Genomic DNA, 60,276 nt, shown 5'->3' with positions numbered 1-60,276 from the left:
TTTTTTTCCTTCTTCATATTTACAAAACTTTCAGATATGATTTCAATTAACCGCTCTGTGGCTGAATCATCGTCAGCTGTTGTTGCTGTGCTGTTGTATGAATGACCCTATGAATGACTTGTCCCTGCTGCCCCTGTCTCAGTCTGTGTCCCTCTCATATCTCTTGACTCCATATTACATTCAGAGCATATCCCGACTGATCCAGGCTGTGTTGGCATTTAGACAGGCCAGTCCTATTCAGAGACATCTGTTGGCACACACACGTCGAGATAACCTTGTCAGCATTGAGACCCCGTTTTCTTTCTTCCCTCTCCTTCTCCTGTCTCCCTCACTCCCTCTCTGTCTGTTTGTCAGAGCTCTCCACTTGTGATTGGATCAGTTGAGACGGACGTTGATACCAAGTCTGAACGCAATCGTCTTGGTGTCAGTTTTTTGGCTCACCTGTTCTCTCCTCACATCTTTCTTGACCTGCTTCTATTTTACAACTGAGAATTATATATATATATATATATATATACACATATATATAATTATTATTATATTATCTGAAAACTATACACAACCAGACACTAAGAAGAGTTTTAATTATTAGTATCTGTTCTCAAACACTGGCAGATTGCTTTATACAGACCAGTGAGGTGGCTTATTTTACCTCACTGGTCTGTCTACAAAACAAACATAAAAATAAATACAAATTAAATGGAAAATACAAAAACCTCAATAAATAAAAAGAAAATCAAAAATAAATAGGGGCAATAATATAGAAAATAAATACATGAAAATAAATGTAAAAAGAAATGAATAAAAGAAATTAAAAAGAAAAGACAAAACTGAATGACAAGTAAAACAACTAAATGAAAAGAAAAAAAAGAAGAACAGTGAAATAATTAAAAAGAAAATTCACAACAAACGATTATATTATAAATTTATAATGAATGAAATGATAAATATTAAAAGAAAAGAAGAACAAAAGAAAAGACAAAAAATGTAATGAAAACATCAGAGCAAAAGAAAAATAATGAAGAAAAAACAATGAGAGACTAAACCAAAAAGACAAATAATTCATAATTTGCAAGAATATAAATGACAATAGTAAAAAGACAGATAGATGAAAATAGAATATAAAGATCACTAAAAAAAGTGATGGCTGAACTGAAAGGTGTGAAATTCACTGGGGTAAGTGTTTATTGTGCATATGATTTGCCATAGTAGCATTTTCTATTCCCCTATGAGTCATCTTTATTCAACACATGCGGCCCCCATTTCTTTTTCTCTTCTTGGGGCTGTCGGATCTCTGGATCAGCATTCACCACAAATGTACACCGAGCAGGCCAACTATGACAGATGTTGTCACAGGGAAATTTCAGCCTGACTTCTAATTTATTTATTCATTTCTTTCGCTTCTGAGACAGGAATGTGTTGTAGGGAGGTAATCTGAGGAGGACACAATGCTGCTGCTGTGCTGAAGTCAGATAGTCGGAAAGGCAGACGGACAGGAAGACCCTTATGTGTGTCCGTGCAGAGATCCAAGAACCCTTGTCCGCAGAATTCCTTCATGTCTCACATAACTCGTCTGTACAAAATCTTCCCTGGATTTGTTTTCTGGGGATACATATCTGAGAGCTTTAACATCAAACAAGTCACAAAGCCCCACTGCTTACCACGAGCACGTTGCTTTTGAACTGTGTCACATGGTTAATAAAAGGGAATGTCCGCTTCCTTCAATGTTTGATCAAATGAAAACCAGCAGTCATGGTTTCATTCTTTTAGGAGCAGACCCATGAATAATCACCACACATTGTCAAGACCAGGAGCAGGTGCTGCTAACATCAGTGGCTGTGTGTGTGTGTGTGTGTGTGTGTGTGTGTGTGTGTGTGTGTGTGTGTGTGTGTGTGTGTGTGTGTGTGTGTGTGTGTGTGTGTGTGTGTGTGTGTGTGTGTGTGTGTGTGTGTGTGTGTGTGTGTGTGTGTGCCTCTGCCTCTGCCTCTGCCTCTGCCTCTGTAAATAGCCACCCACCACCGACACTGTGATGTCTCCATTTGTCAGATGCTATCAGTATTAATGAGAGAGGTCAGCCAGAAAAGAGCCGGAGTAACACAGCACAGACCCAGAGAACAAAGACTCGACAGAACAGCCGCATGTGAGCCGCAGCAGTCCACCATTATTCATATTATCCATCATTTCCCAATCTCAATATTTGCAGCGTGAGATGCTCATGTCATCTGGTTCCCTCTTTACGTCTTTCTTGGAAGTAGATGTTTTTGGACAACAGTTTCATTCCAACCTCCAGCTCCTGTTGCTTTTGAAATACTTCTGAAATATTGTCAATTTTGCTAGAAACGTGGACAAACATCTCAAGAACACCAATGACAGATCTGCCAAGAGGTTATTTTTTTGTGAATTTCATCCTACATTGTTTTGTTTGTACGTTTTAATTTCTGCCATCTCATCTTTACTGTGGTAAATAACAGCAGGTTGTGCCAGTGCAGAAAAATGTTCATGCTTTTACACTTTGGAACTGCATCACTGTTAGACCCAGTGACGCACTAAATCAACAGAAAAAAATGATTTGACCTTTCATCATAAAATAGGCTTTGCCATGTTCTCTGACTGCTCCACTGCTGCTGAACAAAAACAGCTGGAAAAAGACTGATGCAGCTGCAACAAAAGTATTTAATAATTTCCTTTACACCACCTTCCCTTTGTAGACCTGACTCGCCGTCACAGGAAAGGAGGCAGACATAAGAAGATATGAACTGAAAAGTCCCTGTCAATCCAAGCGGTTACACTTTAGCTGCATTACACAGCAGGTACAGGACTTTCTCCCCTCGCCAATCAGAAAGGAACCACTGATCCATCGTCTGCTTTAACAAACCCTCCACCAGACAGCTGCATAACACGTATAATTTTGCTTAAATTGTCCTTTAAAAAAGTGAGTTAAGGAGAGTTATCATGCGCAACGAATAGAAAGCAAAGCAAAGCGGTCACATGTCTTCCGTAAACGTGCCCGGAGACTTCAAAATTCACGACCTATCCCTGTGTCTCTCCTCTGCTCCTCTCACTGATGGAGTCACAACCCCAGTGTGCCACTTTACACGGGGTTCATTACGTTATTACGTTGCTCCTGGGTCTCTTGTTTTTTCTCCACATCCTCTCTCCTCTCTTTGATCCCCGAAGCTGTAGAAACTCGGTGCATAATCCTCATCACACCCTCACCGTGGCCTGCCTTCTCCATAACCGCCCTCCGCAAACCACGAGCTGTGGGACTTTGTAGATGGACAGATACTCTTCTAAATCACAGCCATCAGGCTTTGCAAACATTGGAGGAGCTTGTGTCTTTGTTTGGCTCCAGTTGTGCTCTCTCCATCTTCACGATGGCGTTGTGCGTCAAGCTCCACGTGAGTTTTTTCCAGAGGTCACCAGCAGTGGTTTCTGGGAACAGTGAGAAATCAAAAACTAAACTGAAACATATTTTTTACTGGTGGACTCTTGGGGGAACAGCCACTTGGTCAATGATGTAGCCGGTATCTGATAAAGCTTTCAAACTGGGGTTTAGGTCAATAAGAGGTACAACATTCAGAGCACACAATTTCCTTTTTCATTTTTTTATGGTAATGACAAGCAACATATTTAACCTCATGAACAGCTATTTCCAGTGAAACAGTCCTAGTCTTCTCTACTTTTATTGAAATGACATGATCACACAAGCTTATGCTTTCAATTTTCACTGCCACTAAGACTATTATCTCTTTACAGTGGAGCCTTTCTAAACATCACGTGAATTATTATTTCTTTTGGAACTTTAAAAAAAAATATATATATTATTATTATCCAAAGGCTCCTCCCCGGCTTCCTCTCCTGGGGAATTTCAAACCCTGTACATTCTGTCAGGTTGATAGATGACCACGATAAAGCTGCAATGTGATAATCAGGCGAGATTTTTGAGTTTTTAGTCTGACAAATTTAGACTTCGGGCGTTATATGATTGTAGTGTTGGTTGGCACTGTTAGTTTGGAGACACCGACATCGAACCAGGTTTAACCGAGGTCATTGATCCAGAGAGGGGGAGAGGGAGAGGGAGAGAGAGACATGGTACCTCATCCTCATCCTCTGTGGTGCAGTGTATGAGAGAGAGAGAGAGAGTGTGTGTGTGTGTGTGTGTGTGTGTGTGTGATGCCACGCAGGGTGATCCCTCCTCTCCTCTCTCGGATCCTCTGAAGCGCTGACAGAGAGCGGACAGTCGCCCACAGTAACCGGCTCTGCCTCTGGCTTATCTCATCTCGGCGGATCAACCCCCCCCCCCCCCTCTCCACCCCCATCCCATCCCATCCCATGCCACCCACCCCCTCGGTGCCGACCCATGCCTGCTGTTACCCCTTGTATCATCTGAGTCACACACACACACACACACAGAGAGAGGAAGAGAGATGCGGTCTCCCTTTGTGTGTTTCACTTTCTTCGCTCCCAAGGACCCGAGGTATCTCTTCGCCGGATCTTTGTCTCTGGATGGCGGCGGAGGCTGCGCGCTGCGCGCACTCCGGTGAGTGCTGATGTCTGCAGTTGTTATCTCTGCATGGATTTCTTTTTTTTTTTGTTAACGCGGATCCCGATGACAAAGTGGAGCTGGTTTGAATAGAGGGAGTTGGGGAGGAAGGAGCTCAGGCCTGTTTGGCATTGGTTCAGGCTACTTCCCCCCCTTCTTTTGCATGGGGCTTCGTGCTTTATCAGATGCACTTCAATCTGCCTGTGTTGTCCTGTCGGGGAGAGGGGCGTTACTGGAGTGGGTATGTTGACACACAAAGGCAGCTGCACGAAGCCAGTGTGCAGAGAGGATGCACCGTTTCCCATCTGAAGTCAAACTGCCCAGGACGTTCATTGGCAAAGTACAATTTGCCAATATTGTACTTATTATTGTACTTACTGTACAATTTGCCAATATTGTAAAGGCTGCCCCTGTGAGGGACACAGGGGCAGCCGGTACAAAGCCAGAGTACAACGAGGTGTACTCTGGCTTTGTTCCCATCTGCCTTCACCTACCAATGTGTTCCCAGCACGCTGGCGCAGGCAGAGCAAGTACAGTTCCACTGGAAGACATACGCCAAACGTGATATTCCTAAGCCGCGTTGACACTGAGCTTCATTATAACAGAAAGAGCAAGATATTCTATTGCACTGGATCAAGAAACTGTTAATAATCCTTCTTCACAATGTGCAATGCTGTTGCACATGCTTGGAAATAAATATGGGGAATAACTGCTGAGAGAGAACACCAGGAGCCATCTTCTGTGGTTATGCATTATTTATAAAGTTGGCCCAGTGCACCTCCCACCCAGCAACACTGTCAGTGCCCCCCCTCCTCTCTCTCTCTGCCTCTGTTCTCACCTTACACTCTTGCAGCCTCTGACAGTCGGTCTGAATGAGGCTGACATGATGTTTAGAAGTGTTTCTGCGAAGGCGGTCATAAGGCACTCGGAGCTCCGTTTGTGGGTGAGAGAGAGAGAGAAAATACTCAACCTTGCCTCCAGGCCTTTGACAGCAAAGAGGTTTGTTCTGTGGATTGATTGATTGTTTGAGTTCTTATACAGCTCAGGGATGTGAGGGTGCAAGAGGGTCAAGGCTTTTGTGTCAAATACCACTAGGTGACCGTCCCAGGGAGGGAAGTAAGGGGCAGAAATGACAGAGAATGAAACATAGACCAAAGGAGAGTTGACTTTCCATTGACAAAATGACACCAGCATGTTCATCTGCTCCATTCAGTCTTATTGTCTCTCCGCTCTGGAACATCAGTAGCTTCATATAGCAGATATTAAATCATCATTTAATTGCCGTGATTGCCCTCTCTAAGCACATTAAGTAGCTGGTGTAGATTAGGTTACACTGCCATTCAGTGTTATGCAACGCCAGCTCTCCTGCGTCTCGGACCCTCATGACACAGGCGCTCTGTTGCTGTGTAACTTTCATCTTTAGCTTTTTTCGTGTGTCTGTTCTCTGTTCATCCTGTTTGTTTGTTTTCTCTCTTCCTCCCCAGGAGCAGCAGCAGATGCGTTGAGCAACACGGCTAATAGCACTTATCTTTCTATATTGACCACACGCCTCATGCTAAAAATCCCCACACTCATGAGAAGGCAACGGGAAGCAGATTACTGAGGGATTATACCACAGATTCAGGATTTGACTGCTGTCCAACTGTGGATCTCACTCGGAATGAACTCCTGTGACTGGCTGACTGACTGAGAGACACTCTGGTGTCATGGAGGAAGAGGAGGAGCCAACGGAGTCTCATTGAACGCCGCCTCCCCGTCTCCTGTCTCAGCATCGAAGGCTTTGACTGGCCAATGAGGATTACAAACAGCAGAGTGCGCAGAAAGGGAGAGGAGTGCAGAGCTGACCGTACGCCTGTTGCTGTCCCATGATGCATCTACACATGAAAGAGCAGGATCAGCCACACAGAGGGCTGTTTCTATGGATACCCCTGCCCTGGGTAGTATTAATAAGACTCACTGATATTCTGACTATTTGTCCGTGAAGGAAATACAGAGAGATTAGAAGTGTATCCCTGCAGCGGACTTACAGCATCAGATAACAACTGTGGAGCAGTGAAGGGCACCATCATTAAGTGTTAACATGAAAATGACATTTCTATTATTCGTTTTTTAGATGTACTGTAGCTGCTTTACCAAAACATGTTTAAACCTGGAGCCGCACAAGCGCTGACAAAAGCAAATGTTAGAATACTTTCTACTTGGTTTCATATATTTTGATCCTTTCTGAGATTCAATTTTTTGCTCAGACCCTCCTTGTCCCACACTCCTCCAAAATCAGTTAGACAAATAATTTGAAAAGTGTGATTTATACAAACCTGCCCACACAGTAAAAGAGGATGTGAAATGATGCACAAAGAAACGTTCTCTTAGGCCTGGAGCAAATTATTACCTTTTGGGATGCCGAAAAAACTGCCATCATCTTCCACCAGGTTAGTCGAGGCATTCAATTTGGGCCTTTATATGATAACAGACATCTACTGTATATGCACCCGCTTCCCAAAGAAAACTCGTGCGTCTACTGATTCTGGACTCACCAGCAAGATGTGGCACTGTATGCACCAGATGATACAGAAACCTTTTTAATTTAGGAATTGTGGGGATTCATGAAGTACATCAAACTACCTGAAATCTATCCACCATCTGCCTCCAATACCTCAAACTGAGCTGTCATGGCCCGTCAGGACACTCCTCCCTTCCTCCATGGCTTTGACCTCAGTGGTCACTTCGTTGACCCTCGACCTCTCGGCACGGGTGTCACCGGCCTGGTGCTCTCAGCTGTGGACCAGCGCAACGGACGGCGTGTGGCAATTAAAAAGCTGGTGATGCGCGACACTGTGACGGTGAAACATGCCCTGCGGGAGGTGAAAATCACCCATCGGCTGAGCCACGAGAATGTGGTGCAGGTTCATGAGGTTCTGGCGCCACATGGACGCCCGCTGCCCCGGGACCCAAGGCAACTCAGTGCCCTCTACATTGTCCAGGAGTGCATGGAGACCGATTTGGCTCGGCTGCTGGAACAAGGACCACTACCCACAGGTACTGAGTGGGAAAAATCGAAAAAAGGAAATTCTAATAAGTGACAATTAAACATCAAACTGACAAAACAATCTCACCGTGAGGTGCACCTGATAGTTTCGCTGGAACTACGACTAGAATTGACGATGTGATATGTTCAAAAGCCACAGCTGCTAAATGGACCTTGAGATGGGATTGTTTTGTTCACTGCTGTGAACTTTGAATCTTTAAATCAGTTCAAGTCCAAACTTGCCACCACAGTTTTGGTATGATTCACTTAAGACAATACTGGTCTGTATTGTCTTGACTGTGACTTATTGGATACATGTGAAATCCTTTTTAAGGGATGCCTGGTTGAAACTCTGCCAAGCAATTATCATATCACATTCAAAGAATGACATTTATAAACTGAATTTGAATTCATAGGCCTTATAAAGTGTTATTTTATATATTTATTCCTTCCTTTCTTATTTTTCATGACTATACTGTGTGTGATAAAGGACTGGAGTGAAGCAGACCTCAGATAATTGCCCATATCCATAAATTACACGTTTTTAGATCAAAGTAAAATGTAGGAAAACATTTCAATTGAGTTATAAAAATATATGTAAGTGCCAGGGGACATTGGATTGTATCCTGATATCTGATTTTCGTCCTTGCACAGGTCACGCTACGCTGCTGTTCTACCAGCTGCTGAGGGGACTAAAGTTCATCCACTCAGCCAACGTCCTGCACAGAGACCTAAAGCCTGCTAACATATTCATCAACACGGACCAACTGCTGCTCAAGGTTGGAGACTTCGGGCTGGCGAGAATAGTCGACCCTCACTATTCTCATAAGGTAACAGTGAGCAAAAACCCACAAGTACACACACACACCAATTAATATCCTGTAAGGACATGTACAGTTTATGGTATATACTATAGTTTGTTTTCACAAATGCGCTTCAGAGTCTCCACGTCCTCAACCTTTAACAATATTCAGATTTCATAAATGTCGATATGAATACAGACTAAAACCTTTCTAGTTTTAAAAATACATTATAAATGGTTGGCCTACCTGTATACTAATCTTATTTTTTAAAGTGCTCATCTACAAGAACAATACTCACCAAATGTGAAATGTATGCTGGAGTTTTTGAATTATCAACACACATACTTTTATAGCCATAACCTAATTTTGTTAATCATCTTATTTTGGGGCATGCAAATGTAGCCAATGTGCCAAGTTCAAATTTGACTTGAGACCAATAAATCCCTGTGATCATTATTCTTGTTTGGTTAGTGCTCTCTTAAGTTCCATCTTAATTTTAGAAAATTGCATAAGCTTCAGACAACAAGCCAGTGTAATGTTTTAGATATCTGTCTGCACACTATTGGTTGTATTGATTTCGTCGAATCTTTCCCAAAAGATCTGTTTTAAAGTATTACAGTAGGATTTTTCACTCTCCTCTGCTCTGACACAGTGTGGGTTGTTCGGCTGCTGATGAATGAGTCTAGGGATAGAATTGTAATATTAAACATTATCTCTCGGCAAAGAGATAGAAACGTCTAAGCCCTGGCCCTGTGTGGTTATCAGACAGCAGCACATTATAAGAAGATGGGATACTATTGCATAAGAATCTTCTTATAGAGAATCAGCAGGCGTGCACACGTTTTGTCCGCCTCACAATTGAAACCGAATAATTTATCTGGCTGGTGTCCTTTCAGTCGGCATCTCAGGTGACATCTTTGACATCACTGGTCTGTTTCTGACAATACTGGCAGCCGAATACAGACAGAATTTCAAAATCTCAAACTTTGAGCTCATAAAACCCTGTGGTTAGCCTGTGTATTGTAGGTCAGGGGCTTCTGAGCGTTTGATGTGACAAATTACTGCTCCATTGTGCTGCTTTAATAAGCAAGAAGGTCCCATGGCCACACTGTTACACTAGCAGGGCAGGATGTGTGTGTTGATTGTGTTGTGTCATTGTTTTTGTGCTTTCTGGGTCTGCGCATATGGAGAGGAGCCCTTGTGAAAGGGAATCATTGTCAGCCCAGAACACGGGACCGGGGACCAGCTGGGCGCAGACACAGGAGGTGCATTTGGAGGGAGAGAAGAGGGATGAGGGGGGGAGTCAAAAAACAGATGAAGAGCAAGGGTGAGAGGAAAGTGAAAAGTACCAAGGGAGGAAGAACGAAGGAGGGTGAGCAAAAGTGCAAAGAGGAAAAACAAGGAGAGGGAGGGGGGCAGAAGAGAGAAAAACGGTGAGGGAAACAAAGGTAGTTTGGGCTGTGCAAGACGGCAGAAACAAGGTTTACACACTGTGCGTGTTTGGGTGCATAACTACACTCTCACACATGATAGACAGACAGATACAGACAGACACAGACAGATAGATAGACACAGACAGACAGACACAGACAGATAGATAGACACAGACAGATAGACACAGACAGATAGATAGACACAGACAGATAGATAGACACAGACAGATAGATAGACACAGACAGACACAGACAGACACAGACAGATAGATAGACACAGACAGATAGATAGACACAGACAGACACAGACAGACACAGACAGACAGACACAGACAGACACAAACAGACACAGACAGACAGACACAGACAGATATATAGACACAGACACACACAGACAGATAGATAGACACAGACAGATAGATAGACACAGACAGACACAGACAGACAGACACAGACAGATAGATAGACACAGACAGACACAGACAGACAGACACAGACAGATAGATAGACACAGACAGACACAGACAGATAGATAGACACAGACAGATAGATAGACACAGACAGACACAGACAGATAGATAGACACAGACAGACACAGACAGACAGATAGATAGAGACAGACAGACACAGACAGAGAGACAGACAGACACAGACTGACAGACAGACAGACACAGACAGATAGATAGACACAGACAGATAGACACAGACAGATAGATAGACACAGACAGACACAGACAGATAGATAGACACAGACAGACACAGACAGATAGATAGAGACAGACAGACACAGACAGAGAGACAGACAGACAGACACAGACACAGTCATACACAGACAGACAGACACAGACAGACACAGACCGATAGATAGACACAGACAGACACAGACAGATAGATAGACACAGACAGACACAGACAGATAGATAGACACAGACAGATAGATAGACACAGACAGATAGATAGAGACAGACAGACACAGACAGAGAGACAGACAGACACAGACAGACAGACAGACAGACAGACAGACAGACACAGACAGACAGACAGACAGACAGACAAGACAGACAGACAGACACAGACAGATAGATAGACACAGACAGACAGACAGACAGACAGACAAGACAGACAAGACAGACAGACAGACAGACAGACAGACAGACAGACACAGACAGATAGATAGACACAGACAGACAGACAGACAGACAGACAGACAATACAGACAGACAGACAGATAGATTGATAGATTGATAGATAGACAGATAGATTACCCTATCTGATTTATCTGTGTAGCCAGCAGAACATCACATTCTCACTGTTCGTTAGGAAATCGCATTACCTACTGTATGTGTGTATCAGGTTGTATGATGATGTGTGTGTAAGACGATGCTGCTCTATTTGTGATGCAGTGAGGTAGATGCCTGCAGTGAATGTGATAGCATCCTTTCTTTCATTCAATAATGCAGAGCCATTGTGCTGCTTTTTCAAAGATTTCGTGGTATGAAGGGATGAGCACCTCTAAATTTTTAGCTGTGATGGCAATTCATAAATAGTCATAACTTTCCTATCGGGCTATAAAACAAGACTTGCCTCATTTATACTGCACAGAAATTGGTTTTATATTATGTTGTGTTTGACAGTAAAATTGTCGAGTTTAGATTTATAGTTCTCACCACCGGATGATCTTTTTTTTCAATATACTATTCCCTGTAATTACTCTTTGCCATTTTGTCCCTTTTTCTTAGGGCCTCTACAGTATCTTACATGGTCAGTGTGTTATCACAGCGGTTTTGTCAGCTCACTTTGACTCTGCAGCGGATCGAAACGAGGCTGTTTGACGAGCTGTTTGACGAGCTGTCTGGAAGAGCGCTCCTGACTCTACACAGACAAACATTTACTCAGGTGAAGGGAGATGACAGAGAGGAGGAAACAGAGGCCGAGCCGAGACATTATTTGTGATGTTGTTTACAGTCGACACCAGTGGGAGCTTGGTGTTTCTGTGAGTCTGTATGTGTGAATGTCACCTGCTGAGGCATGGCTGGATTCGCCCAGAAATTATTCATGACCTGGATGAAGGATAGAGAGATAGAAGTGGAGGAAAGGTAGGATAGGTTGAAAAAAGTAAGTGAAAGGGAGGGATGAAAGGAAAAGGAAGTGAAAGGGGACAAACAAAAAGATACAGTAGGTACAGACAAGTAAAAATAACCCAAGTGGGACAGTAGCTGGCAAAGGGAAGACGAAGGGAAGAAACAGGAGAGAAGTGAGGTGAGGCACTGCAGGGTGGCGAAAAGAGAGAGATGACGTGAAGTGTGAAGAAAAGAGGGAGGGAAGCGGAAGGAGAAACACAGAGGTCAGGGAGAGTTATTGAGGGAAACGGATGGTGAGGAAAGTAGGAGGCGATGTGGAGATCAGTTGGTCTATACAAGACTGAGGAGGTGAAGACAGGACGAAGAAGGTCAAAGGGAAGGAGAGGAGCAGAAGGAGAAAAGACACACAGCAAACCTTTTGTGTTGGTGGACAGATGTGACACTAACGTCTGCACAGTGTACCACCATATCTGTGCATTATTACGGGAAACTGAAACCTAAAAATGTTCCTCTTTCTGTGTCCAGAGCGGTTATATGATTAACTTCATCATCATCATGATTATCAAATAATATCGTATGAAAGAAGATCTCATATGGAGGGAATGATCAAACAGCGGAGAGATGAAGAGACATAGGAGACAGGGAGAGTGCATGTTTATCAGACCTTGACAGAGCACTCAGCATCAGTTTCTGCTCTGTCATCTACTGGCACACAGAGGAGAACAGGCGGTGATGAGGGGGAAACATGGAGGGGAAGGTGCGGGGAGGGCAGAGTATAGGCCTGGAGTGGGAGACGGAGAGGGGGTGGAGAGCATCAGAGAAGTAGGTGAGAGACACATAATGTAGGGGTGAGGGGAGGAGGAATGACAGGAAGCATAGGTGCAAAACGAGTGTGGAGAGAAGAGAACCACTGAGGCTGAAGAGAGATGTCAAAGTGAGTTTTCATTCACAGCTTCTCAATGGTGCGGGGGTCCGGACGAGTCATTGTCGAGGAGTAACGTTAAAAGCTCCTAGAACCATTTTCACATTTAAATTAAAAAAAAATAAACATGTAGATATTCTATGTAGTGGTACATTTCTGGCAGTGATGCACTAGTGGGAATGTTGGTGTGGGTGGCCCACAGAGGAGAAAGGCTCTGAGTCATCTACCTTAACCTGCTGATTTAGATACAATGCACTACTTTCTTTGCCGCCCCCCGCCATTTTCAAAGATGAAGAGGGAAATCTCTTTTCAGCTGTGAAGTAGAATATACATCCACTTTTGGGTTATGGCCTAAAACATAATTATCAGAGGGGATATGTCCCTGGTGATAACAGTAATTGCTTGAAATCCATCCCGATTATGAAAACTCGTCTGTGCCTTGTTTAATCCAATGCTGTCTCCACACCAGATAGAGTGATAGACCATTGAATGGTGAGACAGGAAATGGAAACAGTGGACATGTGGAGAGGGGTAATGGGAGATCAGAAGGGGGAGGAGAGCAGGGAGGACAGAGGAGAGTGGGAGTAGACTATGAGAGATGAAGGAAACTATATGAGAAGGTGCTTGGAGGCAGACTCTTCAAAAAACTGACCCGTGCCTGGTTTTGGGGCCCCCCCTTTTCCAAACAAAAAATAATTTGTGGTGCAGATGAATGTAAAACATAGATAGGATCTGTCATCATCAAATGTATGACAATTCGTAATCCTAATTCTAAGCAGGAACAACGCATTACAAATAAACCTGGTTTGTGTGTGGATGTGCTTGCCTGTGGCTCGTCTCCATGCACAGTATCATCGGTGTTATTCACAAGGTGAACATTTACTAAAGTAGAAAGGCAGAACGGAGGCTTGTCGGAGCAGCGCCAAATGAGAGGAGGGGTGTTGTTGTACAGGCGAGCATCAAAGGCTCGGTGAAACTCTGTAACTGCAGGTATGATTATGGGAATGTATTTTCTGCTGGAGAGTGTGTTCAGAAGCCAGTTTCCGTCATGGAGCTGATGAAGTCTTTTCGGGTTTAAATCAAAAAATCTCTTCTGAGTCCATTTGGTTTGTTTTTTGTTTTTTTTGGAGCTCACATCACATCGCACTTCACAATGTTTCCACTCCTATAAAAACGACTGTCAGCACGCAGCAATGTGAAAACCTCATACACAAGCCAATCTGTTGTATGTTCATAAGTTAACCACCGTACGCTAACTGTTATCTCACTCACCTCTTCACCCCCTTCTGCAGGGCTATCTGTCCGAGGGTCTGGTAACAAAGTGGTATTGTTCCCCCCGTCTGCTCCTGTCCCCCAACAACTATACCAAGGCCATAGACATGTGGGCCGCAGGCTGCATACTGGCTGAGATGCTTACTGGGCGCATGCTGTTTGCAGGTACCGTCCCCACCGAGACCTCCGACCCAGGACATCAGGACTGTGCTGTCCTGCAGAAACATTATGAAGTTGCTCATCATTCATTTGATGTGATAATGGATTATGATTATATTGTCATAATAGTCAGCACAAATATCTCATTACAAAAAGTCATGCAATATTTTTTCTCGGAAGTGTGTTTCCAGGAACTGTAATGTTTCCAATTTTTGTCTGTTATTTCTTAGTCTGACAGTGCATATTAAAATCAAATTACATTTTTTTTAATGTATTTTATTTTCAAATGTTTCTTGAAAATAAAAGTATTAAAAGTACACTAGCATGAACATCTAAGCAACAATAAACACCAGCCCAAACAAAACAGAACATTGAATTCAGGCTTAATTCTTCAAGCAGCTTCATGAAAACAGTGTATCATCAGGCGAATTTAGCAGAGATGCAAAAAAAAGGTGCATCAAAGTATCAACGGAGGAAAAATGCTCATCATGTGAGAGCTAAGGAGAGATTTCCTTTCCAGTATCCTCCACTAAAGATGCTTTATTCTTTTTTCTTTTTTTCCCTGTAGGCTACTTCTTTGCCTGACCAGAATAACAATGATGACAGAGAAATTGTCAGTGTCTGTTGCAGATGTAGTTCCTCATGACAGGCAGACTTGACCTCCACCAGCCCTCCACACCACAGGGGACATGGTGCCATAAAAACAGTCGCATCATCTGTTCCCTGGTGTTCCTCTCTGCTAGAAAGAGAGAGAAAAAAGAAATGTCTGGCTTTCTTTTTACTTAACCACCACAGTTTACATGGCACAATATATGTTTCCCCTTATATCAGAGGGGAAGCGATGCACTGTCATCCAAATACACTGTAACTGCTTGTTTAGTTCTTAGAGCAGTCAGTGTGCTGATATAGCACCACCTCCTGGTTACACCACAGTGAGTGAGTTAGTTGCTCTCCATCATTTGTCAAAGAAAGAATGGGGACTTACCCCCAGAGTTGAGCGTGATCATGTCGTATTCCTGCCACGTTGTGTATGATGCTCAACAAACTCAGGTTCAACATTAGGATTGTGGTCAATGCCTGTATTTGAAGGATGTGGGACTTTCACACAACCTTCAAAGCAGTGCTGCCCAACTGATTGTAATGTCCCTGTTACCTGCTGTGGAATCACAGTGACATAAAAAAAAATAGAAATGTCAACCTTTTCTTTCCCAGCATATGATTTAGGGTGGATTTATTTTTGAATAGATCAATGATTGGGAGGAGAAGATATAAATGAGGATGTGAGCAATGGAATTCAAATTGAAATGGCAGATATAATGTTTGGGATTTGTAGTGGTAATTTCTAAAATTTTAATTGAAGCTGCGTATCTTACCGTGGCTTTTACTGGACAGCTCACAGCTCCTAGTTATTCCTGTATGACTCTAATTGGTCGCCTTTTTTTTTCTTTCTGCTTATGTAACTGATCGTCCGTCTCTTCTCTGATGGTCTCTCATTGGTTGGCTCCCTCTGCAGGAGCTCATGAGCTGGAGCAGATGCAGCTGATCCTCGACACAGTGCCCGTGCTGAGGGAGGAGGACAGGCAGGACCTGTTACAGGTGATGCCTCGGTGGCTCCTGCAGGCGGATTTTTGTTTTAGTCCACATGCAATGTAGAATGTGTACACAACGCTGTCTAATAGGGGATCCGCGTTTGTGTGGATATCCACTATTCACGGCTGCCTTGAATACTGTAAAGAAATAACTGCAACAGAATCATGCACATGTCTGAAGCTCACTTTCCTCCTTTCCCAGGTGATGCCTTCATATGTCAGCCGCGGATGGAGAGTCAAGAAACCCTTTTCTGAATTGCTGCCAGAAGTGGATGCTCAGGGTGAGCAGAGGGAATCGAGGAGTGGGAAGAAGAGGAAGGTCCAGTAGTATGAAATAGAAAGTGGGATCAAATAAGAGTAATGGAAGATGTGAGGAGGAGAAAGATATACAGAAAACAGGAGATTATCTGAGCTGTGAAAGATTGGGGGAGATGATAAAGAAGGGTGCAGAGGTTTAAAATACTTTTGAAAGTCATTGCATTTCATTTTTTCTCCTCCTTCTCCCTCATTCCCCCCCCTCTCCCTCTCCTCTCAGCTGTGGACTTCCTTGAGCGTATCTTGACCTTTAACCCCATGGATCGGCTGACGGCTGAAGCAGCCCTGTCCCATCCCTTTCTCCAGCAGTACTCCTGTCCCGAGGATGAGCCCACCTCCTCGCACCCCTTCCACATCGAGGACGAACTGGAGGACAACCTCATCACCGAGCAGAGCCTCAGCAGCAGTCAGGCCTCCAGCATCCACTGGGACAGGTGCGTACATTTATGGAACATGGATCATGGAGTCAAATTGTAAATATTGTTTTGGAATAGAAAAGTCTGGTGAAGCAAAATGACAATCCATCTATTTACATATCGTAAATAAGCATATCAGAGTCAATATACTACAATATATAGTATATATATATATACTACAGTGCAGTTATCATGATACTGACAGTATTGAGTGTCTGCCTTCCTTCAGGTATGAGAACAGTTTATCCACAGATGTATGCTGGCAGCAGGCAGGCGGGAGGTGCCGCTGCATGCCCCCTGGCCACGTTACCTCTGACCTGGGAGACACGACGGAGGATGAGGAGGTGCAGCGGGACCCCCGGGCCGGTTCCACCTCACTGTTAGAGGAAGCTCAGGTTTTTCCTCCTTTTTCTTGTTGCTTCATTTGCATCATTTGTCTTTTTCCCCCTCACTGACTGATTTGTAGCCGGTATCTAATTTGAATGAAATGCTCAGAGAGTTGTGATGAAGGTGATAAAGCTGATTAGGTTAAAGGATTTATGTCAACAAATTAGCTAATGGCTAAGATGTTGTGCAGCCCCACTTTCACTGCATTGGTATCGTCACTCACATTTTCTCTTAAACCCTTATCACACATTGCTGTTTTACCCCCGTTGCCCTCATTAGCACCTTTGATTTACTACCTACTATTGGGCAATATGAAGATTTCATCGAATAGCAAATTGTTTCTGATGGAAATCTTCCTTTATTGCTGCTGTTTTTAAAATTATTTCAGTTCATTTCTTTATTATTTCTTTATTATTTATCATTACTATCATAAATGGTGATAAACACTGTAAGCGCATTATGTCTGTTAAAGGTTACCATCACTGTGTTATTTTCAGTGTCTAGAACTTTATGCGGTCAAATTTTATTGCTGTTACAATTAATCACATACAGTGTACTTAATATAACTAGAATTAATTACTCACTTAATTCCCCCCCCCCCCCCCCCCCCCATCTATCTTACACAGGTGGATCCACGCAAATATTCCCACAGCAGCTCAGCTGAACGCTTCCTGGAAAACTCTCACTCCTCTCTGGAGCGGGCCTGTGGTTTGGGGTACGGGGAACTGGACTGTGGTCGCTCCTGCGACTACAAAGTGGGCTCTCCTTCCTATCTGGATAAAATAGCTTGGAGGGAGGGCAAGCCTCAACACTACTCGGAGCCTAAGCTGATACTGGATCTATCGCATTGGAAGCGCAACACCAACGTCCTCCCTGTGCCTGCTGAGCCCATCGGTGGCAGTGTGGAGGACCTGGGAGAGATGAGGGAGGAGGAGGCAGAAGAGGAGGAGACGGCGGATTTATTCCAGGAGATCTCTCGCTGGGTGCAGAGCACCCAGTCTCGTCTAGACTCGCCCAGTCCCAGTCCTTCTTTGGAGCCACATTCACCCTCCTCTCCCGCTCTCCCTCTCTCCCCGACCGACCTCCCAACTCCAGTCTGCCACTACACAGAAGTTGTGCGACAACCATCAGCAGAATATGATGAGCACAGACAAAGCCCACGTCCGCCTGTTACATCTTCCACCAATTCCCTTCCCTCGCTCCTCCCCACATCTCCCACCTCTCCACTTCCGCCTCAGTCACCCCGAACAGTTTCTTCCCCCATCTCGCCACTTTTTCATTCCCCAGAATCTCAGCCCCCGTCCTCCACTTCTTCCATTCCGCAGCCGGTAAACGATGACTCCTTGGAGTCCCTTCCTGTCAAGCAAAAAGAACGGCTTTTCGACCTGGACGTCTTCATATCCCGAGCACTGAAACTGTGCAGGCAGAATAAGGAGAAAGCAGACGGGAAGAAAGGAAAGGAGAAAGAGGGAGGGTGGAGGGACGACAGCAAACTGCCAAACATTAACCGAAAGGTGCCCAGGCTTCCAGAGTACAGGACTCCACCACCACCACACACCAAATAACACGCCTAACTCTTGAAGTTTCATTTCAGCTCAACGCCCACCACAGTATGGCATCATAATGGGTTGTGTTTATATAGTGAGCAGTGCCCATGGCTGAAAATGCTGCTCAAACAGTAGACCTTAGAGTTATCAGCTGTTGTGTTGTTGGTACTACTGCAATGACAAGCCACACGCGGTGACTAAAGCCCTCACTTACAGTAAGCAATCCTGCAGCTTTGTCAGGAGGTCCTCTCGGGTTAGAGGTCAGAAATATAAATAACCCTGTTTGGAATTGTAAGTGTTTGTTCCACATGAGAACATTGAGAAATCAGTTATTTAATGATTGTGGATCAGTTGAGTTGCGATCAGTTGTCGAGTTAAAGACTTGACTTGATCGCAACTTATTCTGGGACACAAACATCTGCCTAATGACTGAGAGGGAACAGTCAACCTGTAAACAAGAGACGTTCAGACTGTCGATAACAGTAACCCAAAGGAGGGAGATCACTTGGTGTGATTTTGCTTTAGTTTTTTTTTCGTCTTTGCAAGATCTGTTGCTGCGTGTCAAGTCATTCATTAATTTCTTGAAATGTCAGGCTGTCTTCCAAAGGTGACGCTCACCAAATAATGATAGTTACACACAGGAACTGCTTCCTTCAACTTCCTCTGAATGTATTAACTGAAAAATAATCAGTCTAATTATGCTCCATGGTATAACCATGGGGATTTTATTATTTGTTGCTATTTCAACTCTCCCACAATGATTCGATGAGATCTGTCCCACGATTCATGCCTTGTAAACTTGTATAAAACTGTTATCATATTTAATTCTATAGTATATTTCTGAAGACTATTGTCTTGATATTGTGTCTAAAATATTCTTGTTTTCTTAGTTGAATTCTAGAGCACAGTTTTATGTTAATCTGGAGTGAGTTGTATTTTATTCAAATATCGAATGCTCTGTGGTAATAATTTAGGATTATTCAGCAAACGTCGCCCTAGTTTGATTGTAAAATAATATCTTGTCGGCCTGATGCACCGAACTCAGGTCATCATCGGCTGTACACTATCCTCTGTGTTCTAGACAGCCAGATATCTGGCGCTGATTTTCCTCATCTAATTGTTGGCCACTGAAATCTCTAACGCAAGCAAAAGTAGCCTATATTTCTGAGAATGTAGATCCTTTACAGCCTTTATAGGAAATGATTTGTACTCAAATTTCTCAGTGCTGCCCAGTAACCATATTGATATATGGAGAAAATAAATAAAGCGTATATTTTGCAATACTTTTCTATTCAGCATGTTAGACAGTTGACCCCCTCCCCTCCACCAAGGTAATCAAATCAGGAAGAAGATACAATCAGAGGTTATTATCTGATGCAGGCCATTGATTTGTGTCTCACACTTTCTGGATCAAGTGCATCTGACATTCATTTAACATGTCAAACTAAACAACTACCAGTGGACATATGGGAATGGTATTAAAGTTCTGCTGAGCTAATGCCAACAATCAGCTGAATCTATACGCCCCTGATTCTGTAGCCACCAATTGGCTTCCTTTCACTGAAATGCAATGCTCTGCTGTAGCTGAACACTTTGAGAAATATGCAGTCCATAGACAACAGTCTCAGGGCTGTATATGCAGGATGGAACTATTGGGAATGTCAGAGTTTCTGACATGGAAAAAGACAACAAATCACTGCTAGGTCGGCTACAACAGGATCGAGCCATATGTGAGGAATGGTAACAGTGCAAACAGCAAAACCAGGTTTTTTTTTAATATTCATAGTAGACATGAAGCACATTTAGAGTCACTAGCACATTTAGAAGTACAGATTTTGCTCAATGAGTATTGAAACTCCACCACTATCAATGGTCATTCTGAGGTTTCTAACCAGAATGGATTGCTGGACGAATTGTCAAAGGTGTTCAAGTCAAGAAAAAAAGTGCAAAGTTGTCAATTTTCTGGTCTAGAGCCATTTATCTATTTATAGAAATAGAAAAAGGCAGTGCTGTGGTTAAAATAATTAAAATGAGTCTCGTTTTTAATCTATACAGGTCTAATGACCACAATTTGCACCATACAGTTTCCGCCGCAGGTAACCTAAGCCAGCAATAACATAATTGATGCATAACAAAAATATACTGTAACGCGTGTGGTTACTGAGCCTAAGTTAATTGTTTGAAGTGTGTGAAGCAATGTAGAAAATGTGCCTCTGTACACCTCAATGCTTCCAGCTTGCTGAATGTAACATGTCCTCTCCCTTCTGCATGGCTATTCAAATAGTGTTGTTTTTATCATATGTCACTTTGTGAAATGGTCATATTTCTGCCGGCTCTTATTTCTTTTGTACTCAGGCTTCACGGCGGCTCCAGCTTCTCCTTTGAGAAAAGCTGTGAGGTTTTTAAATGCTAAATATTGATTGATAGTATCTCTTTTTGCAGTTTCTGCTTTTGCTGGACAATTAATAAACCAATATTTAAACTATTATTCAATCTCATGTTTTCTATGGCCCTGGCATAATACCAGTTACTGTAAAGTGGAATTAAGCCTTTTAAGGGTATTTTGTATTTGAATGTTATCACAATACAATAAAAAACAAATAGAAATTGTTAATACTCAAGTTTAAGATGATCACCCACTATCTAGAGAGAAATGATTTCTTATATCTCATTTGTAAATGCATGGCTGGATGAACCCATAACCTGTTGACCCCCATGTTGCTGTAAAAATTTGTTCCAAACTCTTTATTTAGGTATATGAAATTTATGTGAATTTTGATCCAGAGACATACTGATATATACACTAATATAATAATTTAGGACCCGCCCCATGACCTTTATAATACATGGTATTGTATTTTAATGGTTCATATTCACAGACAAATGGAAATTAATCAAACAACTACATACCCAACTGAGACACCTTGGAGCCTTTGGGGAACCTGAGTCTCTACTCCAGCCCTGTGTACATGTAATTGTTTGACCCAGTGCATTTAAAATTAAATCTGAGGTTAGGTGACCAATTTAAACCGCACCTCTTATGCCCTCTAGTGTTTATATAATTATGCCAAATTTTACAGAGCTCTTTTGTGGTGCACTATATGCTTATTTTGCAAAAACAAAACACTAAATAGGCATATCTAAATAAACAGCACTGTAAAATATTTTTTTGTCTTTTCAAATGTTTAGATTATATCCATCATGCAATACCATCTGTAACGCCCCTGATCTGTCCCAAATTCATTCAACCACCAGATTGTTAGGACTGACCATGCGGGTGGACGTGAACAAAAGGATGAGGCAGAGGCAGGAGATCCAATGAACCCCAAACGTGGGCGTTTATTTACAGATATACATAGGTTATGGCAACAGGGCTGGAATTAAGGGCGGCGTTATACAGTGCCCACCATTGGGTGCTACCACACACAGAGGTGCTCAAGGTGCTTTATATATACATATATTCAACCAAATAAACATATCTGACAAAACAAATACTAATAAAATCACAAACTGGATAGAATTCATACCCAATAAATTCTAAACACAACTTAAAAACTAACAAATATCCAGCCAGTTAGAACCGTCCCGGAACGATAAACAGGCGCTTGTTTCCCCGGGACTCTTTTAATCGCGCACAGTGGGAACTGGAGAGCAGAGGTGAGTGTAAACATCAGACATGAGTGTTAGATTATTTTCTATTGTTCAACTGTTGTGTGCAAATGTATTTAGTCATGCTAGTGATTGAGTGAGCCACGGAATGGCCAGTCGGTGCTCCACTCATCATTCCCGAACTTTATCTTTACAGGTGGCGTGGCCAATCCCACCACCCAGCATCATTAACATAGTGATTCCTTTTTAACACAACCAATAAATGTTTTAACGGAGTCCCTTCTTTTGTCATCATTACAACTATTTCGCTGGTATAAATAGTGCTTAGTGTGCAATATGTAATATATACGGTGCTGAGACGTAACGGAGACTGAGAGGAACCTCCCGTCGCGTTCAGAATCTTCAGCAAAAAGGAGTCCTGCCTGCAAAATACATCTGGCCCCTCACAGAGCCCTGACCTCAACATCATCAGTCAGTCTGGGACCACATGAAGAGACGGACAACACTGAGACAGCGGTCCACAGAAGAACACAGGCAAGTTCTCGGAAATGCCTGGAACAACCTCCCTGCCAAGCACTTTGTCTATTCTTTCTTCGGAATAGACAAACGGATAGTATCAAAACACTTCTGATAAATTAGTACTGATGTGCCAAAAGACGTTCGTATTTCCTTTAATCCTCGCAACATTATTTTATTTTTCCTCGAAAAATTATTATTATCATCGTTTAATCACGACTTTATTATCGTAGTATACAGACTTAATATAGGCTTTCCCCTTTGAGTGACTCTCATACTCCGTCTAAAAAAAAAAAATCAATCAAAGAAATCTTAGAATTTATACAACAAAACACAATAACTGAGATAACCAATCTTTACGTTAGATTGACTTCCCGCCCCCCAAAAAATCTTGCGCGTACCTTTATTCTTTACGGTAACCATAGAGGAAACCCCAACACGTGATTGGACGAGAAGTCGAGTTCTTCTACTCTGCGCGTGTGCCTCTTCTTCTTCTTCTTCTGCTGCTGCTGCTTCTTCTTCTTCTCCTCGCCGGTCTGCCGCATGTGCGGCTGCTGTCCGGGCAAAAACCGAGCGCCTGCGACACAGAGGGTCATTCAGCGAACTTCACGGAATAGTTTACTCTTAATAAACAGTGGAACCACAGTATTATAAAATTCAACAGCAGCAGGTGAGTCGAACCGTTATTCTCTTAACTAACTGAGGAACGGTGCCTAAGTCGAAGTTTCATGTTTCGGAGTTAGAGGTGAGGGGGGCGGGGCTTCTGAATGAATGACAGCATGTAAGTCATCAGGCGGTGCGCGTGTGTTTCTTCTCGTTGGTAAAATTGTTTCTGTCGGTCACGTGTTCGCTGACACCGGTGCTCGCATAGCGTCGCAGCTCGGTCCGTCTCGGGGTAAGTTCGTAGCTAGTGTTCGCTTGTAGCAGTTGGTGGTGTCGCTCTGCTTGTTGTTTTGTGGCTGGTGTGAGAATGCTAGGCTAACTCGTTAGCTTGCAACCGCAGGCAAGTGTAGTTAGGTTGTTTTTTCTTTTAACATGCTCATCAGATTTTTCCGCGTATGTCGGGTTATTGTGCGTTGACACACTGCAGTGATATTCATTCCCTCCTCTTCCATCTCCAAACGGAGGATGCGAGCACAAGGAAATCGTGAAGCCAAAGGTTTTGATCGGCATATTTACAACAGCAGCATAAAATAAGAACAAATATCCCTCTCGGATTCTTCACTAAATGATTGATTCAAATTTCAATCATCACTGTCAGCTGTTGAATGCATCTAACTGGGACAACTTGTCTTGCAATCAGTTGATAAAACCGTGTCCTCGATATTTTACATGGGCTTTGCTATTCAATCGTCAGACACTCTTACTCATGAATTGACAGGACATAAATGTCTTATAGTCTTATAATAACACTGCCATGTCAGCAACAACACACCTACCTATGAGTAATGACTGTTTGTCCATTGGTATAGGTATTACAATAACGATGATTCTATCTTCTTTACAATTTCTTTTCCTTTTATACCAGTGTGTACTCTGATCCCTGTAAAATTCACCCCTAAGACCATAAAAACACTTTGCACATGAAACCAAATGTGTGCTTTTGATTGTCTGCTTGGCTAAGAGAGAATACATTGTATGCATAAGAGAGCACTGGCTTTCTGTTGGTAAATAGTTTTTATGTGTTAAACTGTCTGTCTGTTATTACATTATGCGAACAGGAATCTATATATGTTTAGGACGGCCCCCTATAAGGCAGAGGAGAAAAATACACGTGACTCTTGATTCCCAAGACATTGTTTATACCTATTTATATCTGCATTCTTCCAAAATTTCTCCTGGGTGCACTGTGCTTGGTAACACCGCTTTCTCCTTTTAATGGACCGCAATATAGCTTTAGCTTTCAAGCAAAGACTCAAAAAAAAGTATATACAATTACGGCAAAAGGTGGCACTATAAACATGAAGTGAAGAAATCCAAATGCACAATTCTATCTGGGTTGGTGGCCCTGCCTTTATTTATTAACCAAAGGTTACATGTAACAGAAGATATTCATGTAGACCAGACAAGAGGCTGGAGTTCAGAGGCTGCATCAAGGCTGTTTGCCTCTGAATATCAAATCAACAGAGCATTCAAGTTTCTGTTTATTGTCTGTGCTGCTAATACAGTCTGCTGCTTTGGCTCAGGCTGCTTTACTGCTGCTGTCTAGGCAATGTTTCCTGGATACACTATGCGGTTGTAAGCCAAGACTCAGCCAGCTGGCAATGCTTGTAATTACTTTCATCAGACATTTTGGTCAAAGAGAGAGAGGCAAATGATGAGAGATCTTCCACTGAGCTTCCTCTGAGCATCTGGGCAGACTCATGAAAAATCATACCTGGTACTTAATAAACTGCCAGAATCCCTCATCAAAAGTAAACCAAAAGTGCGATTGGCATGAAGATAACTGTTGAAATGACTATTTGATGTTGCCTGTGAGGGTCCATTTATATTTTATTGTGGTTTTGTGAGTGATTATGGCGGTGATAGCCTGGATAAGCAAGAAAAGAGTAGTGAGGAAGGAAGGGGGCCAGAAACATGCACAGATGAAGTGCTGTTTGTCACATCAACTGGTCCTCTAGGTTTGTTCTTTTCCCACCTGAGCTCAGCTTCATGTTCCAGGCCATGAAATCATTCAAAGTAATAAAATTAAGCCGTTTTCTTCTTCCTTTAATTTTGTAACGACTGTTTCTTCATGGATCTTGCATTTCAAAGGCAGTACTTCTCATTTTTCGAGATCTGCTAGCCTCAGTCACTGAAGGAACAAATATAGAAACTGCATAACTTGCTTACAGGTCCAGTTGCGTTTCCTCTGGTTTGGGTCTTGACATTAAGCAATGACCTTTTGGTCTAGTAACCATCACCAGGGAGAACAAAGCTGCTCTTATTTGTCTATAAGATCGTAAACACAGCACAACAACATATCAGTGAATCACAGCTCACATGCGTGGCATGGCTCCTACAACGAGGATAGTATTCCAGTCCACCATCAACAGCTGAATGTATGATTGTGGCCCTTGTGTACAGTCAGTTTGCAGTAATGTTTGCTTGTTGATGTGGCATCGTGTTTGGGTAATTCTGCCATCAGATGCCATCATGTATTTGCATATGATCAAATACTGACTATCACCATGTTACCATAATTCAACTGGGCCCCCGTCTTCATGTGGAGCTCATTGCGGAAAGGATTATGAGAATCTTTTAAGGCTTTGTTTTTCAATTCCTGGTCTAAATCACTTCTGTCAACAACATCCAGATTAATGACTCGCCACTGCCGTCAGCCTTTATAATCTCTGACCGCGGGACCATCCGTGCGCACCAAGTGCATTTGTCGGGTTCTGTGAGGGAGTAAGTGTGTGGCAGCAGCAGGTTGACAATCTTCATTGCTGATAGTTCAATGTTGTGCCAAGCTGTGTTAGTTGTGTAATGATGTCGTGTAAAGGTCGGAAGCAATAACTTTAACAACCTACCCACTCATTCAGACAATTGACATTCAGATTGATATGATTGGATTTGTCTTATCTTTGAATCTTAGGCCAAGCCAATGTTCATAGATGGCAATAAGATATTTGTTTTTCCAGTTGAGAGCTCCACAATTATAATCAAAGTTGTCCTCACCCATAATGTACAACAATCCATTGTCAACCGCTTTATCCATGTGGGGGTCGCGGGGGGGCTGGAGCCAATCCCCACCCTGGACAGGTCGCCAGCCTATTGCAGGGCCACACAGAGAGACAAACAACCATTCATTCTCATATTCACACCTACGGTCAATTTAGAGTCTCCAATTTACCTAACCCCATTCTGCATGTCTGTGGGTGGAAGCCGGAGAACACGGAGAGAACCCACGCATACACGGGGAGGAAATGCAAACTCTACACAGAAAGGCCCTGGTTGGTTTGAGCCGGGATTCGAACCCAGAACCTTCTTGCTGGGAGGTGAAGGTGCTAACCACTACACCACTGTGCAGCCCCCTTAATATACAACCACTTGACTGAGAAAAAAATGTGCAGCAAAGTTTTTAACTCTCTTTCTCTTTCCTATCTCAGCAGCTTTCTACCGGTGCACCTTCCACAGCAGTGACTGTCCACCATGTTGTCCAGGTTGAGGACAACCTGGTCCCTGAGGCCCTGTGTCTCTGTGTGCAGGTGGGCACACACCAAAGAGAAGGGCAAGCCCCTCATGCTCAACCCTCGTACCAACAAAGTGAGTGGATCACGGAAAAATGTGTCAGCATGGTTGTATAAACATATGGCTGTTTTACCAATGTGTCATGCAGCGTGTGAGCCCCTTTGTAGTAGATCCATGGCCACTGTGTCATGTTATAAAGTGGGCTAATTGACATGGATGGAAAATAATTGTAACATATGTCAACATTTTATAATATTCTTTGGCTACTGTGGAGAAAACAAAGACACAAGCCATAACTGGAGCATGTATAATGTAAAATGTGTATTTACCAAGGCTGTGGCGTTTAACAATTATCAGATTTCCTCATATTCCTTCCTTAAATTTTGCATTAATTTAATGTCCTGACACTCACTCTCTCTCATAGGAGTTGTTAATATCTCTGTTTAAATCCCGGGACGAGAAGAGCAGGCAGCTGTGTTATATTGTGAAGGATAGAAATGGCCTTTTTATTACTTTTTCCTATATATATCTTATTGAACATAAATATATTTACATTTCTATAGGCTGGTGGAAATTTCAATTGATCCCCATAGTATGATATTTCTGCGAAATATATAATATGTCAGCATTCACATGTAGTTATCACCAAATATACAGTCAATTTAAAAACCTGAAGCCCATCCTGCATGTACGTGGAGTTACACAGGGCAGTGTGAACTGTTGCAGCACAGACTGCTGCTGCTGTTTTCCTCTGCTGAATGACTCGGCCTTGAATCCCAAACTTGGTTTAAATTGAGACCATAAAGGGACGATTTTCAGGGTAATAGGAGACTTAAGAAATTTCCTTCCGTAATATTAATCTATTCAAAGCAGCCGTAGCTTTTAAGTAGTGGAAGCAGAGTTAAGACAAAAAATTTACTTTCCTGTTTCTAAAGAATTTGTCTTGGCTATAATTACTGACGGGAATATAACTTTTTTTTTTTGCTTTGTCTGACATTTTGTCATTTGTCATTGGACAATTGAAACTGTTAACTTGACAGAGAGCTGAAAAGCCTATGTGGGATTGTTGAAGTGTGTTGGGTTTCGGACCACACCTAGCATCACGGGTGGCTGTGGTCAGAAAATAATATTTTCATTTGCAAGTGCTTGTTATGAGATTTGTGGCATAATTATTTCTGCAATGCAAATACCTAAAAAAGGTGCCTTTGTCTATTATTATTTATTATTTAATTTTGCTCTTAATAATCCTTCTCACTGCTTTTTAAATGATGTGCTGTGTGTCATGTAAAGCACCGCCCTGTGTTAAAAAGTACTGTACAAACAAACACACACCCAACAGTGCTGATATGACGAGGACATTACCTAACAAATTACTTACAGTTTTTACATTTGTAACACAAGCCTGTGACTGCTGGAAGTGACTTGATCTCTCGCCATGCAGGTTATGCTTAACTTAGAGGCTAGACATTTTTTGCTAAATATAGACATGCCATCCTACATGTAAACTGGTCACAGGCCAGCTGGATCTTGGTCCTAGAAATATTGTACACACAGTGACTACGCTCACATGTAACAATTCTGGAACTGAGACCAAAGCCACGATACAAACGTCCACAATGCTGTATCACGATACTGGATGATGCAAATGTCGTTATCCCCAACCCGCTACCGCTGCCGCAGATTCAACCTGTTGAGCTGCTTATTTTGTAAATAATAAATCTTACGTTACACCTTACTGTGTGTATCTTAAAAGATCTATTAATTAGCTCAAGATCGCAAGATAAATCAAAGAATTAAAAAATAAGATGATGCTGTGCTGTGACCCCACATTACTCTACCTCCATTAGTTATGCAATACAAACCTTAACCATGTATATACAAAACACAGGACATCCTTTTGGTGAAATCTGATAGCAGGATAGATTCACTGTTTTGGGTAAATTAATTAACATGTCTATCAATTCTAAAATAGGAGCACAAAGGTAAAAGGAATTACAGACAGATATACTTATGAAAGCAGCTTTTCAGGAAATAAATTACTTATATTCGTTTCGCTAGGCTACTTATTCAGGCCTGTTTGAATCACTCTAGAGTTCTTAAAAATGGCTGTATTTCAGCTTTCGGTTCAATCTGAAAAGGGAAGAACAAAAACTGGATATCTGAGGTTTGCAGCATGTTGCATGATGTTGAGAGGAATTGAGAACTAGAGCTTTGTGAAATGAAATGCTGCATCAGTATGACTCAACATTTTGCCAGCGGAGCCCCCAGCTTTCATGTCTCTCACAAAGTAATCAGCCCCTTCCCAGGCCCCAGAAGTTATGGCTTCCATGTGTTGTGTCCATATTTCATTCAGGGCTGGGCTTGTAAACCTGCGTCCACCACGCTCTCCTACACTGCCGGGACATGAAAACACTGCACCCACCCTGCCTCAACTCCCCCATCCTCTCTTATGGTTGGGTGTTTCTGCCAATGGTGTTCTTCATTGGCTTCTTTGAGGCTACTCCCCTCACTGAACTCCTATTCCTTGTTTCCCCTGCTGCATATTCTCCCTCTGGTCTCCCTCCTTTCACTCAGCTGTCATCTTGTCCTCTAAAGAGTCAATATTTTAATTCTGTCTAAGTGCTCTGATGCCATCTCAAAGTCACATTTCAGGAGATTTTACAGAAAATGTCCAGAACAATATTTGTTGAAATCTGCGTTCTCACATACAGCCCCTCCGAAGACCTCAGTGCATGTCTGAAAGCATCTTATGTGAACATTTTCTGCAGCAGGGGTACCGAAAATTTGGTTCAGTGGTTAAACCTTTATTATGATGTGGGATTAAAAGCAACTCTCATTGGCTGCAAAACTCCTTGCACTGGAACTAGGTGATATTTAAACTTCAAACCCCGAAAGCCCCCAAGTTAACTTGACTTCAGATCATTTTCTGACGATGACAGATAGATAACTAAGTTGTGTGTGTTTCTCCGCAGGGCATGGCCTTCTCTCTACAGGAGCGACAGATGTTGGGGATACACGGTCTGTTGCCTCCCAAAGTGGAGAGTCAAGACGTTCAAGCCATGCGTTTCCAGAAGAACCTCAAGAAAATTAATGATCCCCTCGAGAAGTAAGCTAGAAAGTACAGCCACAATGTGCTCCTCTTTCTATTGCTTTTAATAATCTTTTAATAATTGTATGATTTTCCTTTATACTTGTTTACAAAATTTTTCATTGTTTTCCATACAGGTACGTCTACTTGATGGGCATCCAGGAGAGAAATGAGAGGCTTTTCTATAGGGTGTTGATGGAAGACATTGATGAGTTGATGCCAATAGTCTACACTCCCACTGTAGGCCTGGCCTGCACACAGTATGGACACATCTTTAGAAGACCCAAGTAAGGAGGCAGCCAAGCTTTAAAGAATCAACACCAAAATAAAAAGCTAAATTAATATATATTTTTTAACGGATACTGTCGCGAGTAAGTAAAGGCTTTGACTGGGGCAGCTAAAAATTTTCATAATTGCGAATGGGCGTTTAAGTTGTCTCAACAACCTTAACTGAAATTATGTTATTTATTTTTTTATTCAGAGGCTTGTTCATCTCCATCCTGGACAAAGGACACATCCGCTCCATCCTGGACAACTGGCCAGAGACTAATGTCGCAGTGAGTAACTGAAAACCTCACAACAGTGACAACTTTTCATCTTAAAGCGTGAAAGGAACTCTAAGAGCCATTCATCCCTCATAAACCTACAGACTGAGCTCAGATTTTAGAACTTAATGTTGAGATGGTTGATTATGAATACATAGAAATCCCATAACTGTCCTTATTTTCTATGTTGTCATCAGGCAGTAGTAGTAACTGATGGAGAGCGTATTTTAGGATTAGGGGACCTGGGCGTTTATGGAATGGGCATCCCTGTGGGAAAACTTTGCCTGTACACTGCCTGTGCTGGCATTAGACCTGAGAGATGTCTGCCTGTGACGATAGATGTTGGCACAAACAATGAGGTAGGAAGACTGTTTTCTATTTACTATGTGTGTCTGAGTGCTTAAGTGAGAGAAAGAATAATGGGAAAACTGTTCATATTCCTGTCTGTCCTTGTCCTCCCTCTCAGACTCTCCTTAAAGACCCACTGTACATGGGCCTGTACCAGAAGCGAGACCGCTCCCAGGCCTACGACGATCTGATTGACGAGTTCATGGAAGCCGTGGTGGACAAATATGGACAGGACACGCTGATCCAATTTGAGGACTTTGGGAACCACAACGCCTTTCGCTTCCTGAGGAAGTACAGGGAGAAATACTGCACCTTCAACGACGATATCCAAGGTTCACATATAAACGCTCACATGGATTTGCAAGTTGTCCTTTATAATGTTATGCATGTATTGGACAGTGACATTATTCTATCTCATATTATAGGGAAATCATATTGAAAGATTTGATTTTCATCTTTATTGTTTTCTCACGTGCGTCTCTGCAGTATGCCTGAATACGAGCTTTGTGAAGCTAAGTTAACCTATTCAGTTCAAATCAATGTCCGTCAAAGATCTACAAATTTCCTCTCCTTATAATTGTTTAATTGTTGGAGGAAATTTTTAAATGTACATTTTCTACCTTCTAGGCAGCAACTGGTGTATTTTAGTTTCACAGTGGAAAAAAAATAGAATGCAAGCAAGGTTGGAAAAACTTTGAAAATGAAAGCAGGGACCATTTGGAACAGCTGTGTTTGCATGTTGAAACACACTTGTTTAATTAATTATGTTATCTGTGAATTAAACCAAGAAAAGCAAGCATAATACTAATAACTTAAAAATGGACCCATGCTTCCCTTCTGCCGTTTAACAAATGGCAACACATCTGTTGTATTTAAGGCTAATACTTTATTGTTTACTGTTCTCTTCTTTATTTCCTTTTTTCATATTTCCAGGCACTGCGTCTGTCGCCCTTGCTGGTCTGTTAGGAGCTCAGAGAGTTGTTGGCAAACCCATCACTGAACACCGGGTGCTTTTCTTGGGAGCTGGAGAGGTAAGCTAACATTCCTTCATTAATCTGTCCATCTGAGTTTTCTTTGTCTCTTACATTTCCTCCATTTGCTCTCCATTGTGGAACATGAAACTCCCATCTATCAAAATTAGAAAAAAAGCCCATTTGTTAGTTATACTGCCCTCTACTGACCAGAGCTTATGATACAAATTAGAAATTGAGAGATTGTAACTCTAAAGAATCAAAACTCTGCTCGACATTCACTAGAACATTTAATGGAAAGATTTTTTTTCTAGTTCAAAGATAAGTATGATGAAGTTTTGCTGTTGATGTTCCGTCTAACTTGATGAGCTAAATTTCTCTACAGGCAGCCCTTGGAATTGCCAATCTGATTGTGATGGCCATGATGGAGATGGGGATGTCGCAAGCTGAGGCCAGAAAAAAGATCTGGATGTTTGACAAAGATGGCCTACTAGTAAAGGTTAGTGCTTGTAACTCAGACATTAATTGCCAGACGTCTGTGTGGCTTCCTGTCTGGCTCATCGTTTGTACAATGTGTAATTGGCGAACAGTTGTATTGATTTAATGCTGCCATCAATGAACTGTATGTGGCTGTAGGACAGACTACAGGAAACGGACAGCAATCAGGAGGCATTTGTTCACGACAGTCCCGGAGATGTACAGAGCTTCCTAGATGCTGTCAACACCATTAAACCCACAGCTATCATTGGTAAGGAGCCTCTCATTTTCTGCATTTGTGTAACTTTAAAGCCTATCAGTGCCGTTTGCAATAAGTTTGAGCCATTAATCAAGAATCAGAAAATTAATGTTTTCAGTTCTTACATAAAATCATGTTAGTGAGTAGATGTTTATTGTCGTTACTATTGCAGAATCAAACTGTTAAGGCTTACTTGTTATTTTGGGCTCATTATTCTTTACGCTATATATTTTGGTGCGTTTACATTTTTGGTGCTTTGCTCGAGCTTTTGTCTCTCTCACCCACTTTCAGGTGTGGCAGGAGCCGGGCGTCTGTTCACCCATGATGTCATCAAGACCATGGGAACCCTGAACGAGCGACCAATCATCTTTGCCCTGAGTAACCCAACCACTAAAGCAGAGTGCACAGCAGAGGATGCCTACACACTCACTGATGTACACAATTCTTTCTGTTTTCCTTTTTGTGTAACTCATAAACTAAGAATGTGTAGTTCCTTTGGTGTCATATAATACTCTTTATATTCTTTTCTTCATTTCCCGTCATCACTCTTCCACTCTGTTTTCGGTGTCCCACAGGGTAGATGTCTTTTTGCCAGTGGCAGTCCTTTTGGGCCAGTCACTCTGAGTGATGGCCGCGTCTTCACTCCTGGACAAGGCAACAATGCTTACATCTTCCCAGGTGAAAAGACAGTTGAAGTGATATGAAGATTTTCTGTGGTCTATTCCTTATTCTTTGGAGTCCTACTTTAAGATTAATAAATTAGCTAAAGATGTTGGTGTACATTGTCTGAGGCCACTTTTACTCGTCATCCATCCCTCGATAGTAGAAGGCAGAGGAATGATTACTTATCTCATTTGAGATGAAAACAACAGGTGATGTTCCCACATGTTTTATTTATAAATCGCTTCAAGAAAGAGGATTGACATACCATTAGCATATACTCTTTATGACCATTCTCAAAGAGATCGCTGTGTCCAGTTCACTGACGGAAGCCACACTGTGTGTACGTTGCAGGTGTGGCCCTGGCTGTGATCCTGAGTGGAGTTAGACACATCAGTGACACCGTTTTCTTGGAGGCGGCCAAGGTCTGAAGTAGTACGAAGTATCTCTCCATCCCAGCCCAACTTGCCCCTCACCCCATTCTGCATTTCCTCTGCTTGTCTCTGTCTTTTATGCATATGCACTGTGAAATCTTCTAAATCCTCTTTAACCCTTTGCTGTCTCCTGTCCCTTCTCTTTCTAGACTCTGGCATAACCGCTAACAGATGAGACGCTTTTAAAAGCCTGATCCTCCTTTGCACTCTTTCCATCTGTGTTCTTCTCTCTTTTGCTGAAAATTTAAAAGATCCTTTCTTCCCAGTGCTCCGTTTAATATTGATGCCACCGTCGTTTGCATGGTGTTAATATTAGTGGTAGTGATTTGGACATTTCTGTCACTTGATTTAACAATTCTTACTTTTCTTATTATCGTATATTATCCTTGTTTTGTCTCATGTCTCTCAATCAAAAGCACATAATACATTTATGACTACACACTGGTGTGGATGGCAAACAGCAGAGAAATGTGCTGTAAAAACGTGATAGCAGTAGCTGTCATGTCGTTGTTGTTTAGACCACAGAAATGTATCTTTATCTCTCTAAAGTATTTGTATACTCTTTCCAGACCCTTGCGGAGCAGCTAACGGATAAAGAGCTGGAAGAAGGCAGACTGTATCCTCCTCTTGCCAACATCAGAGAGGTTTCTGTCCAGATGGCTGTCAAGGTAATTAGAATATCATTTCTCTTATTATCATTTCAAACCTATATGCCCCAAATTTGTGCTTCTTTTTTTTTACCCTCTTTTGTCATCATCAGGTTTTTTTTTTTTTTTTTTTTCAAATCTCTGACTCTTACAAACCTGGCATGCCCTCACATTAATAGTTAGCTTTTCAAGACAACGGTTTCCTGTCAGATTTGGTTGTAGTTGCTTTTCTGTGCAGTTTGTCTTTGAACCTCACTCTCCGTCTCTCCTACTGCCTCTCAGTATTTTTGAGTGCTAAACCTTCTCTTTTTCGCTGCAGGTGACGGAGTATGTCTATGCTAAAGGCATGGCGTTCCGCTACCCTGAGCCTGTGGACAAGGACAGCTTTGTACGCGCCACTGTCTGGAACACCAACTACGACTCCTTCCTGCCAGACACCTATGACTGGCCAGCTGTCAGCTTCAGCCCCAAGACCGACTAGAAACAGAACAAACCCTCGTTGCTCCCCATGTCCTTATGTCACCCTCTTTCTTTGGCTTCCATTTAATTCTTAATCACAGATCTTCTGAGAGGATCATAGTTACATTAGTGCAAATGAAAAAAAGCAGTAGGAACCTCTTATTGCTTCCACGTCACTGCAATTGCACTAACTCAGTCTTATTAGATCTGCGAAAAGGTAGGTGGAAGGTGCTGCTTGGAAAGACGGGGACATTTGTATGGGATTAGCTTTTCTCTCTTCACAATATAATTTTATTTAAAATCTTCTCTGCATCACATGTAAACCTCCACAGATCTGCAGCACCACCTGTTGGGGGAAAAAAGCAGTGTGGATATCAGTTTTCATTGTTGAAACCTTGAGATAAGTAAAAATACCCATAGAAATTCTTCCAAAACACAAACACTAGGCAAAACATACAAGATAGTGGAAATGACTTGCCATGATTTGTCATGTTTGTGTCAATGTACAATGTCTGTGTAGTCACAAATTACCTTAGAATAAGTTTCCCTTTTGTTAAGAAATGCCAGTTATCTTTCTTATTTGAAGAGGTCTTTCACTCCATAGTTATTTATTTTAGTTGTGAACACTCCTAATGCAGAACGTTTAGCCTTTGGTTAACACTGAAAAACTCCATTCTTTATTTTTAGTCCACTCACTGCTGTTCTGATTAAAAGTGGCTACCTAGAGATAGGCAAACTTGATGCACAAGTTTTAACATGGAGAATGGGTTTCTACATTTTTTTACATCAAGTAGGCCTCTGGTAGCATAGCTGAACAAACGTTACCTGGTGTAAAACATACTGTTAAAGACTTTTTCAAAAACATTCAAGGAATCTTGCAACTAGACAACACATCCAGTGTCCACTCCGGCATTTTCTTTTTATTTTATTGTTCACGTGTTATTTCGTAGTACTTATTTTATTTTGGTGGGTTGTCTCCAGATGTTTTGCAAAGTCATTTACACGCTTTTGCATAAGTGTGACATACAAATGAATATAATCTGTGTGCAGGATCAAATAATTGGATAACATTATTTTCTACTTCATTTAATTTACTGTACATGCACTTTAGCATAATCTGAGACCGTCCGCTGGAAGTGTATTTATAAAGCTGTGGTAAATGTGTCTGTTAGCAGGTTGGTGTGTGGGTTTCGCTCCATGGAGCATGTTCAACATGTAAACACACCTCTGTTCTCTGTAGTGATCTACCATGATGTAAAAGAAGTTGTAACGGTCATATTATTATTATAATTATTTTTTTTTACACAGAGGTTCAGCTTAGCTCACTTAATGTATCTGTTTTTGATACATTTATAGATGGAAAATCTTGCTTGCTTATCAGTTCATTTACACTGTGAGCTACTAAAAAATCATATTATTGGCATAATAATATGAAAAAGGTCACATACATCTGGACCTTTTGACCTGGTTTTCATTCTCACTACCTTATGAAGAAAGTAGTTTCTGCACATGTCCTCAAAAAGATCCTTCGTTATGACTGCTGTACAGGTTTTGATGCTACTGGGTAGTGGTGCCTAAAAGATACTAGATTGTTACTGGCAATATTTATTTTTTGATGAAGAAACAGAGTAATGCTAACAAGTCAGCTTTAACTATCTTGTGATCAAAAAAGAAGCAGCTTTCTATTAAAGCAACAGTTACATATTTCATTTATACTATATTCATTTGTCTATTTCAGCTTAACACACTTCTCATGGGCATTAGCAGTGTCTACATTTAGTGTTAAACTTGGTGGATATGGTTTCAGACCTTCCTGCACTTAAGTGCCTGCACAGTGTCCAGTGTCTGTTCAGTCGCTCCAAGTTCCACAGTGTAGACATTGCAACATGCCGCAGGCTGAGAAACAATTTTTGTTGTATTCAACGTGCAGCTTCTGGTTGAGAAGACTTAACATATTGTTGAAGGCAAAGTTTTCTTCGCTCACTCATAGGATATGGATGGTTTTATTTGATAAAACAATATGTAGGAAATGTTAACACATGTCTGTTCAGTTGTTGTTATTGGATGTAATTGTTCATTGTAATTGTTGTAATGCGGCATCCTCGGTGATCCTGAAGTTTATTTTTGTCATATTACTTGAGCATTTGTATGCAGAGAGCAGCATGTTCAGTGACGTTAAAGTGCAGAATAAAACTTATTTTACACTGACTCCGTCTGGTGGATTTATTTGTTTTTTATTGGGTTTTTTGGAGGCCAATTCGTCCACATTTTTGGTTTTAGATCAACTCATTTGGAAAAAAAATGGGCACTGTTGTCCTCTAATACGAGTTTATTATTTAAATTGTGTTTTATGGTAATGAATTTCAATTGAACCTATTTTTAATGTGGCTGTAATGAGAAAAATTTAGCACAAGGAAATTTAGTCATAAGAAACAAGTCGAGTTTCTGAATGATTGTTGAACTTAAATTCAATTCGAATGTGATTTGAAAAGAATATATTAAATGAAACCATTTCCATATGGAAATACTTCTAATATAGACATTTACGAGAAATCAAACTTAACTTGAACGCCTCGCCGTCGCTCGTCGTACGTCATCTTCGTGCGACCGTGTTTACAGGAAGCATGGCTCGCCGCTGCTCGGTGTGACGGTGATGCTGATGGCACAGTAACGACAGTTTCCACCGGTGCTCCTGTCGCTTCACGGGGGGATATGACCATGGACATGACTTTCCTCGGGACCGGCTCGGCCTACCCGTCTCCTCACCGCGGTGCCTCGGCTCTGGTGCTGCGGACGGAGGGGGAGTGCTGGCTGTTCGACTGCGGAGAGGGAACCCAGACCCAGCTGATGAGGAGCCCGCTCCGAGCCGGTTAGTCCCTGGAGCTCCAGCTTCCCCTCGCGCTTAATATCTCTGAGACTAAAAAAACACAAAACAACAACAACTATGAATGAATGAACTATTGACGCTTCTATGTTATTATGATTTATGTTGATCCAAAATCCACTTTATTTTAGGATAGTTTCAGAATTTCTTATATACATGTTAAAAACTAGAATAATCTTGTAGAGTGTTTGTAGATTGGCATTGTTTTAAATTTGTTTTTTTTAACACTTTTCAAACATTTGGTTCAATTAAGATTCTTACAGTCTTATAGATATAAAAGGAAACTAAAACAGGCAAAATAAAGAAAACAATAACAAACAGTCATGGTTACAGGTTTCCACCATCAAATAACAAATCCAGTATCTTGAAATCTATACATTGGTTTTGTCATATATTTTTTCCACTGTCATAATATTAATAATAATAAATTTCATTTATAGAGCACTTTTCATTGCTAAAAGCAATCTCAAAGTGCTATCATTAGCATAATCTGTTATTGTAAGTTTGTCACAGTCGCACAATAAATGCCAGATGTGATAACTATAAGTTAAATTAAGACCTCTTCATTTCTTGTATTTGCCCCAGTTTAAGTAAATCAGCTTGGACTCATCGCCCCCTGCTCTCTCAACGTTGCCGCTATATAGCTCCTGCAGTGTGTAAATAATATGTCCTGTTTTCTACCCAGGTCGAATCTCCAAGGTTTTCATCTCCCACCTGCACGGAGATCACCTGTTTGGTCTGCCGGGTCTTCTCTGCACCGTCAGTCTCAACACCAACCCTGACCCTCAGCAGAGTCCAAACTGTGTGCACATCTACGGGCCCCGGGGCCTCAGGCACTTTCTCAGGGTGACGCTTGGCCTCACGGGGTCACAGCTGCTCTTCCCTTATGCAGGCAGGTCCAAGATTGAGACAGACTGAGCTCTGATATCCACACCGTGCAGCACACTGACATGATGATAATAATAATAATGATATGATAACAAACTTCCTTTATGTAGCAACTTTCGAAGCAAAGCTACAAAGTGCCTCACAAATACAAATGAGGAACTGAAGCCAAACAGTTATAAACATTTAGAATATCACACAGCAATAGGGCAGAAATAAAAAAACGTTTATTAAAATAGTCAGAGATCAGAGCCAGGACCAAGACTTGTATGATACAATAAAAGTTTTAATGAATTGCAGTGTCTGTAGTCTGTATTTTAGACATTTATATTGTGCCGCAGTGATACCACCTACAGCTTAATTTACTTTTATTGTACTGCATCATAACATTATCAATCTGCTCTAAACCTTCCTATATCATGTGTGTTGTTATAGTGCACGAGCTGGAGCCCACACCTGAGCAGAGTCCAGAGGAGGGACAGCTCAGTCTGGAGGTATGTGTCAAACATCATCCCTTTGTATAGAGCAAAACACTACACCACCACTAGAACGGCACTGAGAGAGCATACTGAACAGTACCTCTGCCAAGGCACCTGCCCAATGTCACCATGTTTAAGAAAGTGTAGAAAAAAAATTCCTTGATCTGCCCCAAAAAGTTAATGGTTTCTTCTCTGGGTCATGCTCCACCCCCTCCACTACATGGTAGTAGGTTCTTTTGCTTTTGATTTGTCCTGCTGACAGACAGACAGACAGACAGACATTATGAAAACATAACCTGCCTAAATTACAAGGGACTGGGCCATTGTATTGTGGCTTTGATAGTATTTTAGCCAATTATTCTAAATTCTTTTTAACTTCCTTTCTTTATAACCCCAATCCAAAAAGGTAACTCTGACTAACCCTCAGCCCGGATGCTGTTTTAAGCAAACCCAGACACAACATAGACTCACCCTCAACCTGCAGTATATCACCACTGAAGACTCCTGCAAAAAAAATGTCAGATTGTGAGATAGATTTTGAACAAGTTTTTAAACCCCAAAAGAGGGTTTTCTTAAACTGCACAGGAGCCTGTAATCTTATCTATGTTGTGTAGTTTTGACTGATGGGCTCTTCCTCTCCAGATGACGGCAGAGTGCGGCCCCTTGCACCCACAGGAACAACCGGGCAGGACGATCCCCCTGGACGTCTCCAGTGACTGTTACCTCCTATTTGAAGACAAGAAGTTTGTGGTCAAAGCCTTTAGGCTGTTCCACCGCATCCCTTCCTTTGGGTTCTGCATTCAGGAGCACAATCGCCCCGGAAGACTGAAAACTGAACTGCTGAAGGAACTGGGTAAATTTCACTTTGTGTCCTTTCTTTCTTTTTCTTATTTGGACTATTTTAGAATGGGGGGAAAAGAGAAATATTCCTGTGTTCAGCACCTGTCCGATATTGTAGTTGGTTAGTGGAGGTGGAGTTAAGACTCAGGATTAGAGCCTGATTGATTTGAAAATCGATAATATGAGCCTTTTGAGCCTTTATGAGCCAGCATTTGTGTTTGCAGGTATTAAAAAAAACTTTATTTGAGAGGCAAAACAAAGCAGAAAAAGATAAATTCAAATTCTATATATTTGGTAGTATTTGTGTTTTCTTTTTATCTATAGTTATCTATAGTAAAGTTTATGGCTTGATAAAGACATCGTAAGAATCAGGAATTTTTTTTACTCCCTAATATTGTTATCAGCATGGGCCCCCAAAAATCCGTATCGGTCTGCATCTAGCCAGTATATATTTCATGGTGTTATGTCCATGAATTGAATTTTGACCATTCAAACTTCTAAAGCAGGTAGAGAAAAGATTTTAAAAGATTTTAGCATATGAATTAAAAAGATACAGATACAAGGTACATGTCTATAATTATTGTATAGTAATGAACTAGGTGATTTAATTTGATTAAATTAATTCAAATTCTGTTTAAAAACAATTACAAGGTGCTGTATTTTTGGAATCAAATTAAACAGCGGTCCTCCAGTGTCTTATCTGTGAACTGGTCCCACTTTGTGTCTCTCAGGCCTGAGACCGGGGCCTCTCTACGGGCGTCTCAAGGCCGGAGAGTCTGTAACTTTGGAGAGTGGGCGAGTGGTGCGGCCAAGCGAGGTGCAGGAAGAAACCATCCCAGGGAGGAAGGTCTGCATATTCGGGGACTGCAGCGCAGTTCTCGGGGAAGGGCCGCTGAGCTTGTGCAACGGGGCGGACGTCCTGGTTCACGAGGCGACTCTGGCGAACGAGCACCAAGAGAAGGCAGTGGACCACGGTCACAGCACACCGGAGATGGCGGCGGCGGTGGCCCGGGCTTGCTGCGCGCGGAAGCTGGTGCTGTACCACTTCAGTCAGAGGTACAAACCCAGCTCCCTGCAGAAGGAAGGGGACGAGGACGACGTGTCCGAGCTCAAGAGACAGGCTGAGGAAGCTCTGCAGGACAGTGGTGTGGAGGTGACTCTGGCTGAGGACTTTCTGACTCTGCCCATTCCCCTCAGAAGGCCAATGTAATAAACAGTGAGTTTAGGACTTGGCAGGTATGTTTTTTAAAAAATTTTTGTATACATCAGTCTTCATCCGCAGCGGTAGTTTGATCCATCACTATGGGGATGTAGATGCTCACAATCTCCATTATTGTTCAGATTGTTTTTTGAAGTTTATTGTGATGGTTCATTCCTGGTCGTTGAAACAATTGGTAAAAACAATCTCTGCTCGAGTTGCATTTACTTGCTTGTTCTGGCCTGCAAGTGCATCCCATCATGGTCTGTAGCCGCAGATGTCAACTTTTAGGCGAGCATGGATGCGATGTGAGGCTCAGAAAACTTTAAAATGACTGAGCAGACTTCAGCAGCAGATGAAGACTGAGAGCTAACTGTCAAACTCCAGAGCAATGAAGTGGACCTTGAGCTGACTGCTCTGGAGTTTGACAGTTTTTCCCAGCTGTTTCCACAGTTAAAAGTACTGTCAGAATTTTAATTTAAAACTAAAAAGTAACTCTTACGGGTCTATTCATGCCTTGACTGTGAAGTAAACCCATAATGTAACTACAATGTTTTCACAGCTTCTGTGTAATGGTAAAGAACATGTGATCGTCTCCGAACATTTTCCAGAGCTTTATTTCTGGATCTGTACACAAGGTATTAAAGTACAACAGAAAATACAAAATAATGTTTAACAAAAAAAAGAAAAGAAAAAAGAACAACTCAATGTTTATGTACAATTCTTATAAACAATAAAGATAGCTTCTTGAACATTTCTCATAGTGAAGATTTTGATTGTCTATATTTCTGGATATACATTTTTAAGTTTTGTAGGTTTTTTATTCACAAAGGTGTTTTTGTTTTCAAAGGACTTGAGTTTTCTTCTTCAAAACAACTGCAATGTTTTTTTTTTTCCTTTTTAAACTTCAAAACACAATACAAAATATAAAATAAATTTGTTTGGTGCTTGCTTGCACACACAAGTCTCATACCAGAGATATCAATAAAATATCACATTTTTAAGAATTCACAGGGTGGTGAAAAAACCTACTTCTACTACTTAATGGCCTTAACATTCTTGACAGTTTTTCTGCGTCTTTGTACAAACCACAGGTGAAATAAATATCACTGCACTGCTAAAGCCAGAAGAGCTTGGAGGACCTACTGCATTATGCACATGGCATTAAAAGAGAAATGAGCTCCCAACGTACTTTAGGAGCAGCAGCCATACCTTTACCATCAAGACAAATGAACGACGATGAAGTGTAAAAATAAAAATCTTTTTAAGGAAAGATGATGATGGGCGTCTTTTACACTTGGCTGCAAGTTTCAAATGCAAAATTGCAACACTGAGTAATATCAATACGTCTTCAGGTAAAGCCGTTTTGAGTGGTACACTTGGGAAACAGGACACAGCTGGCATGCGTGGTTTCAGCCGTGTCCTGGTGTGTGTCGGTATCATGACTTTCCAAAGGGGGGAGAAAAAAAATATTTCAAACACGAAGTCAACCAGTCAAAAACTGCAAAACCCCAAATATCTGTACATATCTACAAATTATTGCCTTTCGGACAAGGAATCAAATTAAAACCTTTGTATCAACACAGATTCACAAGTGTAAGAGGTCTGTTAATAGACTTTTTAAAGGATATTTGCTAATTATTTACATAAAACGCGTTACGTGAATATTTTCTCAGATGCTGGGCTTGGAAACAGAACTACTTGATCGAACTCAAAAGATGATGAAGAGGCATGACTCCTGTCTGTACATACATAACGATGAGATACTACAACTATGGACATGACACAAAATTATGAATCCCCTGAAACAAACTAATTATTCATAGCACAATGCATAGATAAATTAAGTAAACACTACTACTGCATCCAATCGACTGACAATAACCTGCTAAACATGTTACAGTTCACAACAATGGACTCATGTCGAGATAACACAGCTCCATTTCTGCTACTAGACTCCAAGAACTCATGGACCAGATTATACGAGGCGTTCTCTACTCAGTACAGGTTAGGCAGAGGTTGAATACAAAAATCAGAGTGGCTTTAAATAAAGAGATAATACTGTTAGCTGGCTTACCTAAGCTTGCAAAGTGGTCTGGAAATGGCGCTACGTGATTTCGGGACATATTCTAATATTTCAATCAAAAGAACATAAGCAGCTAAACTCGCTCAGACAAAAGCATGAGCTGAAAAGATTAAACAAAATCTCACATGAATGTAGTATTAATATTACTGTGCCTGTTGATCTGTGTTGAAATGTCTATTCATGTAAACCATTATCTTGGATGCCGTTATGGTTTGCTTGACTCAAAAAGAAGCCTCGAAAAAAGGAGGTTTTTTATATTATATTAAAATAAATAAATAAATGACTCCCATCATATTACTCTGGACAGGCAATTTTTCACCCGCTTGAAAATGTAATAGAAAAAAAAAATTATGAACCAGGGACTTAAACTTGGGTACAACTACATGGGATAATATTCCAGTTTGGCCACTTTGAACAGTTTAAGAGTAACCACACAAACTAAAGATGAGCTTCCACAGGAAAAAAGAAAAAGAAATGGAAGGCCTTAGCAGCTGAAGCCAAAACTTCCCGCTCTTCGAGCTAATCCCCATGCTAGTGTTGTTCTTCATGTAATATCTAGCCCGGTTTATTTGGAAACAAATAAAACCATTCACACTAGTCTGGTTACTTAAAAGGTACCTGTAAACCAAACACTAATTAAATGAAGAAAAAAAAAGTACCACTTCAAACGACAGGCAACTAAAAACTAGAGGCAGAAAACTGAGCCAGTTTTGGCAGCTGGAAAGAATGGCAGGATAACATACTGTAGCTCTGAAGACGTTGTGTATGTAGACGTGAGGGAGGAAGATACACAACTCTCCGCCTGCAGCCTCTGGGCCCCACTGTACATGGACGTTCCACATCTCAAGACCGCAAAAAATAAAATAAATGGCTATATAAACTCTTGAGAGAAATCAAGATTTTAGTTCTATATGATAGACATCACTGATGTCATATTACACAAAAAAAATGAAACAAAGTATATTCATATACATATATAGATATATGTATATATATATATATATATTTATATATAATAGAATTTAAACAAATCAGATTCTCCAGTGAGGTCAGTCTTATGTACAAGCGAGATAAGGGGGTTTCAAAAGGGAAGAACGAGGGAAGACGATGAGGAAGATCACTCTGATTGAAGTGCTGCGGTGTGCTGTGTGTGGTGCCGTGCGTGTGCTCCCAGAAAGCCGTTGGGCTCGCCGCTGCCGGCCAAGCTCCCAAAGTCCGTGACAGACACCGCCATTTTAGCGCCAGTGATTCGGTGGTGGTGCGTCGTTGTCCGTCGCGCTTCGAAATCCACCCCAAGGTTCCCCACGGACACGTCATTGATAAAGGAGTCAGGCAGTGCCATCTTGAGTCTCTTGGAGGGACGCTCGCAGTCCTTGTTGACGCACACTCCTCCTAGCTGACCGAGGTCCGAGTGGTAAAAGCCAGCGTCGAGCATGTTGAGGCAGTCGGGGTCGGCGCCATTGGAAGGGAACGAGAGGGATTCGTCTTGGCTCAGGGACCCACGATGGAGACTCTCCAGAGGAGGGAAGCTGTAGGAGTCCAGACAACTGACCTCTGCAGGGCTGCACACTGTTGCTACAGTGTTACTCAAAGCTGCGAGGAGACGGGACATAAAAGCAACACAGAGTGAGTGAAAGCAACGAGAGATTTGGCAAGAACCACGTCAACGATGTTCTATGATGTTATGAAGTAATTCTATCTTCTCAGGTTTGTCCATAACTTAAAAAAAGTCCCATGACTGACCAGTGAGGTCGCTGGCAGTGATGGAGTTGAGCAGGCTCAGCTGTTGGTCCGTGGTCGTCTCCAACCGTCCTCCTCCACCAGCTCCTGAACACACCGAGGAGGAACTGTCCACTGCCAGTCCCTCGGCTTCATCCACCAGCCGGTCCATCAGGTCACTTAATACAAAAGAACAGAATTCAGAATTAATTTGTTTTTCAAAATGATGTGCACATTTTACATTGGCCAATGTTTAAAACACAAACAAAATGAATGCAAACGTTTAGAGCGAGTCTTCTACTGTCACTTACGTCACACCGGGATAGCTGCTGTATTTTTTCTTTCCAAACCGATTCTGCTGCACAAAGAAGTCAAAGCGCTCCGACTTTTTCCACATGTAATAAAATGCCACACATTCTGCTACAGTTCGTGTTGTGACCTGAAAGGGGGAGAAAACCATTATGTAATGAGAAACTTTCAGATTTCTGTGCATCTACAGGTATCTGCCCATGGCTGCGGAGAAATCATTTGAAAAGACTCACTTTGTTTCTCTGTATGAGGTGAAAGTTTTTGTCATACATCTGTAGTGCCTGTTCAAAGTTTTTGCATTCCTCTTCTGACCACGGCGGTGATTTTTCTAAAAATTAAACCAGAAAAAACATTTTACATATTAGTTGTTAGTGCACAACGTATAAACGAAAAGTTAAAAACGCATTGGGAAAATTCAGTTCAAGTCAATATTTTAAACTTCGCAAAATTCACCGAAAGATCCTTTAATACAAAGAATAACTCAAGACATCAGCCAAGTTATATCAACATCTTCATCGTGTTTGACGATCATTAAATCACACAGAGAGACATTAGTTGAAAAGAACAAATAAGAAAAGTAAAAGGGGCTTTGTATTTGTTTACCGCAAAGAAATTGTACTAAAGCGACATTCACACTGTAGTGCAATCACATACATTCTTGTACTAAATATTTTTTATACTAATTTGTGCATTTCTATAGATTGAGGAGAGATGTTTATTTAAATTTAAGCTGTTCTAAGGCACACAATTTAAGCAGCATTTCTTTTGGTGTTGGATTGGATTGTTTTGGTTGGTGTTTGAACGAGGGTGGTTCCTATACGGAGGATAAAGAAGGTGAACGTCATCACCGGAAGGTCTGAACTGTTTGTTCCTGGACAGAATGCATTTTAATCATCACGTCAGTGCAGCTCACTGCTGATGAGAGTGCATATTTGCATGACATGAAAAGGGAACGTGGACAGAGGGAAAGGCTGCAGGTGAGATCAAATACTGAATATGTAATGGCAGGAAATTAAAGAAAACACTTAGCAGTAAACAGATGTCATCAAAGGCTAGACAGAGGAACCTTTTATCAGACCGAGATCTCACATGTCAAAGAATAAGTGGCGGTAAGAGAAGAGAGGGATTGTACAGTCTTCCACGAGGTGGGATTAAGATGGCAGACTCCATATTAATGTGATCCAAATAAGAATAGAAATAAAAAGATGACTCCGCGTTACACTACGATACTGAATGGGATTTGTCATATACAAATTCCTTTATGAATTTAAATATTTTTTCATTAATGCTTTTTCTTTAAATATCTCATTGATGTGTGTTTTAATAGGATGATAAAATATGTAATAAAAATACTTTGTAAACAAAAATTCTGACTTCCTCCATCTGCCTGCGAATGTGCGACCGACAAATCCTGACAACTAATGGCTGGATGGGCCTGATGCTTGATACGGACTTCCAAGATCCAACAGAAAGGGAACTAGCGGTCTTGGGAAAAAACAACCCTCAAAATACTGTTGAGTAGTTTATGTGTTTGCAAATCCTTTGGAGAAAACCATTTAGCCAGTGCACATAGTTACCATGTTTAAATGCCACAGGACACTGATTTATAAGCAGTCTGGATGGCACAACAAATCTACAAAAACTCATAATGCCACCAGAGAATCACACCGTCATCTCTGCTAAACCTAGAAGTTTTACAGTAAACATATTTGGATGCAATGTTTTTCAACGGCAGAGCTTGAGATTGTAGGCTGACAGCCCACAGTGTGTTAACTGTGACGCAACCGTGAACCTGTTTCCTTTTCTTACCTTTTGAGGACCGTATGCGGCTGCAGTATCTCTCAAGTGCTTCACGGGTGTTGTAGTTGCACTTGACAAGCTCATGCAAAGCCTATGGGGAAAGAGCGGAGCGGTCAAGACTGGAACATTTTGTGCATCTAAGAATCAAATAACGTGAAAAAATGTATGTGAAGATTTAAAAGTTAAATTGCTATCCCATGCTCATCACTGTGGTATAACACGATAGGTTGGACAGGGACGAAACTAACCTTCTCATTGTCTCGTACGTGCATCCCTGGTTTGTCGCATCCCATCTTTTCCTCCGTTGTCCGCGACAACACGTCACACAGGAAACCCCTCACCTTGTTTTCTGCCATTGTACCCGGGCACCATAATAACTCGTCTTCATCTTCATACACTGAATGAGAAAGTACATTACAGTGAGAAAAGTCACCTCTTAAGATCGCCGTCACGATAAACAACCTATTAGGCATAAGAGCCAGAGAAGTGTATAAGATAGAAAAGCAGAAGTCACCTTTCTCCCCATCTTTGTAGTGACAGAGGCAAGAAGGAACCTCTGCTTGGTACTGTGTTCCCACCATTATTTCCTTTAATAAGAAACAAACAAGAACACAATATGCAAAATGTTTAAACCCAGGCGTAAACTAGTACAGATTCAGTGGAAAAGATGGAAGTAAAAGTAGTTGTCTCTGATAACACATGAAGAGATGAGTAGTTTTAGTGAAAATCAACTTTTAATAAAACTCTCAGATTTCTGAAGATCATTTTCAAACTGCTTCGGTTTCAGAGATTTGAGAGGGCCACTTGGGTTTCCATGGATTTAAGCAATGCAAAGAATTGATTACCTTTCTAGAGTCCTCTGGGCTAGGGCCATCTTCATCACACTCTGACTCTTTATCACCATCAGAGATGGCATTAGCTGAAACAAAATTTTAAAAAAAACAACAGATGAATTACTTTACAATTGATGAATTCCTGATGCTTTAACTGCTGACAAAACAACATTTAAATGAGCTACAATAATTAAGATTGTTATAAGAGTGATTCAAGACCTGGACAAACTGCACAGTGTCATATTATCACACAACATTTTTAACAAAAAATTAATATATAAAACAATGTCGGCATGTTAAATTTGATGTAGCACATAATACATGACTGTACCTTTCCCTCTTCTTTAAAAAACATGTTTTTAACCATTTTAAATTGCATATTTAAACCCATTGCATATAATGTTTATTTGTGAATTTCCAAGATTGCTGAAATAGTCTCAAATTTTCAAATATTAAAATTGCATAGACTTCAGTTACTGCATGATTCTAATATTTGTATTAATTTCTTGAAATTTTTAATTTTAATTAGATTCTGCATTTCAAGATTTAATCCTGCAAAGCTACAGATGTGAAATGCTTATTAAGAGAGTGTAACCCATCACTTACATCGTAGTGTTCTTGGGAAGAAATCAGTGGCCTCGTGGGAGGTGACTGAAGGGGTAAGATCATCAGCCGAGGACTGGGTCTCCTCCTCGTAGTCTCCAGACAGTAGGTCTTTAGCTATTTCTTCCTAAAGAGAGAGAATATCCACTGTATACTTGGACAGACCAATAGTGAACTACAGAATATCGGAATGACATATATGGAGGTAGATGCATTTATCTCTCAGATTTTATTTTACTCACTGTATAACATCACAAAAGAACTGCAGATGTTTACCTTGTCCAAAGTCATGTCAGGCAGCTCATCAGTAATGTCTCCAGAGGAGCTGTCTATACTGGAGCCCGCTGAGGCCTCGTAGCGATAGATGGCCAAAAGTTCTTCCAAAGGCATGGTCCCCTCCTGGTGGGCAGAGGGACAAAATGAGTACTTCAGAAATTAGCTAAACCTAAGACGCATTCACCCTCTAATATCTAAATTACAATACAACATTCACAAAAAAAGATGTTTATTTTAATTTAGTTGAACCTTATTAATTGAAGCATATGAAGCTCTGAAGCTGACATCATCCCCTTGTCCTCATAAATGCCACACCAGCCCATTGTCAAAATTTTAAATTATAAACCCCCTTATGTCTGTGACCAGACAGCATCAATATTAACAGCCTGACTGCACAAATAAGATGGTGCAACTTGGTTTTCCACATTAAATGATATATATATTCCTTCCATATGCACAATTAAATATTGTACTACTAAATTGTTGCATTCATTACATTTACACAGTTAAATCATGTTTTTTTGTGCTTTGAGTTTTTTTGTTTTTGTTTTTACCTTTTCCAAATCTGCAATCTCAGATCTGAAATTCCTCCCTCCATCCAGAGACTCCTCCTCCTCCAGAGTCCTCTCATCATCATACTCATGAACTAACATTTCTGCTGTTGGGTCAAAGTCATGATCCTCTGATGACAAAGAGCCAACTGAGAGAGAGACAGAAAAGGGGGGGGACAAAAAAAATAAAAATTAATTGATTCATATTGCACAAATTAGATTTTTTTCCCCCAAAACTAGAAATTTGAAAATACCACTTGAAGATGTTACAACAATATAGTTACTCTACTGTGATTACAATTAAGTCAGTTCCAAAGTCACTGTCTTTGATAAGATGATGCAATGATCTATGTGCAAACAACATGAAATGTTCTTGGGATTACTGCTTCATTTACTTTACTTCAATAAGACAAATCAAGTTAATTAAGTAGGTTATAAAGTGTAAATGCCACTACTCGGTTCATAACGGAGATGTTCTTACCTGGACTTGAACTCCCGAGGGAAGCCTGCAAGAGAATAAGAGCAGAGCATAAATGCGGAGCTGTAGTTGACACACGGGATCAACTGTTGTCCAGTCCCTTTAGCACGACATATTAAAAGTCAGAAGAAGTTCAAATGCATTGAATGGCCCGCATTATTATCACCGGACATTTTTGGGCAGGGAAGCTGTTTACACCGCTAACGTTACCTGGAAATAGGTGGCTAATACGAAGGCTAAGCGCCGAGGACAACTAGGAGCACAGCGTGGTTGCAACTCCTGGAAATAAACAGATCCCTTTGCTCGGACACGATCCGGGTGAAAACAGAGGAATCTCACCAGAGAGACGAGCGCGGTTTGAGCCCTGTCGCCCCCTGAAACAGTTAGCTAGCCTGCGAGCTAAGCCCAAAGCCGACCGTCAACGTTATCCATCGAAAGATGTAAACACTAATTTCATTTGCGCGGCACCGCAGTCGACAGAGGCGGGTTGTCTCCACAGCACACGCGTCGCCAATTATAACCAAATGGAAAAACATAAAATTTCATTCATCACAAACGCCACATTACATGTTATTTCCTTTAACCAGCGGGCTAACGATACATTTACGTATCAATTTACACAGCCGCTACACCGAAGCAGCTGAGCGAGCGACGGCGCAGCGGCCTTGTCGTGAAGGCTCAGTCCGGACATTCAAGCGCATTTTAAAGGAATAAAAAAGACATTTATGACACGAAACACGCCACACGGACGGCAAAAAGCATTGTCTGCCCAATCGATGGCGTGGAATTTAAAAATACAACGCACAAATTTAAAAAATATCGATTTAAGATCGATTGCTTCTCCCCTGTTTTCCCTCTTACCTCCGCCATATTGGTACCTTTAGCTAATGGGCTCGTTCTAGCGCAGTACCCGGATCAGCGCTCTGAGCCAATCAGAGATCCAGGTGTCCGCTGTAGTCGTGACGCCGGTCAGACCAACCACTGGGCAGACTAACGGTAATCGTTTCATAAAACGGCAAATGTGAAAATAAAACATGCACCGAAAAATGAATAAACTCCCCAGTGCACATCCAATGTGTGTCGATTATTAGGCGTTTGGTAAAATTTTTTGCAAGAGCGTATGAACGCCTCAGCAGATTTTCTCTTCTCGTTACTGTTTATCGCAGCTGTATCATTTTGAAGCTCAATGTTAACGCCAACATGTTGTCTCTATTTGTTCCTGTTTAAACCTTTAATCGTGCTCACTCTGCCTTCGAATGGAAGCTCTTGCGTTTTTGGTAGAATAATTTGAATGGACAGCAACTCGTTATCATTTAGCAATCTTTTTGTTTGGGCTGTGTAGCTGTAATTTTTCCACATATGGTCCATAATACTAATACTACGAATACCTATACTGTGCTATAGGCTTATAAGAAAAGTAATGACAGAGACAAATCCCTACATTCACCTATGTTGTTGTTCATGTTTTTATCATAATTGTTTCACTCAGTGGGATTTTTTTTTAAATCAGGTATTTGATTAATGCACCAACGAAACTGCAATTTAATACCCTTGTTTGAAAATCATGACCTCAGATTGTTCTCAAATTGTTGTGAGAGCAGATTCAACTGTTTTATTCAAACGTCAACACATTTATAAACTGATTGGTGGAGAGTGCAAAATAGCACCAGGTATTCAATTATTGAATTGAGTCAGTTGGAAATATATTGCATTTGGCTGTGGGCAAAGACATACCCGAAAAGCTGTTGGCTTGATGCTTTTCTTCATCACCGGCCTAAGCTAATTTGCACCCATTAATATCACTAGTGAGTAACTCATACAATAACGCTTTATGACTGGAAATCTTTAACGCAATGGTTGAATTACTAAGCAATCTCCTTAAATGTTCTTTTTTTTCTTCTCAGAAATGAATGAAAAGCTTTTGGGGGATAGTGTGTTTGGTGTACAGGACCACCAGAGGGCACAGGTACACTTAAAAAGTAGGTCTGTCTACTCACACCATCCATCCTCCTCCCACCCTTCCTGTTTTCAATGACTGTGTAACTTATTTGGTTATTTTATCACACAGTGACATGGGAAAACAGGTTGACAGCTTGGGCAGGTAGAAGTTAAAGTGAAATTGAGGCCCAACTACTGTGAATGGTAGTGTAAAGAAACAAAACAACAACATTAAAACTTACTGTAACTAATGGTTTGGTTGAATGAAATGCTGTGGAAATTGTCCCCCAAAGTTTTACTGTGAGCAGCGGAGGCGGAAGAGTTGGATGGTTAGGGTCACCGCCAGTTCAAGGCAGGTCAGCTGCTACTTTCAACTGACCTTACTTTCTGCAGATATTGGTAGGTACCGATGATGAGGTTTTTTTTCTGATGCTTTGAGGTGGGCGTCCTTCCTGTAGCAATGTGTCAACAGGTCACATTTATTTTGAGCTTGTACTGAGAATTAAGTCTCATGTTTGACAAGCAGTTGGAGGTGTTTGTGTGTCGGTGGCATCATTCTGGTTTGTCCAATTTGAGCGTTTCGGTTGAATGCAGAAACTAAATTGAGACTTGAAGCCATTATAGAACGATTTTTTATTTATGGGACCTCACAATGCAGTATATACATAACATTACATTCATTTTCATCATTAGATGTTGGATGGGGTCTGACAGCTTGCACTTTATTGCATTCAGTGAGTTGTAATGGTGGTTGAAGTTTGTTTTATTTGGCAAAAAAAACCCCTCATAACATAACATAACACTCAGCACATGTAAATTAGCATCCAAAAACAGCCTCACCCGTGTTCACATTAATTTACACATGCAGAAACATCGCATCGGTAGTGTTGAATCTTTATGCGCTTCTTGCATAAACACATCTTTATCTTGTGATGTGGTTTTACCTATTAGTAACGCAGTTTATCGGGTTGCAAGTGGTGGGTGTCAAACTCTTCAACAAAGAGTCACAGGCTACTGTTGTTGTTTACCTATTGGTCGCATGTAATGTGTCATTGGGACACACATTTGTCACTGCAATTAAACACTTGTGAGTTTGGAAAGCAGAGTTCCCTATAAGGTGTAAGAAGGGCAGCGTGGGCTTCCTTTGGAGGACTCAAACAAATGAGTCATGCTGGTCCGACTGTTCAGAAGCACATCCCTCTAGAGGCCACATCTACAGTATTAACTTCTTACCTGTGCTACATTTGACCATGACAAGGACCCTTAAATGGATCAGATTAAGTTACATGTGTAACCTTTTAACATACCTGCTTAAAAGTTATACATTTTAAGCAGGTTGTAACACAGCAAAGATCAATCTGATAACGACCAAGTCAAATTGTTGCCTCGATGGAAGTATTTTTTCCTTTTCCTCTTCTTCTTCTTTTTCTTCTTCTTCTTCTTCACTGTTTGTGGTCACTGTGGCTGTGTGGCCTTATTAGTGGAAAATAATCCATTACTTTCTCAGTCTCTCCTCTCACTTTTCCCTTTGTGGCGAATTTATGATTACCAAAACCATTTGAAAGCCCATTTGAAAGCGCTCTTTTACAGAACAATGCAGTCAGGAAGATGTGGGACCTCACCTAATGAGTGAATCTGTCAGGTCAACAAGTTATCCTCTGACGTACGTTATGGAGAGGCGGGTGACAAAGGGTCACAATCTATTGTTCCAGTGTGAAACGGATGCTGCTGATTAACACTGGCCCACACCTACACTGGTTTAGCGATTGTCCAGCAGCTGCCCACTCAGCTGATGTGGCGTCAGAGGCAGAAAGTGAATTGTAATAATGGTCATTTCTTCATAATTATCAATCATATTGGAGGCCAAATGAACACATCAGCTGCATATTCAATGATCAAAATTTGAACAACACGTCACTGCAGGATATCACACTTTGTAAACTGCAAGACTATTTAGTATGTTGATATTAGTAGTTAATGGTGTCAGAGCATGAATAGGTTTTTATCAAATCTTGTATATGAATGTAATGTTGCAATGTAACAGCACCACTGGCTAAATACAGCAAAACGATCATACAGTGGAATCAACACCTCGCTAAAACAAATTCAACCAAAAGTGAACATTTATCCCGCCACCAAGAAAGTAGGATTTATTGCCAAAAAAGTGATGGCTTATTATAAGTATATATACATGAAAAAGTTGGTTTGGTCCTTTATAAAGTAAGTTATACAGTCCACTAGGTGGCAATGTTTGACAGCTTGGTCTTCTTCATGACTCAGCTTTAGCATTTTCCTTATCATTTCAGCAGCCTTACCCTCCAGTCAGGCTGCAACAAGGACTGAGAGTAACCCAGCTGCCTGTTGTGTTTATATATCTGGGTGAATCATGTAAAACTCCACCATGTGCCTCTGCACACACAGATTTGTGTGTGTTTACAAGTAGCCAACAATATTTATCCCCACACGTTGTTCACTTAACAGTAAGCAGCTGCAAAGCAAGTCCCACAAAGTCAAACAAACCTTTCTGTAGGACTTAGCCATTTTGAAGTTTATATTACTGATGAGTAATATAAACAGGCAGTTGGCGCAATTTCAATGACATCCAAGAAAACTGATTGCGTATGCATTTATGTTTCACTATGACATGTGGTGGCTGTGGATACAAGTAAATAACCTGACACTGTGGAGTAAATGCAACATGAGCAACAATCCTCTCCTGTATGAATACATCTAATTTTAAGAGCTATTGCAATGCATCTTCAAATTTCTAACATTTACCATGAAGAATGGAGGAATAGAGATTCTGCAAGAAAGGTCTTTGCAGCAAGGTATTAAATCACATCATCAGAACATTAGCTGATCTTTGATCATGCAAGTACATACAGCACATACATCAGCAGACACCACATAAAACAGCCTGTTAGAAATCAAGGTCATAGCATGTTTAAAGTAACCTTTTTGCTGCATCCACTTATCACATCCAACTCTGACATTAATGTGTTTACTGTGAGATACTCTTCATGTGTGCAGTGACATTTAAAGCCATGTATTTGTGCAGCACACAAAACTCCTGGAAGTGCGTAACAGAAAATGGGCTCAGGTATGAACATCTCTTGCTCCTCTTTTGGGTCGCTGAGTGTTTGGGCCGATATGTTACGACCCCGGCTCAGAGGGAGGCAGTGAAAATTTATTTTTAGTCATAAAACTGAGTCAATGTTTCTCTGAAAGCACACATCATCAGTCTCTGCAGGATTTGAAGATGTTTATTACAGAATGATGTACAGCAGCCCTTGAGTCACAGCTCTTTGAGCCGCAAACAAATTCAGACTGCAACCTCAACACCTAACAAAGTTAAAAAATGCACATACATCAGATGTGCTGTTTGGCTCGCCATTTACCTCCATCTCAGATTTGTCAAAATAAACTTAAATGTTATATGTTTTTGTGTAAAAAAAAATAGAATGCTAAGTGAAATCCCCAAAGGTTTGAAAAGTCTTAATTTAAATGCAGCCCGCCAGTCTCTGAAGGGGTTCTCTGATGTATTAAGGACACATTAGCAGTAGGTGCAGTACGTGGAGGCTATTACTGTAATAGCCACAGTGTACTCTTTCTGCTGGATTGGTAATCAAGAGTTCTCCCTAATCTAATTGGCTATGAAGTATGCCTAGCCCTTGCTAAACATTTAAACCATTACTCAAATTACATCCCAATGCTGTTCTATTTTACCAAATTAATGTTTGTGAGAACTCTGATTGTTTCAGTAACTTTTGTCTGGACCTGAGGGTTGGTTTAAGTGCTTAGATAGACAGCAGCAGTGAGTTTAAAAGCATGGAACCCAAAGAAGAATTTAATTCTCCCCCAGGCTCCATAATGGATTTTCAAATGTTGCAACATCAGGACATTGCAACATTATTTAAAAATATTTATGGAAATAATGTGGAGATCTTGATTTTCCACTGTTCAGGTCTGTGGTTTTCAGACAGCTTCCATTTTTCTTTTAGATTTCTGCTCGAAGAAGTAAACAATCATGCCTAAAATTGTTGGGCCTTGGCAGCGGTACCCGCTCCACTGACTACCATTACAGTTTTGAAATGAAAAATAACTTTTATTAAATTTGTACCTGTGCATTTTCTTTTAAATTGAATGTGTGCATAGTGTAATCCACATTCCTGTTGAAGATACTTTTTCAATTTTCAATATATCACACTAACCAGGAGTGTAGCATAACTTAGAGGTAACCATTATATTAGCCCACAAAGCACCTATCACCATTAGTTTAATGCAGTCATTATGAGGTGGTGCACAACCTTATTCAGTCTGCCATGTCTCCTCAGGTGATGCTCGGGTTGGTGAGTTCGAGGGCATGCAATAACCAAGGGCCTGAGTATTAGCAGTGCTCTGTCTATCCCCGGCCCCACACTGAGCTCAGCACAGCACAGCAGAGTCCAAATTGATGGATGGATGGATGGATAGATAGATAGATAGATAGATTGGTAGATATATAGATAGATAGATAGATAGATAGATAGATAGAAAGATAGAAAGATAGAAAGATGGATAGATATGTGTTATATGTGTAATGTGTATAATGTGTGTTATAATCCTTCCTACTAAAATTTTTATCAATGCACACCCAGTGTAAGAGGGCAAAAATCCTGTACAAATCCTGTAGTAAAAACTTGGCAGCTCAGCCTGTGCTCTGTTCATTTTTTTTCTTCTAAATACTTGGAACTGTGAGAGGCGAGAGCTCACTTCAAGGCGGAGTAGCAGTGAGTGGGCACTGCAATTTCCTCTCTTCCTGTAGTCAGACGCAGTATCCACTTGTGTAGGTGTTTGTATATATCCATAGCTTGCGTCATGCTGTGCGCTCACGTTTTATAGGCGATTAGGTTGCGCGTTGGAATCACACGTTGTAAACAGCCGGTGTGGAAATGACCATACTGGTGAATATGACGCAGAGTAAATGTTTCACTGAAGAAGAAAAAAAAACTACAAATCTGTCCCCCACAAGCTAACTTTGTCCTGTGTTGGACCTATTTAATCTCCAATCAGGTATAAGAAATAAATTAGATCCAAAGTTTTTCAAGCTCCAACAGAAACAGACCTATATTTATCTAATATTAAATGCTCTTTTGGAAAGTATCCTTTCAGATACATCTATCCCAAAGCTCAACTACATGAGAGGCTACTATCACAAACCCATGAGCATGTAGTATTGTTCAAAAATTACTTAACACCAGTCACAGTCCTCAGAACCACTTATCATAGAAGCAGGGGTGAGGGTCTTTCAGCAGTTTAGATGGGATGTTGTGCTCTAAAGCTCCTTTGATACAAGCATTGTGCAGAATATGCAAAGTGATGAGCAACACAGCAAATGTGAAGGAGAGAGGAAACAGCTGTGTTGTCATGGATAAGAAGCTACTAATGACGAGACATGTGGGTGACTCTGTCACCATGGTAACCTACGATTTTACCACAAGAACAATTTGTGAGGAGAACTGAGGACAGAGAGGCTGAAAACTATTCTTACCTGCAGGCACACATAATTGCACTTCCAAAGAGGGGGATTTTGAAAAGTTTGCTTTACTATTCAGTCAATGTGTGTTTCACGCACACACTGCTCTAATTTCAAACTCTCTGTGGGACATTCTGTCATTTATTTCATGTTGCTCATGAGCAGCATAGCCCACAAAATGAAAAAGCAGAGGTAAGATAAATAAATGTGCTACAACAATTCATGTTCATGATGAAGATAATTTTGTTGGCATTGGAGTGAAGCTTCTTTAGTTTTGCAACATTTCAAAGTAAGAATATCTGTACACTGAGAAATGATAATGACATAAAATGACTTAGAAGTTCTCTGTAATTTGGGTTGAAACACAATGAAGCAAAAGGATGGAGGATGGAGTTGTCCATTTTGAATACTGTAAGAGAAAAAATAGGGCCTTTTCACCCAAAAATTAGTTCTGGCTGACTGTAACTTAATTGATGTCAGCTCATCTGGCACTGGTTGACTGTGAGCGATGACCTTTCCTTAAAAGTAAACTTTATAGTTCAAGATAAGCTAATAATGTCTTATCTTGCTGGCAGTTGAACTGACATGAATGAATTGGGTTGTTTGGTGAATTTTGAAAAATTGATGAATTTGACTTTAAATGAACCAGAAGTAATTTTTCATATCTTCTCAGCCATGCGTTTCAAATTCAAATCCCAGTTATCTCCACTGAGGGAGCTGCCTTTCATCATTTTCTTTTGTGGGCTGAATAGGAGGCCGTTTATGTTAAGCGGAAGCTTAGATGTAGCCATAGGTGTGTGTGTGTGTGTGGAAGTAAAAGCCATCTGTGAACCACGATAAGGAGACACAAAAAGTGTCTGTGAGTGCAGTACTACTTCTTCACCTGAACAATTTTACTTCCTGGGCATTTCAGTCAAGGGAGACAGTACAGCGGTCTGATGGGAGGGCAGATTCTACAGTGCAGATATCAGATTGTTATATGGCAAAACACAATATATCTGAGTCCTTCAAAGAAGTATGTCACACCGGGGGGTTTTGTATATATTATAAAACCTCAAAAAGCAAGACAGAGTAAAGAGGTGCCATGCAAATGTTTTTGGCTCCTGGGAAAATGGCTGCAAATGTGTGTAATGTGAGTGTCTCGGAACTCTTTGCACCTTAAAGAGCCAAGAGACACTATCGTAAAACCTCACAGAAAACATATCCAGCATTACTATGGCAACTCATTGATAACTTTGAAGAAGGGAATCTTTGAAGATAGACACTATGTTCAAAATGTGCATTGGCCCCCCAGAGTTTTCTCATAATGCCTTTATCACACCTCAGACCTATTTCTGTAGGCCTTATCGGGAGACTGTAGGTGGTTAGACTGGAAAAGGAAAAAAGTGCATGGAAATCTCTGGTGGAGTAGTATAATGATATAACTCTGTTTCCAAAGCTGTGAAGTAACTCGGCCTACATATTTCCATTGTTTAAAATTCCTCACTGCCTCCATCCCTTCCCCCACTCCATCACTAATGCACCGCCGGAAATACAGAGGAATGATTATGCTTGAAATTTGCCACTCAAATGTCATGCTACTTTTTCAGGTTCTATTAATGTCAATTTTTTTCAAGACAAGGCTCCAGCCAGAGAAGAGTGGCAGATGGAAAGACATTTTCCCACAGAAGATACAAAACAGGCACAAAGCAGATTATTATATCTCCAACAGACTAAAAATAGTGCCTGTGTAACATCCTGAAAACAAACACGTAGCTATAAACTTCCACCCTCCTTGCGATTCTCATCAGTTTTAAAACGTGAGAATGCTCATGCCCAAAGACATTTTGGCAGAGAGCCTGAATTCTCATGTGACACAAAGTGGTGGTGAAAGGAAAATGTGAGTAAATGTGTGTGATTGTTCTCTGTTCACTTCATTATTTTGATGGGTAACGTAGACTAAGTGGTGATAACAGCTGGACTGTTTCATTCAACTGGCAACTTGTCCGACGCAGATTTATATTGAAGTTATAAGGCTGAGTCGAGCTGCAGAGTATCTGCTCTTTACTTGGGTGACAGAAGAGTTTAAAGTAGCTCAAACTCTGGCAGGTAGGTTTAAAGGTATTTTAGGCTAGCTATCTGCTCATCCAACTGGCAAATTTTATTGTTTTTAAGCATTTTTTGGCTTTGCTGCAATCTTACTTACAGAATAACAGGACATGTGTAATTTCCTACTATACTTCAATGGTTTTCAATGTTGGTGTATTGCACCTCAATAAGAGCAACTGTTGCATAAGCACTGGCAAATGAGGATCTAAATGATATCTGGATAAAAAAACATTACTTTTACATTATTTTTATTTCTTTTACGTTATTTGGTGAACATACAGTTTGATGTTTTTTTTTTACTATTTTCCAAGATATTTTCCCCATATTGAAGAGCAATCTAAAACCTGGTTTGAAGAAGAGTATGTCTTGTTATATTTACTTTCATGAAAACCTGCAGGGGAAACAGACTTCTTTAAATTCGACACAAAGGCCATTGGGGGGGAAAATATTCCTACATGTGGTTCCTGCAGCAGTGGTGGGACGTGCTCTCTCTGTCCTCTGATTCACAAGCACCTCGCTCCCTAACCTGGGTGGTGGCTGACTTTCACAGTATTGTTCCAGGCCTCCCATTCTGCGCCATTTTGTTTCCTGTGCAGAACAGGAAGTCCTGCCTGCAGCTGTTCCCAGCACTGTGAACTAAAGAGCTTTTGCACACGCTCACACACACACACACACACACACACACAGAGAGAGAGAAAACAGAATAAACACATCCTCTTCCTTCATGCTTCCCCTCGGCCTGAGTTGAGGATGCCCCGCTCAGATGTGAAGATGACCCCAAGGGATGATGGGACGAAGCCAAACGCACGTCTGCTTCCCTTTTCAAGACAAAACCCCCTCGCCTGTAAGTAAGCTGCAGGTGTGCAGAAGTATTCCTGGAAGGATATTGCAGCATTCAGGTAATTTTGTGAAAGCACAAAGAGGAGAAATATTTCCAGTTAAAGGAATAAAACAGAACAAGTGTCACACAAAGCAAATTATTGCACTAACAAATCACATCAAAAACATTCCTTTAGGATTATATAGATTATCTACTCTTTAGGCTGCAGCAAACCCTCATTTACCCAAGTCCAAATATTACTACTTTTGGTTTTCCATATAGGTGGCTTTGTCGTTTTG

The 60,276-nt window shown here is 41.2% G+C and overlaps 4 protein-coding genes across 9 annotated transcripts; 3 read left to right on the top strand and 1 right to left on the bottom strand.

Moving 5' to 3' along the window:
* Positions 1 to 4,275: 4,275 nt before the first annotated feature.
* mapk4 (mitogen-activated protein kinase 4) lies at positions 4,276 to 20,980 on the top strand. Of its 2 annotated transcripts, none has more exons than XM_035638793.2 (9): positions 4,276 to 4,540; positions 6,028 to 7,579; positions 8,223 to 8,398; positions 14,100 to 14,244; positions 15,752 to 15,834; positions 16,030 to 16,108; positions 16,363 to 16,576; positions 16,788 to 16,953; positions 17,572 to 20,980. In XM_035638793.2, exons 2-9 carry the CDS (start codon positions 7,213 to 7,215, stop codon positions 18,508 to 18,510), a joined length of 2,169 nt encoding a protein of 722 aa, XP_035494686.2. In that variant the 5' UTR covers positions 4,276 to 4,540; positions 6,028 to 7,212; the 3' UTR covers positions 18,511 to 20,980. The 2 variants fall into 2 exon arrangements, with proteins under 2 accessions (XP_035494686.2, XP_035494687.2); XM_035638794.2 differs by lacking the exon at positions 4,276 to 4,540 and adding an exon at positions 5,409 to 5,542.
* A 1,152-nt stretch (positions 20,981 to 22,132) lies between these two features.
* Positions 22,133 to 36,883, top strand: me2 (malic enzyme 2, NAD(+)-dependent, mitochondrial). Of its 5 annotated transcripts, XM_035640043.2 has the most exons (16): positions 22,133 to 22,149; positions 22,298 to 22,635; positions 26,709 to 26,862; positions 29,760 to 29,893; positions 30,013 to 30,162; positions 30,357 to 30,432; positions 30,618 to 30,779; positions 30,887 to 31,100; positions 31,702 to 31,799; positions 32,125 to 32,238; positions 32,376 to 32,487; positions 32,767 to 32,909; positions 33,051 to 33,153; positions 33,490 to 33,560; positions 34,139 to 34,237; positions 34,536 to 36,883. In XM_035640043.2, exons 3-16 carry the CDS (start codon positions 26,749 to 26,751, stop codon positions 34,695 to 34,697), a joined length of 1,752 nt encoding a protein of 583 aa, XP_035495936.1. In that variant the 5' UTR covers positions 22,133 to 22,149; positions 22,298 to 22,635; positions 26,709 to 26,748; the 3' UTR covers positions 34,698 to 36,883. The 5 variants fall into 5 exon arrangements, with proteins under 5 accessions (XP_035495936.1, XP_035495933.1, XP_035495932.1 ...); XM_035640040.2 differs by lacking the exons at positions 22,133 to 22,149; positions 22,298 to 22,635 and adding an exon at positions 23,116 to 23,287; XM_035640039.2 differs by lacking the exons at positions 22,133 to 22,149; positions 22,298 to 22,635 and adding an exon at positions 23,117 to 23,287 and having other exon boundaries at positions 26,706 to 26,862.
* A 385-nt stretch (positions 36,884 to 37,268) lies between these two features.
* On the top strand, positions 37,269 to 41,718 carry elac1 (elaC ribonuclease Z 1). The gene is made up of 5 exons (XM_035640170.2): positions 37,269 to 37,544; positions 38,245 to 38,451; positions 38,880 to 38,938; positions 39,566 to 39,776; positions 40,495 to 41,718. Exons 1-5 carry the CDS (start codon positions 37,388 to 37,390, stop codon positions 40,971 to 40,973), a joined length of 1,113 nt encoding a protein of 370 aa, XP_035496063.2. The 5' UTR covers positions 37,269 to 37,387; the 3' UTR covers positions 40,974 to 41,718.
* On the bottom strand, positions 41,563 to 50,596 carry mier3b (mesoderm induction early response 1, family member 3 b). The gene is made up of 13 exons (XM_035640169.2): positions 50,478 to 50,596; positions 49,620 to 49,644; positions 49,142 to 49,287; positions 48,588 to 48,710; positions 48,315 to 48,438; positions 47,721 to 47,794; positions 47,390 to 47,462; positions 47,124 to 47,272; positions 46,885 to 46,966; positions 45,309 to 45,403; positions 45,078 to 45,205; positions 44,791 to 44,945; positions 41,563 to 44,640 (listed from the first exon to the last, which is right to left on the bottom strand). The coding sequence occupies exons 1-13, from the start codon at positions 50,484 to 50,486 to the stop codon at positions 44,165 to 44,167; spliced, it is 1,659 nt and encodes a 552-aa protein (XP_035496062.2). The 5' UTR covers positions 50,487 to 50,596; the 3' UTR covers positions 41,563 to 44,164.
* Between the last annotated feature and the right edge of the window lie 9,680 nt (positions 50,597 to 60,276).

The sequence above is a fragment of the Scophthalmus maximus genome, chromosome 19, assembly GCF_022379125.1.
Source record: "Scophthalmus maximus strain ysfricsl-2021 chromosome 19, ASM2237912v1, whole genome shotgun sequence".
Classification (NCBI taxonomy): domain Eukaryota; kingdom Metazoa; phylum Chordata; class Actinopteri; order Pleuronectiformes; family Scophthalmidae; genus Scophthalmus; species Scophthalmus maximus.
Note: the sequence above shows the minus strand (reverse complement) of the source record. Positions and strands in the feature narration are given on the sequence as shown.

Bases quoted from the DNA above. Each gene is read 5' to 3' on its own strand.
- me2 (XM_035640043.2), top strand. From the start codon at position 26,749: ATGTTGTCCAGGTTGAGGACAACCTGGTCCCTGAGGCCCTGTGTCTCT. The intron at 31,101-31,701 runs GTTCACATATAA...TCATATTTCCAG, and splicing joins CTTCAACGACGATATCCAAG to GCACTGCGTCTGTCGCCCTT. The intron at 33,154-33,489 runs GTGAAAAGACAG...TGTACGTTGCAG, and splicing joins CAATGCTTACATCTTCCCAG to GTGTGGCCCTGGCTGTGATC.
- mier3b (XM_035640169.2), bottom strand. The intron at 47,273-47,389 runs GTGACTTCTGCT...TTTCTCATTCAG, and splicing joins CTACAAAGATGGGGAGAAAG to TGTATGAAGATGAAGACGAG. The intron at 45,206-45,308 runs GTGAGTCTTTTC...TCCCCCTTTCAG, and splicing joins ACCTCATACAGAGAAACAAA to GTCACAACACGAACTGTAGC.
- elac1 (XM_035640170.2), top strand. From the start codon at position 37,388: ATGACCATGGACATGACTTTCCTCGGGACCGGCTCGGCCTACCCGTCT. The intron at 38,452-38,879 runs GCAGGTCCAAGA...GTGTTGTTATAG, and splicing joins GCTGCTCTTCCCTTATGCAG to TGCACGAGCTGGAGCCCACA. The intron at 39,777-40,494 runs GTAAATTTCACT...TGTGTCTCTCAG, and splicing joins TGAACTGCTGAAGGAACTGG to GCCTGAGACCGGGGCCTCTC.
- mapk4 (XM_035638793.2), top strand. From the start codon at position 7,213: ATGGCCCGTCAGGACACTCCTCCCTTCCTCCATGGCTTTGACCTCAGT. The intron at 15,835-16,029 runs GTGATGCCTCGG...CTCCTTTCCCAG, and splicing joins ACAGGCAGGACCTGTTACAG to GTGATGCCTTCATATGTCAG. The intron at 16,954-17,571 runs GTTTTTCCTCCT...TATCTTACACAG, and splicing joins CACTGTTAGAGGAAGCTCAG to GTGGATCCACGCAAATATTC.